The 72089-nt window shown below is 34.8% G+C and overlaps 6 protein-coding genes across 10 annotated transcripts in view; 4 read left to right on the forward strand and 2 right to left on the reverse strand.

The window, feature by feature from the left end:
- Positions 1-20789: 20789 nt before the first annotated feature.
- On the forward strand, positions 20790-21771 carry LOC118055409 (uncharacterized). Its single transcript, XM_035067306.1, has 2 exons — positions 20790-21119; positions 21373-21771. The coding sequence occupies exons 1-2, from the start codon at positions 20790-20792 to the stop codon at positions 21769-21771; spliced, it is 729 nt and encodes a 242-aa protein (XP_034923197.1).
- A 14058-nt stretch (positions 21772-35829) lies between these two features.
- LOC118055378 (serine carboxypeptidase-like 18) lies at positions 35830-39754 on the forward strand. Of its 2 annotated transcripts, XM_035067270.2 has the most exons (14): positions 35830-36210; positions 36292-36437; positions 36611-36690; positions 36771-36893; positions 37324-37426; positions 37510-37547; positions 37638-37739; positions 37826-37912; positions 38013-38168; positions 38245-38316; positions 38407-38525; positions 38611-38724; positions 39324-39393; positions 39485-39754. In XM_035067270.2, the coding sequence occupies exons 1-14, from the start codon at positions 36050-36052 to the stop codon at positions 39566-39568; spliced, it is 1455 nt and encodes a 484-aa protein (XP_034923161.1). In that variant the 5' UTR covers positions 35830-36049; the 3' UTR covers positions 39569-39754. The 2 variants fall into 2 exon arrangements, with proteins under 2 accessions (XP_034923161.1, XP_034923162.1); XM_035067271.2 differs by lacking the exon at positions 38245-38316.
- Positions 39755-39938: 184 nt separating this feature from the next.
- LOC140954123 (magnesium transporter MRS2-3-like) lies at positions 39939-44510 on the forward strand. Its single transcript, XM_073412133.1, has 6 exons — positions 39939-40520; positions 41115-41339; positions 41480-41608; positions 41777-41940; positions 42045-42288; positions 43831-44510. Exons 1-6 carry the CDS (start codon positions 40083-40085, stop codon positions 44122-44124), a joined length of 1494 nt encoding a protein of 497 aa, XP_073268234.1. The 5' UTR covers positions 39939-40082; the 3' UTR covers positions 44125-44510.
- A 135-nt stretch (positions 44511-44645) lies between these two features.
- LOC118055379 (uncharacterized) lies at positions 44646-45696 on the forward strand. Its single transcript, XM_035067273.2, has 3 exons — positions 44646-45088; positions 45215-45261; positions 45416-45696. Exons 1-3 carry the CDS (start codon positions 44878-44880, stop codon positions 45548-45550), a joined length of 393 nt encoding a protein of 130 aa, XP_034923164.1. The 5' UTR covers positions 44646-44877; the 3' UTR covers positions 45551-45696.
- Positions 45697-49819: 4123 nt separating this feature from the next.
- On the reverse strand, positions 49820-51915 carry LOC118055377 (protein SOB FIVE-LIKE 5). Of its 4 annotated transcripts, none has more exons than XM_073407184.1 (4): positions 51151-51907; positions 50906-50992; positions 50729-50807; positions 49820-50255 (listed from the first exon to the last, which is right to left on the reverse strand). In XM_073407184.1, the coding sequence occupies exons 1-4, from the start codon at positions 51589-51591 to the stop codon at positions 50191-50193; spliced, it is 672 nt and encodes a 223-aa protein (XP_073263285.1). In that variant the 5' UTR covers positions 51592-51907; the 3' UTR covers positions 49820-50190. The 4 variants fall into 4 exon arrangements, 3 of the variants coding, with proteins under 3 accessions (XP_073263285.1, XP_073263284.1, XP_034923157.1); XR_012168992.1 differs by having other exon boundaries at positions 49821-50255; positions 50734-50807; positions 50906-50969; positions 51151-51915; XM_073407183.1 differs by having other exon boundaries at positions 49821-50255; positions 50906-50995; positions 51151-51904.
- Positions 51916-71593: 19678 nt separating this feature from the next.
- The window catches only part of LOC118055376 (cyclin-D4-1), a 2465-nt gene continuing 1969 nt past the window's right edge, over positions 71594-72089 (reverse strand). The window contains exon 5 of the mRNA XM_035067264.2: positions 71594-72089. This exon is cut by the window's right edge and continues 217 nt beyond it. Coding sequence (XP_034923155.1) covers positions 72052-72089 — 38 coding nt within the window. The 3' untranslated portion in view covers positions 71594-72051.

Consider the following 72089-nt stretch of genomic DNA (forward strand, 5'->3'; position numbering starts at 1 on the left):
ACGAACGCGTTCAAAAGACCTTTAAAAATTTAAATTCTTTTTTTAGACGATGTTGAAAATGCTAAAATGATGAAAATATCTTAAAAAACATAGATTTTTTTTAATTTTCGTTGTTTTTCTCTATTTTTGGATTTTTCTGGAAATTTATCAAGACATGTGTCAAAAATTGGGTAGCAACAGATGCCCCCTCTTTACAATGCTTACGAAGTAAAACTCCTCAATGTTTTGCATAATAAGCTTTGTAAAGAAAAACTTGTCTTCTTGTCTTCTTGTCTTCCTAACTTGTTGAATCCACTCATCTAAAGACCTTACTCTTTTTTTCTCTCTCTCTTCCTTCTCTTTTCTTCCTCTTCTTTCTTTCTTTCTTTCTTTCTCTCTCTTTTTCATTAACTTGAGATCCCATCTGGCGATCTCCTTTTCCAAAATCAAAGAATATGTGTAGCTTGGTCAACCTGAAATCCCATCTGGCGATTCCCTTTAACCAAAGCCACCTGAGATCCCATCTGGCGACCTTATTCAACTAGAACTAAAAAATATGTGTAGCTCGGTCAACCTGAAATCCCATCTGGCGATTCCTTTTAACCAAAGCTACATGAGATCCCATCTGGCGACCTTATTCAATTGGAACTAAAAAATATGGGTAGCTCGGTCAACCTGAAATCCCATCTGGCGATTCCCTTTAACCAAAGCCACCTAAGATCCCATCTAGCGATCTCATTCAACTAGAACTAAAAAGAATATGGGTAGCTCGGTCAACCTGAAATCCCATCTGGCGATTCTCTTTAACCAAAGCCACCTGAGATCCCATCTGGCGACCTCATTCAACTGAAACTAAAAAATATGGGTAGCTCAATTAACCTGAAATCCCATCTGGCGATTCCCTTTAACCAAAGCTACCTGAGATTCCATCTGGCGACCTCATTAAACCAAAACCAAAAAAATGTGTGTAACTTGATCAACCTGAAATCCCATCTGGCAATTCCCTTTAACCAAAGCTACATGAGATCCCATTTGGCGACCTCATTCAACTGGAATTAAAAAATATGTGTAGCTCGATCAACCTGAAATCCTATCTGGCGATTCCCTTTAACCAAAGCTACATGAGATCCCATCTCGCGACCTCATTTAACCAAAAGAAAAGAATGTGTAAAAAACAGTCTCATTGTAATGGGTGACCTATCCAGATGGAAAGAATGTGAAGTGCGGTCTCATTGTAATGGGTGACCTACCTAGATGGAAAAAATGTGAAAAACATTCTCATTATGATGGGTGACCTACCCAGAAGGAAAGAATGTGAAGTGCGGTCTCATTATAATGGGTGACCTATCCAGATGGAAAAAATATGAAAAACGGTCTCATTATGATGGGTGACCTACCTAGATGGAAAGAATGTGAAATGCGGTCTCATTATAATGGGTGACCTACCCAAAGAAAAAAAGGAAAGAGTGGTCTTATTGTAATTGGTGACCTACCCAAGTGGAAGAATGACCTCATTGTAATGGGTGACCTACCCAGAAAAATATCGACGAGGACTGAAAGGCGCACTCGAAATGAGGTAGGGTTAGAAAACGCACTACCCAAGAAGTGAGGGCTAAAAGGCGCTCTTAAAAGGAGGCAGTTGAGCCGCTCTTAAAAGGAGGCAGGGTTAGAAAACGCACTACCCGAGATGATGGATCAAAAGCGCACACAAAAAGTGGTGAGGGCTCAAAGGCGCACTTGAAATGAGGTAGGGTTAGAAAACGCACTACCCAAGAGATGATGATGAAACACCGATCTGACAATGTTGAAAGCAATACATTATGGTCAATATACATGTATACTTACCTGAGAAAAATAGGTCCCCCTTTCTTCATGGTGTCTTTCTTTTCTCAAAAGTTGAAGTGTTAGCAATGAACTTCGATGGCTTTTTCGCTCTTGCTTACTCAAGTCATCTCTTGTAATCTTGACCTCTAGGAAGGACTTGATATCATCATAGTTCTTTGTCCTCTACCCTTTATCTCAAGGGTTTCTAATTTTGCCCAATAGTTTCTTAGAAAGGGAATCATGGAGCCAACTCTACCAAATGTTTTTTATTGTCCCCTAGCTTGATCATGCCCCTAAGTATTCAAATCAGGTTTGGGGATAAGGCTCTGTGAAGGAAGGTTTGACAAGGAGTTGTTTTCATGCAGAAATTTTTTTGGAATTTCAAAGCTATTCTAGACACAAAAATCATTTTGATGTCGATTCAAAGTGAAGTCATTCGGAAGAAATTCAAGTGCTTCCTATGGAGAGGTTATCAGAAGTGATGAAAACTTTTTGTTTTGGCTTTTGGTGAAAAATATGAAGTGACATTTGGCTGGTCGAAATGGTTCAAAATTTATTATGAGAGTTTCAAAGATCCAGTGTTGAAAGCATTCATTTTATTTGCATGAATAATGATTTGATTCACATGAGAAAGCATTGCCTACCGATCCAGATTGCTTGCCTTTGATCAGAAAGGGCTTGATTAGGCACGTAATGTAGGCTTGGGCTCTTGGTTATGAAGAAAATGATATTTGTAGGCTCAAAAAGTGTTTAAGGGATTTCAAAACTAAAGATCACTTGTGCTTGTTTCTTGACCTTTTGTCATTTGAATGTCTTTTCAAAATTGATCTATCGTGCCCCAAGTGTTTGGGCTTAGGCTCTTTCTCTTTGTTTTCTTCATTTGGTTTTGAGTATCATCATATTGGGTTTTTCTTTTTGCTCAAAATTTATGGATCCTTTGGATTTTTCTTTATGCCCCCTAGCTTTGTTTGGGCACCTTTGATGATTGATAATTTTCTTTTATGCCCCCTAATATTGCTTGGGCACTTTCGATCATTGAGGTTTTCTCTATGTCATCGCACTTGCCCCCAGTGTGGGGTGTGATCCTAGCCAAGGTTATTTATCTCAAGAAAAGCATTAGGCTCAAAAGGGGACTGCAAATGATATATTTTAGCCTCGTGAAAAGATTATCAAAGATTGCCTTTCTTCATTTCAAACTCATGCATTTAGGATCGATAAGCCTTGCTTTCATGCGAGTATACAATGTGATTTCTCATTATTCATTCAAATAAAACTTAGCTTTTGGAGTCACTTCATGGGTTCTTTTTGTTTTTGTTTTTGTTTTGTTTTTAGGTTTTCTAGGTGTATGGTTACCTTTCTAAGGAATCACCTGAATTTCCAGAACTCTTTTCTTTTGGAAAAACATCAACATGATTTCTGTTTTTGTACTAAACTTTAAATTCCCAAAAATCCTTGTGAACATGTGCGATCATGCATAGTTTTGGAAGAAAAGGGAAACACACCCAAAGATTCTTGGTGTGATGGTTTCATGCTTAACGGTTATGCTCAACATGTTATTTGCATGAAACAACAACAAAAATGAAAGTATGTTATAAGCACATGATCTTATTAACAATAAAGGCTCATTTGACAAGGAAAGTGTTGTGGAATTTTAAGCCAAGTTACCAACAAAAAACTGGAACAAGTTGAAACAAAAAATCAAGAAGTTTGCAGGCATGATCAAATAGAGGTTTGTTTTTTTTTTTTTTTTTGCAGAACAAGAATAGGCTCCATTATGCACCGGTGGTGCAATTCCCCTTCGATCAACCTTCCCACCAAAGCTTTTGTAAAAATACATGATTGTGTCAAGGCTCTTGACCATGTTTGCCCCCAATTTCTTTGGGCTGAGTCGTTGTTGGGTTTTGAACAAAGATGAACGGTCAGTTGGAAGGAACTTCCCCAGAGTTATTTTTTAGTATTTTCTCGAGTAAGCTAGTAGCGAGTTACACTTGTCTTCAGAAACTCCAACTCTTCTTGAAAATGGACATTACAACGAACACACTCTTCATCTTCCTTGTTTTTTCATTCAAAATCAGGTGTTGTAGACTCGTAGGGGACCCACTTTTCATCTCGTGCATGCATGACAAATGTATGAACATGTATTCTATGTGATGAACTCACCCTTCGAGGGGTGACAATATGGTCGTAACTCTTGTATGATGGAACAAGAATCGTGATTTTTGCCCAAACTCTACAATGAAAATTTTCTGAGTGACGGCCATTATGTCACCCACAAGTCTTGAGTTCAAAATGCTTCAAGAAGGGTTTGCCCTTATGAAAATAACGATAGCACATGCAACCTAAAGATAGGTTCTATTCATTATATGAACATGGGTAGGTTTTCTATCTGATCTAAAAAAGGTCTCATATCTACCCAGTGACGTTCTTCGTAAAGACAGTATGGGGGCGTTGCAAGGAATAGTTAAGGCACGTATACCCACCATTACCAAGCAGGCACTCAGATATGAGTTGGGTGTTTCACGCATCTGAACCCTGACCAATAGTCTTAGAGCAGATCGCTAGTTCCCCACCTAACCTAAAAGCTTGTGTGTGCTTTCAAAATTAAAACAATGTGATGCATGAGACAATTTTATAAAATGCATGGAAAAAATATATCAACAAAAAGATAAAAATGAAAAAAATTAAACACATAAAATACACAAAGATTAGTCCAATAATGTCAGAAACAATACCTTCCCTAGTGGAGTCGCCCTTCTATCGCACGTCAAAATCCACGCGGCATCATCTGGTGATTTTTTTCGTTGTTGCGTTTGCTTTGATTTGATTCGTTGGGAGTCGCCACCTAGTAATTTATTGAAGGCTACCAGGAAACCAGATGTATTGGTCTTATCAGAGATTCGTGGGTAAGGGACTGGTTGTGGTTAGGGAGGGTATTAGCACCCCTAACGCACCCTACCTAAGATAAGCTGCTTTGTGGCTTTGACGTGTTAAAGAAGTTTTAAAATTTTATCTTTTCATTGGATATTATAAATACAACTTACGTAAAAGTTAATAAATTTGGACCGTGAGCAAATCAAAATATTAAATTCTTCTTTAATCTTTGCAATTTTATCATAATAAAAAAAAATAAAAAAAAATAAAACAAATACAAATACAAACACACACACTCACTTTTACTATATTTTTTGTTTCTTTTCTTTTCTTTTCTTTTTTTTGCTTCCATGTTTACAAAATAAAAATTATAAAAACTCAAAACTAAACAAATATTACATTAAATAATTTGGAAATTACAAAAATGACCCAAAACAACCCAGAACAGTGTCAGGCCGACTTCTGGAGCTGCCGGACCAGTAGTGGCGCGTTGTTCCACGCGCCACCAGCAGCGCGTGGATTCACACGCCGCTGCCGATGAAGGTGGCAGAAATCTGTGGATCGGGAACCTCTTCCTCTTAACTGAAGACGGCTAACACCGTCGGTAATTACCGACCAAATTACAGACGGAAAGTTCGGAATTAAGAAAAAAAGGGCGGGTCGCTAACGTGGAGGTTTTGACGGGTGATATTTCCTACAGAATCACCGACGGATTCAAAACAGGTGACCCATACGGGTGACGGGACAGGTTCACCATCAAAAATACCGATGGATTTGAAATGGCAGACCCGTACGGGTGACGTGATTGGTTCACCATCAACAATACCGACGGAATCACCGAGGGATTTGAAAAGCAGGTCCGTGCGGTGATGTGTCTATTTTCCTATCAGAATAGCCGACAAATACACCGACGGATGAAACCCGTCGGTGAATCCGTCAAAAAAAGTTAATATATGGCCCCTCTGCCGACCCTCTCCTCCCCCATTTCTCCTTCTTCTTCCTAATCCTAACTCTCCCTATCTGCAAATAACCAGCCCCCCCTCGCACCCAAACAAAATTCTTCCTCATCTCAGCACAACAAGTTGTATTTCTTGAAGTTTTATGGTCTCAGCATCCGTGTTCTAATTTACCGACGGATTTTATCAATTTTTGTAAGTAATTCTATCTGTTTAAATTTTAACATTTAAATGTCAATTTTATTGTTTTTTTAGTATATGTATTTTTGTTAGTAGATGTACGTGTTTTATTGTTATTTCTCAAACAAACTTGTAGTATATGAATGTATAATTTTATATCTGTTATGGTTTGTTTTAGATTTTATAAGATTGTATTTGTTTGTAAATTGTTAAAACTTTGTGGAATTACCGAATTACATGTTCTGTTTTGAAATAATGAATAACTTGCTTAATGGGTCCTTTTTAAGTTTTATCGATAGTATTGCAGAGTGGTAATTTCTGTTAATTTATATATATTAATTTGTATGGACGTTGATAAATGATAATGAATATTTAATATTTATGATAACTTGTGATTGGTTTGTTGGATAATCTTGAGGTAAAATAATATTTTTACAAGTTTATTTACCTTAGTTAATTAATACATGATGTCATCATAATTTTATAGAGGTTCGATAGAAGTCATGGATGATTGTTCATGGATGTATCTAGATTCACCCCAAGGATTGCGGAGGATGGATTATTGTAATGGGGTTCGGGGTTTTATTAATTTCGCAACATTTATTCCAATAAATTTTACTGGAGGTGGTATTAGGTGTTCATGTAGGAAGTGTCAAAATAAAAAGTATCTGCATCCAGATGTTGTAATGATGCATCTTCTACACAAAGGGTTTCTAGAGGATTACCAGTGTTGGTATGCACATGGAGAGGTATTTGTTAGTAATAGGAGAATGGGAGAAACGGTGGTTGGGTCAACTTCTAGTACTAGCAACGTGCATGAAGCGACAAATGACAACACTAATCCTTATAGAAATATGGTTATGGATGCAATGAGAATGAATCAAGGTAATGTTAGTCAATGTCCAATCGTAGAAGAAGAACCTAATGCAGAGGTAACTAGGTCTTTTGATTTGTTGAAAGATTCTAACGAACCATTATGGGATGGCTGCACAAACCACAGTAAATTATCGGTCGTGGCACAGGTGTTCACCATCAAGTTAGATCACGGCCTGAGTGAGGCCGGGTATGACAAAATTATTGATTGGGCAAGAAGCATTTTACCTGAAGGGAACAGGCTGAAAGAGAACTTCTATGCTGCGAAGTCCATGATGAAACCCCTCGGTTTAGGATACTAGAAAATTGACATGTGCCCTAACTTCTGCATGTTATACTACCTTGAAAATGCTAAGATGACCAAGTGCATGACATGCGGGCATTCCCGTTACAAACCTAGAACTGGCAGGGGAAAGACTCTAGTGGCGTATAAAAAACTTAGATATTTCCCGATCACACCTAGACTACAGAGGTTATTCATGTCACCAAGGACTGCTGAGCACATGACATGGCACCAAACATATGATGTGGTTAATGGTGTGATGATGCATCCTTCTGACGGCAAAGCGTGGAAACGCTTTAACAGTGTGCATCCTAACTTTTCAGCTGAATCAAGGAATGTCCATCTTGGGTTGTGTACAGACGGATTCAACCCATTTAGGTCATTTGATGCTCCCTATTCTTGTTGGCCGGTCATACTCACAGTTTATAACTTGCCACCGGGAATGTGTATGAGGCCGGAGTTCATGTTTTTATCTACTATCATACCCGGTCCAAGCAGCCTGGGAGGGAATATAGATGTTTGTCTTTGACCGTTGATTGATGAGCTGGCACAATTGTGGTCCTCCGGAGCTCTGACTTATGATATATCAAGGAAACAAAATTTCCTTATGAGGGCGGCTTTGATGTGGACTATCAATGATTTTCCAGCTTATGAAATGTTTTCTGGTTGGAGCACACATGGGAAACTTGCATGTCCATACTGCATGAAAAACAACAAGGTATTCATGCTAGCAAACGGAGGTAAAGCTTCTTTTTTTTATTGTCACCGTCGCTTTTTACCACTTAATCACAGGTTTAAAAAGAACAGAAAAGATTTCTTTGTTGGCAGAGTTGAAAAAGATGTTGCATCCCCGCATCTTTCTAGTGAAGAATTGCATCATGTTGTATCAGATTGTGTTTGGCCTTCAATCAGGTAAGCAAAAGTTTCTTGTTTTTGGTTTGACCCATAATTGGGTAAAGCGAAGTATCTTTTGGGAGCTTCCTTATTGGAAGACCAATCTTCTCTACAATAACCTTGACGTCATGCACATCAAAAAGAACGTGTTTGAGAATATTTTCAACACTGTCATGGATGTGAAGGGGAAGACAAAGGACAACATCAAGGCTAGATTGGATATAGCTTTATACTATAACCGTAAAAATATGGAGTTGGTTTATGAGGAGTCACGGGTCGTAAAACCAAGGGCAACCTTCATGTTAGAAAAAAACGCACAACTGCTAGTCTACAAATGGCTTAAGAGTCTGCGTTTTCCGGACAGACATGCATCGAACATATTAAGGCTTGTTAACATAGAGGACTGCAGATTGTATGGAATGAAGAGTCATGACTGCCACATATTTATGCAAACACTCATCCCATTAGCTTTTCATGATTTGTTGCCAAAGGGAATATGGGATGCACTGACGGAGATCAGTCATTTCTTCAAAGATATATGCTCCAGCAAGTTGAATGTTGAGCACATTGAGAGGCTTTAAACGAATATCATCGAGGCACTATGCAAACTTGAGATGATATTCCCTCCTTCATTTTTTGACTCAATGGAGCATCTCCCTATACATCTATCAATCGAGGCAAAAGCTGGAGGACCGGTCCAATATAGATGGATGTACCCATTCGAACGGTTAGATATTGCAGTTGCAATGGAATTCATATCTAAAAGTATTTTATATGTTTTTCTTAATTGAAAATACTTGAATTGTAATTCAATGCAGGTACTTGTTTAATCTCAAGAAAAAGGTTAAGAACAAGGCGCATGTAGAGGCTTCGATATCTAAGGCCTATATTGTTAAAGAGATATCAACATTTATCTCGTACTATTTCGAACCTCATCTGAGAATAAGAATCAATCGCGTTCCACGACATGATGATGGCGGTGAAGTGCCTTCTAGTGGGAACTTGTCAATATTCTCCAATACTGGACGACCCACACCTAAAGATGCCGTAAGAGGAAGATATTTGTCGGAAATAGAATTCAAACAAGCACACAAATATGTTCTATTTAACTGTGATGAGCTGAGACCATTTATTCAGTAAGTTTATATATGTGTAATACTAATTAAACTTTGTCAGTAATATACTGCTAATTATATATTGTGAAATCATACACTCATTATCACTTGCAGGCAACATCGATAATATTTGCTTTCAAATAACTCGCAGCTGACCAACTCCCAGATCTTTCAATTACAAGATGAACAATTTGCCACATGGTTCAGAACACATATAAGCACTATCACAAACTCATTCTAGCTTGCAAAATTACTGTACGTATGCATGTCATTACGAGATTCTTGTTCATTTATTGTTTATTGATGTACATTACGTGTATACAAGGTTTATCAAATGGGAAGGAGTGCGTCTAATTCATTGTCTTCACAAAGCCTCGGGCCTGAAAGAAAAAGTTAAGTGCTACAACGGGTATTTTGTCAATGGATATGTTTTCCATACTGAAGAATACGAGCAAGGAAGAAAGACATACATCTGCGGTGTTTATATTAAAGGATCCCCAAGTAGTGAGTTAGAAGTTGACTACTATGGTAGATTAGAAGAGTTCGTCGAACTACAATATCATAACGAGCAGAATAAAGTGCTTTTATTCAAATGCTATTGGTATGACACGATGGATAGAGGAATCAGAGTTGATACGCACCATGGTCTGGTCGAAATCAACTCAAAAGCTAGACTCCGCAACATAAACGATGTCTTTGTTTTCGCAAAGCAATGTCAACAAGTTTATTACTCATACACCCCTTCATTTATAAAGGATTGATCAAGAGTTGATTGGTTATCCGTTTTAAAAACAAAACCACGGGGTCGTGTCGAGGTTGTTCAGGATGAGAACAAAGACATAAGTGTGCGGGATGAAGTCTTTCAAGTTAGTGAGTTGGTTGAACCATATCGAGTTGCTCCTTCGATTGAATTGGAAGAAAATTCAAATTTTCATGTTTCCGATGATAATCTTGTTAATGCTGATGTAGAGGAGTTGAATATTGTTTTGAGCTTTAGCGGACAAGAAAATGTCGATGAAGAAGATGATATCCATATTGAAGATTGTGAAGAAGGTGATGACTATTCAATTAATGACAAAGAAGAAGATAATTATGACTAACTATCAAGATGAAGCCCTGTGTAAAACCCTTTTCTTCATGTAATTTACATTATGGATGATATATTTTGTAACACGAAATATATATTTATTGTTTAAGCACTGTTACTATTGTTTTGTGCGATGGACAGTTTATCATTGAATTTTTTGCAGGAAGATAAATAAAAAATACAAACACAACATCTCTTGTACATTGAACATTCACTAACGTCCATACCAACGAACCACCATCCGTCGGCATCTCATAGAGAGTTCAAAAATAATTACAACAAAATACCACAATCACCGACGCCCATATCGATGGACCACCGTCTATCGGTATCTCATAGAGAGTTCAAAAATAATTACAATAAAATGCCACAATCACCGACGTCCATACCGACGGACCACCATCCGTCAACATCTCATAAAGAGTTCAAAAATAATTACAACAAAATGCCACAATCACCGACGTCCAGGTCTGTCGGCATCTCACAGAGAGTTTGAAAATAATTACAACAAAATGCCACAATCACCGACATCGATACCGACGACATTATCGACGTCGATACCGATGGAATACATCCGTCGGTAGGCAAATTTTACCGACAAAAATACCGACAAAATGTGCAAATTCCAAAGGGTGTGAATTGAATGCACCTTTGACCGTGTCAGCTTACTGACAGAATCACCGACGGACCGCAAAAAATATGGAGGGTAATTAAAAAATTCGGTGCGAAATTCAAAAATTACCGACGGATTTTTAGCACTTTACCGACGGATTTAATTTAAATAATAATAATTTTATATTTCCATCGGTGACTCCGTTGGTAAAACTGCCCTATAAGTTCTTGCGGTCGCCCCTTCAGTTAATTTTTTCTTCTCCTCCGTTTCTCACCTTAGAATCTTCAAGCTTTTGATTTTTTTCCTCTCAAATCTTCAAGCTTTGTTGAATCTCTAGCAAGCTTGGTTGTGAATCTTCATCACATTAAAAGGTATGTGTTTTTTTCTATTTTATTTTATTTTATTTTATTTATAGTTATTTTTATGCTTTTTATGTTTTTTGTTTTGTTGTATTTTTTTGTAATGTAGATAAATTTTTTGTTTCAACACATTATTAAGGTATGCATATTTCTTCCCTAAAGTCTATAGTTTTTTTTTTATATTTATTGAATATTTTTTATTGTTGTATTGGCATAATTGTTATTAGTTAATTTGTTGAATATTTGTTGTTAATGTTGAATTTACCTTAGAATTAGTAATTGCACATGTTGGAATAATTAGTAATTTTACTCTATTATTGCATGATTTGTGTTTAATTATTTCCATTATTTTTAATTGTTAGTTTATAATTTTTTTTAATTTATTGAATATATTTTATTGTTGTATTGACATAATTATTGAATAATTTGTTGAATTATAATTGTTAATGTTGAATTTACCTTAGAATTAGTAATTGGATATATTGGAATAATTAGTAATTTTACTCTATTATTGCATGATTTGTGTTTAATTGTTTCCATTGATTTTAATTGTTAGTTTATAATTCTTTTTTAATTTATTGAATATATTTTATTGTTGTATTGGCATAATTATTTAATAATTTGTTGAATTAATATTGTTAATGTTGAATTTACCATAGAATTAGTAATTGAATATGTTGGAAAAAATTATTAATTTTACTCTATTATTGCATGATTTGTGTTTAATTGTTTCTATTTATTTTGAATTTATTGTTTTGTTGTATTGGCATAATTATTGAATAATTTGTTGAATTGTAATTGTTAATGTTGAATTTACCTTAGGATTAGTAATTGAATATGTTGGAATAATTAGTATAGATTGGGTTAATTGGTTGTGGCTATTGTTAATAGTTGCAGGTTTATGGATTTGGGCAGTATTCAGTATAGGGGAGGTGCTGCTGAATTTTTTTTAACATTTGAATTTAATTATATAATTATTTATATAAAATTAGTTAGATGTGCAGAATAAAAACCAGAGCCTCATGTCCGGTCACATCAAGTTCGTCTAGCAGCGAGGATGATATTTCCTTAGGTGCCTCTCAAGAAGAGGCACCTACACCACTTGCGCCGTCAACCTATGCTGCCTCTTCCAGCGCTGTTTCACAGCGCATAAGTGGCATGCTTTCGCAGCGGAATCAATTTACCTGCAATTACGAGGCACAATGGAAGGACGATCTTTCAATGTAAGTTTGTTAAGGTTTTAGTTTATTTAAAAAAGAAAACAAATTTAAAACATAATTTATGAAGTCACTATTTAATTAATTTCATTTCTTTTCAGGTTCACAAACATTGAGGCCGCCCGAGTAATATCATCGGCATTTAAATCGTCGATGGAGATTCCATTGTTTCAATGGAGTCAGATATCTAGGCATCCTGAATGGATGCCTCAAATCAATGCATGGTTTTACAGATTTCAAGTTCGTGTTAATATATAATTTTCAGCTTATTTCTAATAAATTCTTAATATAATTTTAAATAAATTATTAACATTTTAAAAAATTATTTTTTTATACACAGAATCGATTCTGCTAGAACGAAGAACATAACACTGTTGTGAGGAGGGTGTGGGAAAATCACGTGGCAACTAGGTAACATCGAAAACAACACAACTTTCTTTTTACAAAAAAAATTATGTTTCGAAATGTAATTTTTGCTTGCGTGAAGTAGGGTGCGTGATTTTTGGTACGGAGCTCAAAAAAAGGCAAAAAAACTACGAGGGATAGGGGGTTCCAAGGCTGGAACGATGTTGCGGTTTGGAGCGATTTCAAATTGATATACATCCCGGAAGATATATGGCCGCACTTTCTTCAGCACGTGACGTCTGAGTAGTTCATGGCCTTGCAGCAACACACGGCTCTACTCACCGAAAAGTACGACCACCTATCAGAGGCATACACACAACTCAAAGAACAACAAAGAGTGGCGTCCGAACAACAAAGAGTGGAGTCTGAACAACACAGAGCGGAGTCTGAACGACAAAGAGCAGCCTATGAAGAGCTTCGTCAAATGATAAAACATGGCACAAGGTGGAACATGTGCACCAAATCCTTTTTGGCCGCATAACAGCCAACCTCCTCCTCCTCCTCCTCCTTTATATTAATTTTTAATAAACATTATTTACATTTAAAATTTCATTTAATGTTTTTTTGAAACACATTCATTTTGTAATGAATATTATTTATCTTTCATTTTTTATTTTTGATGCTTAATATAAATTTTATTTGCATAATTGGTTTTTATTACCATTAATTTACATCATTTTATATTATGTATTCTAAATAATTTAAAAAATAAAAAAAAATTATAGAGAGACTTACCGACGACATTAATCCGTCGACATTAAACAGTAGCCGCGACCATAACCGACAAATTTCCAGACAGATAAATTCGGTCGGTATTTTCATGACTCACCAACAGATTTACCGACGGAATAATTCCGTCGGTATTTTAACTTACCGACGAATTGACAGACGGATATATTCGGTCGGTATTTCAACAATTCACAGACCAAGTTACCGACGGAAAGTAACTGTCGGTGACTTGTGATATCACCGACGGATTAACATTCGTCGGTATTTTTCAAGCTAGAAACTTTTTTTGCACGCGCAAATTCCGTCTGTAAAACCATCGGTAAATGATTGTTTTGTTTTTCCGACTGATATAGCGACAGAATGTGGAATCACCAAAGAAAGGTAAGCCGACGGACGTATTCCGTCAGTAAGTTAGTCGGTAAATAATTTACTGACGTACTCTCAATCACACACCGACAGAATATTTCCGTCGGTAAAACTGTGAATTCTTGTGGTGATTTATGTAAAACACTCATTTCACCAAGACTTGTAAAACGGAAGCGAAAACAAGAAAAGAAAAACCTTGAATTTATTTTTTTCTAGGGGGAGGGGCCAGGGACGTAGGATATATATAGCTTAGGTGCTCTTAAAATTGTATGGTTTCCAGGGCACTAATTATAAACACTTAAAGAAAGTTTATTTTTGTGGTTAAAATTGTGTTTAGATGTGTTTTAAAAGTTTATTTGTATGAAAATATATTAAATTAATATTTTTTTACTAATTTTAATATGCTAATATCTAAAATAATAAGAAAAACTGATTTTTTATATATATTTTGAAGCAAAAATTATTTTAAAACGTACTATCTTAATAGTTCCAAAAGTACCATTATTAGTCAATTTAATTAAGTATAGATTAATTTCACCATACAAATCTAAGCCAAAGGAAATTTACCCGCCTTTAGGTGATCCCAAGAAGAAATTTCTTCTCATTGCACCAAAAGATCTTCGAGCCATTACTTTATCCTTTGCTTGTGGTGATAAGAAAGCGAAATTCGGCTCCAAAACGTTTTGCTCGCTGATAATTCTACGCGGTCAATGAACACCGATGGCTTACTCTTGATATCCGGTAAAATTAATTTATGAAAGGCCCATAATGTTGCAGTAATGAAACTGATCATTTTTAGTTTCTCTTGAAATCAAGTCCTCGCTTTTCTATTATCGAACGTGTGGAGTGTTGCGGTCATCATTTATTCTTATGAAAAAATAAATAGTTTATCTGGAAAATATAGATAGAAAAGAAATTCTTGTTTCTTATCAATAAAATATAAATCGGGAGTCGTCATCTAATATCTTGATCACTAGGAACCTTAACTGGTTTTGGAGATCGGGTACAGAGACTGGTTGTGTAAAGAAAAGGTATTAGCACCCCAAATACGTCCACCCTAAAGTAAGGTGCATTGTTTTGTTGTCTAATAAAAACTATGGTCTTCTTGCATTTTCTAATTATTAGTTTGTCTAAGGTTCAAGAAAAACCCTTCTTAATAAGAAGGTTCTTATCTTAATGGGGTAAAAATCTAACAGTTCTATGTTGTCAAAATAAAATACTTTTTTAATATCGGGAATACGTTTTACGTATAAATTCGTAATTCTTTATACTAAAACAACACAATATATATATATATATATATATATATATATATATATATATATGATATTTTGGCTAATGTTCTCTTAACTTTAATAAACTGGTCATTAAAGCCAAAATGCATGCTAAAACATTGTTTGTTGGTGTATGAAAAACACAATATGATTTTTTTAACTTTGAGACACTTGGCCGTATGCAAAAAAAAAAAAATTTCAAAATTTTTTTTTTGTATTTTGGAAGTTTTGACGAAAACCGAATATTTTAATACCAGATTTTTATTTTTTTGGTATAAAATAAAGATAGATATTAGCACTCCAAATATGCCCTACCTAAAGTAAGCTGCATTATTTTTTAATCTGATAAAAACTATGGTCTTATTGCGTTTTCTAATTAATGGTCTGTCTAAGGTTCAAGAAAAGTCCTTCTTAATAAGGAGGTTCTTATCTTAATGGGGTAAAAACCTAATTGTTCTATGTTGTCAAAAGAAAATACCTTTTTAATATCGGGAATACGTTTTACGTATAAATTCATAATCCCTGATACTAAAACAACATAAAATATATATTTTTTATATATATATTTTGGCCAATGTTCTCTTAACTTTAATAAACTGGTTATTAAAGCCAAAATGCATGCTAAAACATTATTTTTTGGTGTATGAAAAACACTATGATTTTTTTGCTTTGAGACACTTGGCCATATGCACAAAAACATTTTTTCTTTTTTTCAATTTTTTTTTGTATTTTGGAAGTTTTGACGAAAACCGAGTATTTTAATACCGAATTTTTATTTTTTTGGTATAAAATAAAGACAGATATGAAGCAAAATTTAGTAAAAAAAAACACGGAAAAAATTACAATTGTCAAAAGGAAATTTAATCCAAAATGACGTCGTTTCATGTTAAAAAAAAAAAATTAGAATAAAACAGTGTCGTTTTTAGCGAAATTGTTCCTCCTTCTTCTTCCTCTGGACATGCAATAGGGGAAGATATAAGGTTTTGTTTTTTTCTTCTTCTTTCTTCATTTACTCCTTCATTCCACGTGCTCTGCCAAATCCCGAAGCTCCACACACCTTCATGATGAGAAACCAGGGGAGCCGCGCCCTGAGAGCCATGCCCACTGGCCAACCAACTCGGCGCTATGGCAGGGTAGTAAAGCTCTGCTCCCCATGCGCAGTAATAGGGACGCCCCTGCTCCCTTTGCCCTATAAATACCACCCAAAGCCAGCACAAAAGGAGGAAAAAAAAGAACCGAAAGGGAGAGAGGACGGAGAGATTATAGAGAGAGGAAGGAAAGAACATGGGGAAGCTTGAAACAGGGAGGGAATTTAAAAAAAAAAAAAAATGGGAGGACAAAGGGACAAACCACTAGTAAACTAAGAAGAGAAAGAAAAACGAAAAACTAGAGGAGAGGGGAAGAGTAAGAATATCTCTCTCCGCCGCTTGAAATAGTAGCATCGCTGCTTGGAGCCGCCTTTTGTGAGCCACGACACCACCACCGGCCTCCACCGCAGCATCGCCAGCGAAGCAGTTAGACCAGCAAGGCACCGCCTCCTCCACGCCAGGTATCTCTTCTTCCCCCTCACTTTTTTCTTTTGTCTGCTTCATTTCCTTCTGAATGCAGAACGATAATTCTGCATGTAGGAGGATGGGAAGGGGAAAATAATTCCCCCCCCCCACCGTTTGTTTTGTTGTTGGGCCAGGCTAGTTCTAGCCCAACACTGATATGTTTTTTCTTCTCTAGGCCAGGCTGGTTCTAGCCCAGCCCTAATATTTTTTGTCTTTTATGGACGCGGCTGGTTCGGGCCTAGCCCTGATGTCTGGGCCGGGTTTGGCCCAGACTAAAAAAAGAGAGAACTGTTAGGCCGAGATCTACCCAACCCTTTTAGGCTGAGTTCGACCCAATTAGCTAAGCCAGCCCAGCCCACCTAATTATTATTATTATTATTATTATTATTATTATTATTATTATTATTATTATTATTATTATGTTAAAAAGTCTGAAAAATCCTTAAAAAAATTTATTGATTTTCTTGCATATTTTTATCAAAATTGCTTACTACTGGTTTGTATTTTTATACCGTAAATATACAAATATAGTATTAAAATATCTTATTTTCATCAAAACATTGCAAAAAAATAATTTATGAAACAAAAAAAATATTTTGTTTTTCATGCATACGGCCAAGTCTCTCAAAGATAAGAAAAATCATCACATTGTATTTTCATACAACAAAAACAAATTAAAAAATCATTTGTTTTTCATGCATATGGCCAAGTCTCTCAAAGATAAGAAAAATCATCACACTGTATTTTCATTCAACAAAAACCAAAAAATCATTTTGTTTTTATACATAAAACACAAAAAAAAAATCAAAAAGATTTTAGCATGCACTTTAGCTTTAATAACAAGTTTGTTAGAGCCATGAGAACTAGGCCAATATTTCAAAAATTTTAAAAAAATATTTTTGTCTTCTTTTAGTATCTGAGATTACAAATTTATACGTAAAACATATTTCTAATATTAAAAATATAGTTTTTATATAAACGTTAGAACGGCTAGGTTTTTACCAGATAAGATAATGACCTCCTTACTGAGGAGGACTTTTCTTAAACCATAGACAGACCAACAATTAAAAATATAATAACACCTTAGCTTTTTATCAGACAATCAAACAATGCAGCTTACCTTAAGTAAAGCGTATTTGGGGTGCTAATACCTTCCCTTTACGCAATCAGTCCCCGTACCCGATCTCTGAGACCAGTTAGGGTTCCTAGTGATCAAAATACTAGATGGTGACTCTCATTTCATTTTCCACCAATAAAAGACAAGAATTTCTTGTGTCCCCATATTTGTCAGATAAATAGTTACATTTAGATTGAAGTGGAACATGTCAAATTTTGAAAAATAGCATATGGTTCTGAAAAATGTCAAACAGGTAATCAAATTTTGCTTTCTATGCTTTCTAGGAGCAAGCCAAGCAGTGATCACCTTTACAAACAACAAGTCTATGGAGAAAGAATTGATAAACAGTAGCTCTGCCTTGGAAAACTTCTTCTCTTATCTCAAACCATGGAAGAGGGAAGTAAGAGTTGTAGACATATTTGTGTAGGTGTTTATTTTGGAACTTCCTCTGATAGGCTGAAACCACAGATGTATTGAATCCATTGTGGAAGATGCATGCAAGATGATTGGATACAACATTACAAGTGTGAGCCAAGGTTCACTTATGGAAGTAAAGGTGCTTATAAGCATGACTTCTTTTATGACTCTAAACAAATGATTTTTGCTGATCCTTGATGGAGATGAATTTGATATATCAGTCATGGAAATGAAGCTAGATTTTAGTCCCCTACTTACAACAATCAAATACTCAATGGATACATCAGGCACCGATGAATTAGATAAAGAGACATACAACAAATTTACACCTTTAGAAGAGTTTACGCCGACCAGTATAAAGGCTAATAAATCGGATGATGATCAAAATGCTACAACCATCACCTTAACAGAGCAACATGACAAGGACTTGGAGAGTGACCCTTCTCTCATCCTCTGCTCAAAGCACATTAGATCACCCAATAGCCTAGACCACTCTGACAGAACATACAAAACCTTTTGCCTTTTTTCTGAAATTAAGGAAACGCACAAGCTATAGATAAAAAAAATCAGCAACTGCATGCTGCTTCACACTAGCCATCCTTTATAGCTTCACACTAGCCATCCTTTATAGAGCCATGCTATGACTACTTTAAGGAAACAATACAAGGGGCAGAAGAAAGTTACAGCAACCTAGATGCCTTAGCAATATCTTTTACAAAAGTGGGCCTTAATAAAAAACAAAACAAAACAAAAGCCTCTTCAGCCCAAGTTTTAAGGCCTACCCCAAAGCTAGCGAGACCCAAGATATCATACCAGAACCGAAACTAGAATACACATCAACAATCTTTCTCTGCCTTCATACATGACCTGGTAGAATCTTAAGAAGTAATGGAAATGGAGTTAGAAGAAAAAACAAAAGAGAAGAAGCTTAGAAGAATAAAAAAAACTTGCAACTAAATCTTCATACAAAAAAAAAAAGAAGGAAGAATTTAATGAAAATTAGATCTATTGCAGCTCATGTTGGTATCGAATGGTGCACCTCATCTTCTTGCAAGAGAGGTAACAAACACTTAAAATAACACACCTCTAAAAACAACATGCCATCTCTTATTATCAAGTCAACTGATGTTGGGAAAGAAGATAAGAACCCTAACTATGCCTTGATGGATGATAAAACTAGTGGCATACATTTCCATCTACCACCATTGTTAAATCCTCAAAGCAACCAGCTAACCTCTTTAGAAGCGACCAATGAAAACACCAATAAGGCTAGAAGAAAAATAAGGAAACTAAAGTTGTTGCAAGCCAGTGGTAGTGTTGCTAACACTACGGAGGATTGTGATTCTTCAGACTCCCTAAACTCAGGAATTCAACAAGGAAATGTTTGGTTCCAGATTACTTGTATGAAGAATCAAGACAATAGTTTTGTCAATGAAAAGGATACTCAAGAAATGATACATGATGTAGTGGCTATGGGTCTGAGAAACCCTTAAGAACTCAAAGTGTATGAAGAAGGGAATAAGGGAAAACATTGATAGAGAAGTAGATGAGTGGACATCAATCAATCAATTCTAAGTTTTCTTCCATGCTAAGTTCTAGTCTGTCTTGGTTTTTGCTCTCTCTATGAATATCTTTGCTTGGAATAGTTATGGTTTAGGTATGTCACACAAACAAAATTCCATCCAAAATAGGCTTATAAACAATAATGTTAGTATTTGTTTTTTAGAAACAAAGAAAAATAATTGTTGTGACTCCTTTATTAGAAATATGTGGAATATTGTAACTGTTAAATGGGCTTTTCTAGAATCTATAGGGAAATCAAGAGGGATTATAGTGATGTGGGACAACTCTATCTTTGAAGTTAATACTATAGACTTGGGGGGTAATGGATCAGCCTATACGACACACATGTTCTCTCCTCCTTTAATTGTATGCTAGTTAATGTCTATGTTGCAACATCTATGCAAAAACATGTTGATCTATGGAAAGACAACACCATTCTTAAGTTTTCTTTCGAACTACCAATGGTGGTGCTAGGCGACTTGAATGAAACTCTACACGTTCATGGGAGAAGTAGCGGTTACCTCAATCTCTCAGGTTTAGCTTCATTTTGCAGATTCATAACTGACTGTGAACTGGTTGAATTCAATCTACAGGGCCACCAATTTAATTGGTTTAGGGGTGGCTCCATGAGCCGCATTGATAGAGCTTTTACTTCCCCGAATTTTTCAACTACAATTCCTGTCTCTATCTCTCTACCGCTACCTTAAGGGGATGTCCAATCATTGTCAATTGCTCTTCCAAATCCCTAATATAGACGAGGGGTGGAAGCTTTTCTGTTTCATAAACTGTTGGTTGTCACACCATTCTTTTTTAGCAGATTTTAAGGCCCTCTAGTCTGATAGTTGCAAGGAATTCCCTGGTGATTTTAGACTGGTTAAGAAGTTGGGGCCTATGGGAAAAAACTGAGACAGTGGAATAAATCCACTTTCAAGGATTAGAATTCAAAACTTGCAGACATCCAAAACTCCATTACAACACTTGAAAACTTAAGTGAAGTACACCCCTTGTCTGAGACTAAAAAACAAAGCTCTAGGGACTGAACTCTAAACTATAGGAGGTCAGTATAAGGGTTGAAGATATTTGGAGGCAAAAATCCTGCCAAAATTGGTGTAAAATGGGGGATAAGAACACCCGTTTTTTCCACCTATCAGTAAGTCTAAGGAAAGGACGCAACTACATTAGGAAGATTGAGCAGAATGGTAGTCGCCTAGTCTCCTTAAACAATGTTAAAGAAGGCGTTGCCAACTCTTCCTCCACCTTGTTTCGCAAACCAAAGTGTAAAAGAATTGAAATGGGACATTTGAGGTTCTCTAAAATTTCAGAAGCTAAATTGTTTTGGCTAGAAAGATCACCTTTAATTGAAGAAGTGAAGCAAGTTGTGTGGGACTGTAATGGTTCCAAAACCCCTGGCCTCGATGGGTACACCTTCTCCTTCAATAAAAAGGTATGGAACATTATCAGCTCATATGTGTTCATGATGGTTAGAGATTTTTCCAAAACCACCAAAGGGTATAAGCTCTTCCTTTATAACTCTAATTCCAAAAATAAAGGGGTCGAGCAGATTCTCCCAATTTGGTTCAATAAGTTTGATTCATGGGTTATATAAAATAGTGGCAAAGCTCTTGTCTATTAGGCTTCGAAGCGTTCTGCTAGATGTGATTAGTGTAAACCAAACTGCCTTCCTTGCTTGGCGTCAGATTTTAGATGGGTTCATGATAGCAAAAAGGTTATTCATGGCGTCCGCAACAAGGAGCATAGCCCTCTTACTAAAGGTAGATTTCTATAAGGCCTTTAACTCAATTCTGTGGGAGCATATTGACATTAGCATGGGCTATATGGGTTTTGGCTCTCACTGGAGGAAATTGGTCTTTGAATGCTTATCCACTTCCAAATTAGCCATCTTGATAAACGGTTCCCCTAATAGAGAATTTAGTATGGAGAGGGGCCTTAGGCATGGGGATCCTCTCTCTCCTTTTCTATTTGACATAGTAGTTCAAGGGTTGACAGTTTTACTCAATAAGGCATTAGCTTCAGGTTACTTCAAAAAGCTTGCAAACTTCTCCAGGACACTACATAACTCATTTGTAATATGCTGATGACTCTCTAATTTTCCTTCCAATGATTATTCCTCTCTTTTACATGTCAAAAGGATTCTTTCTTGGTTTGAGATCATTTCCAAATTGAAAGTTAATTTCTAGAAAAGCTCACTAATAGGAATTAACTTGGACAACAATTACACCTCAAGCCTGGCGAACACAGTTTTCTATTATAACGATACTTTCTCGGTCAGATACCTTGTACTACCTCTTGGAGCCAATCCTAGAAGACTCTCATCTTGGAAACCAATGTTGTCCACAATTAGAGCAAAGCTAAGCATATGGAAAGAGAATTTTATGAGCATGACTGGGAGGATAAGTCTAATTAAATTAGTCTTGAGCTCGCTTCCTTTGTTCTGCATGTCTGTTTTCGCTATGCGAAGGGAATTACTAAAGCCATCTCCTCTATAACTCGTTCTTTTCTCTGGAAGGGAACCTCAAGCTCTCATGGCATTTTTAAGATGGCTTGGCACAAGGTAATTAAGAGTAAAACTTCTGGCAGTCTCGAGCTGGGATCCCTCAACAATGAAAATTTGGCTCTGCTCTTTAAATGGCTGTGAAATCTAGATAAAGGAGTGTTAGGAGGCTAGCAAGACCTCATCCTTCAAAAATACCGACCTCATTTTATGAATGGTCTCCCTATGTTTGCAGGTTCTTTATCTCCAACTTGTCATGGCATGGTTTCGACGATCTCCTCAACACAAAGCATAGCCACTCCTCTACATCCAAATGTCGGGTTTAAGGTCGATGACGGAAGGAACATCTGGTTTTGGACTGACTCCTACCTCGGCTCTGCAACCACTCTCCAACTCTTATTCCTTAGACTTTTTAACCTTTCCCTGCAACAAACAACTAACATTGCAGATATATATAATTCGACAGATACCTCGCTCAACCTATCCTAGAGAAGACCCCTCCGGCCCTGTGAGATCTGCATGCGAGAGAGCTTGATCATGGAAATTCCACTGCTCTAGCGTGTACTCAATTCACTCATAATGCCTTTTCTTTGATAGTCTCTCGGCTACTGAAATTCATCCCTCCCTTGTTCTTCTTTGGAATGGTTATGCCCCTCCAAAAGTGGATGTGTCCATATGGCTCCTTCTAAATGGCAGTCTCAGTACAAGAAGTTCTTTAGCTAAGAAGAAGATCATTAGTTATGAGGGATCTCACTGTCGTTTCTGTTGCATGGAAATTGAGACAATAATGTTAGGTATGTTGCCTTTACATGTGCAACAAATGGTGGCTACAACCATTGACTTTGGTAGCCACCATTGTTGAAGAAGAGAAGAAGTTGGCAGCAGCCTTTGTTGAAGAAGAGATGAGTTTGGCAGCCACCATTGATGACAAAGGAGCAAGAGGAGCTGCCATTGATGTCTATAAAAGAGGCATGATCTTAGAGAGCAAAGTGAGAGGAGAGAGACATGTAGAGAGAAGAAGAGAGAAAGAAAGAGAAGGGCTGCCACCAGCAGCCCTGCTGCCCTATACAGCAATGAGAGATGGGAGTGAGTGGATGTGATCCTCCTCCATGTGTTGTATTCTTTCTCTATCTCTAAATAATATTGACTCTCTCCCGTGGATGTAGGCGGTTTTGCCGAACCACGTTAAATATTGTGTCTCAGTGTGCTTACCCCTCCTATGAGCAAAGATCAGTTCATCACCGGTCGGAATCCCCAACAATTGGTATCAGAGCACATGGTTTAAGTGGTGTTTGATTTTTGCTTAAAAATAAAAGTTGTTAAAATTGTGTTTTGACCATACCACTGTGTAGAGGAGGAAGAGACGAAGCCGCTGGTGAAAACGGCATCAACATCGGACGTCGGACATGGCCGCACTCTCCATCACTCTCCGGCAAGGCATCTGCCCACGTGCGATCATGCATGGCAATAGATCTAACACACACTAAAGCAAAAGGCCAAATATTGAATGCAAAAAATCTCTCCTAACTTATTCTTCTCCATATCTTTGATGGTATAAAAAAAGGAAAGAATATATTATATTTCACGAGGCTTGGTTAAGTTTTTTCCCAAGATAAATCATCCATATTAAGAAACATGATAGATTAAAAAACATTCATAGGAGAAATTCTTGTGATTTGGATGATTGAAAATCTTTGATTTAGGTTAACTCATATTGAGAGTTAAAGTATTTTAATTTTAATTTTTTTTAATTAAATACTGATTTATTTAATTAAATAAATATATAAACAAATCTATTCATGATTGAAAACTTTTTATATCAAAAGATATATTAGAAAAGCATGTGTATTTAAAAAAAAAAATTATTCAACTCACAACACAACATTTTGGAGGCGAATTTCGCTTTCCTATCACCACAAGCAAAGGATAAAGTAATGGCTCTAAGATCTTTTGGTGCAATGAGAAGAAATTTCTTTATTGCCATGCATGGTCCTCGCTGCAACAAATCATATTCTTCAAGTGAGAAATAATTGCCATCAAAAAGCGAAGGAGACACTGCAACCTACCTGAGGACTTCGATTACTATCAAAATCTCAACCGCCCTGCCGAATGTGAATCCTCCACAGAATAAAGAACAAGGAAGAAACTAGGGAGAAAGCCATTGAAGCAAAACTAACCAAGGCCTTGTTTATTTGCTGAAAAGTATTTTTTTTTTAAATAAATTAATTTTTAATATTTGATAGTGTAATGAAAAATAAATTGAAAAATATTTTCCAGTGATAGGTTATATAATGGAAAATAAGCTGAAAAATAACTTATTAATGTTTTATTTTTTTCAAGTTTATTAAAATAATAAGAAACAAATCTTACAAATTAAAAAGTTGAATGAAAATGAAATTGAAAAAAAAATATATAATTTCATAAATTATCTCAAATAAAATAAATAATAATCAAAATAATAAAGATCAAATCTAATTAAAAAATAAAAAAATTGAAAGATGAAAAAATTAAAATAATAATAATTAACATTTCATAAATTATTTCAAATAAAATAAGTAACAAATAAAAAAAAATAAGGACCAAATTTGATAGATAAAAAAATTTCAATTAAAAAATAATACGGAAAAGGCAAATAACAATTATAAAAATGAGGACCAAAATTATTATAAAAAATAAATTCTAAGGGATGAAATTGAAAAAAATATATTCAAAACAATACACACACACACACACACACACACACACACATATATATAGCAATCAAAAGTTTGAGGACCAAATTTGATATAATCAGTAAATATTATGACATTTCTAAATTTTTCACAACTTCGGAAAGTGTTTTCCGTCCAAAATAAAAAGAAAAACATTTTCCTGAAAATCAAATCAAATTTTTCTTTGACTAAAGTGTTTTTCATTAACCAACTTTTCTAATAATAAACAAACATTAAAAAATTTAGAAAATAATTTCCTGAAAACTACTTTTCAGAAAATAAACAGTCGTAGTTGCTGCTTGTTGTCATCCTTGTACATGCAGAGGCCACTCTAATCAGTGTAATCACTGCATTTTTTCCAATTTTATAATCGGATGTCCAAGAAGAATACTATCCAATTGAGAGATTGATGTGGAATTCAATTACCGGTTTATGCATCTCCAACCTTAATCAAACACAACAAAATCTTTTGTTTATCAAGAACAAATCAAAAGTCCCTTGCCAAGCACACAATTTGTTTCTGCTGTTCCAAGCAGACAGAACACCACTAAGACTTGATAAAAACACAAGACCATGTTTACTCGAGCATCTGAAAGACAGAAACAACACTAGTAGCTGAGCAGGTCAAACCGTTGAAAATTAAAACTGATATACAACAAATCATTTATCATATATCAAGTTGGATACTGAACTTCTCAACCAAATATCAAGAAACAAAGTCCTATATAGGATTGAATGCCATATATTTTCAGTGAGGAGTTATCTCCTGAAGGCAGAGGAAGTGAGGGCTTGAGCGCAAGTCCAACTCTTGTGATCTAAAGAATAATAAAAAATAAAAATAAAAAACCTTATGATTAGACATGAAATTTAAGCTTCCCAACAAAATCCACTAGGCCTCTCTCCTCTCTCCCTGGCCAAGTCTCTCTCGAAGACTGATCGAGTACTCTTCATTCCTGGCCATGCATCCCTCGGTCGCGTGTTCCTATTGATGGACTTACCTTGTGTTCCCCTAGACTTTACATCATCTCTACTCGATAGGGTGGCCATGCATCTCATTCCTTATAGAGTAAGTTTTTTTAAAAATAAAAAATAAAAAAATAAAAAAATTTTGTTGATGTCAAAAATAATTTTTAAAAAATAAAAAAAATATATTATTTTAATACATTTCCAAGTAAAAAACAAACTCTACCACATTTTTAAGCACCCCCTTAAAATATTGGTCGTGTTTCTCTACTTTTTGGTATTAACTTGTGATGAGTAAGTATTTTTTTACTCAATATTTCCCATATTTTTCATGCTTCGTGAAAAAATTTAAATTCACGACTAGGTGATAACTCAAACAAACATAGATCTAGCAAATTATCAAATCCAATACATTTAGGTTCAGTCATGTGCTGAGCCAAGAGTAATGTGAGTTTAACAACTTGTCAAACCTAACATGCTTGGGTTTTGCCACAAGCTAAACCCAAATGAACATGGATTTAACAAGTTACCAAACTTGATATAGTTGGGCTCAGTCATGTGTAAGAATAACAATTTTACCGACCCAAATGGATAGAAAATTTTTTTTTCTGTTCAAGTTCATGTTAGGTTTGAGTAAACCTAAAATCAAAAGGTCAAGTTAAGGTAGGGTATGAATATTGACATACCTTACCAAAACCTGACCTGAACTACAAAACTAACCTTAAAGTCTGGGAAAATTACATTTCTACCATGCCTATAAAATAGAAAATTTAGGGTTTTTTCACACTCTAACCTCTCCTCTTTACCTTCCATATTGCTCCCTCTCGCTCTCTTCTCCAACGACAACAACAGCCCCTCCAATGATAGCGACGACAGGTCTAGCAACAAATTAATCAAGTAGTGGCTGATCGTGCTTTTAACAATCTTGATTTCTTTGAAACCAAATTATTGTGCTAGATGTAGTGGCTCTAATAGAGCAAATCTATTATTGTCTTAATTTTCATTTACAAAGTTTATTTACGTCTCTGGTATGCTAATAAATTTTTTTTTTATTTCCTTTTTTTAAAAGTGACAACCTTGTTTTGTCTACTTTTTTCATTTTCAAAAACTCTTAATTGATGCTAGTCAATTCCTAGAAAAATGAAAAACTGGGTCACTTTCAATTTAATGTTTTTGTCTTGTTCCGAGGTTTTTTTTTATGTGCAAGTCTGTGTGGTCTGTTTAAATAGCAGTAGATGTGAACTACAGTTTTCAGAAGCCAAAAGTCTTTTGTTTATTATTATTCTCATGACTATATATAGCCATGCAGCAAGTGATGGTTATAACAGAATAACCGAATAACAGACTAGGAAACTGTTGGCTAACAAACTAACAGAAAATAGAAAACACAAATGCTGAGTCATCAGTGCTGAGTCATCAGCTACGAATGTTAACATTCCTTCCCTTAAACTGAAGATATCAATTTCAGTTTACTTCTGGATCTTCACAGACCCCCATCAACATGCGCAGCCTCTCAAAAACAATTCGTGGCAGTGGTTTGGTCATGATATCAGCTAATTGGTCTTGAGAGCGACAGTGCAGCAGAGTTATCACTTTATCACGAGTTAAGTCACGAAGAAAGTGGAAGCGAACATCAATATGCTTGCTTCTACCATGCATGACTGGATTTTTGGAGAGTTTAATAGTAGAACTATTATCACAGTATACTATCGTAGTTCCAGCTGAGGTATGATTGAGTTTTTCCAACATTCTTCTCAACCACACAGCCTGACAAGCACAAGAGGCAGCAGCAATGAACTCGGCTTCAGTGGTGGAGAGTGTGACAACAGGTTGTTTCTTTGATGACCAAGATACAACTCCAGAACTTAGTACAAATAGAAAACCTGATGTGCTTTTTCTGTCCTCCAAATCTCCTGCGTAATCACTGTCGGTGTAGGCAAGTAGTTCTGCATTGCCACTTGATTTTATAAAGGATGCCATATGCGAGAGTCCCCTTGATATAACGAAGTACTCTCTTGACTGCTTGAAGATGGATTTCTGTAGGATGTGCTAGATATCGACTGAGCAGATTTACAACAAACATAATGTCAGGTCTAGTGGATGTTAAATACATCAAACTACCTATCATTTGCATGTACTGAGTGCTGTTGATTGTCATGCCCCAGAATCTGTAGCTAGCTTGAATCCTGGAACTATAGGATTAGATACAGCATTGCACCCAGCCATATTAAATCGTTCCAACACCTCCTGAGCATATTTCCTTTGACAAATGAAAATACCATCAGCTCGTTGCAATATTTCTAAACCAAGAAAATACCGCATTCTGCCCAGATCCGTCATATCAAATTCCTTCATCATGGAACATTTGAAAGAGATGAACAATGTTTCATCATTTCCGGTAAAGATGAGGTCATCTACATACAGACATACAAGCAGTAAGGAGGTACCGTTTGATGCTTTCTTGATGAACAAAGTGTGTTCATAGGGACACTTCTCAAATCCTTCCTTCAGAAAATAGGCTTCAATGCGGCTGTACCATGCTCTTGGAGCTTGTTTCAGCCCATACAATGCTCTTCGTAAGCGATACACTTTGTTCTCTTCTCCTTTAACTACATAACCAGGGGGTTGTTCAACATACACCTCCTCATTCAACTCACCATGAAGGAAAGCAGACTTGACATCTAACTGGAACAAGGACCACCCCTTTTGAGCAGCTAGAGCAAGTATTAGTCGTATCGTGTCCATACGAGCCACAGGAGCAAATACCTCTGTGTAATCGATGCCATGTCGTTGCGTGTATCCTTTGGCAACGAGACGAGCTTTATATTTATCGACTTCTCCATGTTCATTTAGCTTAGTTTTATATATCCATTTTACTCCAACAATTGTTGCGCCATGAGGAAGATCGGTGAGATCCCATGTGTTGTTTTTCTTGATAGCAGCAATTTCAGTCTCCATTGCACATCTCCATTTATTTCTACGAGCTGCATCTTCATAAGATAAAGGATCTGCATCAACAAATAGAGCAAAATCACCTTGATGATCTTCATCAGACAAACCTTCCCCACTGTCATAGTTCTGTAACCATGATGGTGGCTGTCGTGAACGTCTCATAGCAGGACTGGGAACATTGTCAATCTCAGCATTTGTATGTGCATTGATTGTTTGATGCTGCTCTAAATCTCCTTCTGGACCGTCACCATGATGATCAATATTAGTGGATCCACTTGTACTGCCAACATGATAATCACCATTAGCAAATCCACTTGCATTATCCTTGGCATGACAATTCTTAGCAGGGATATCATTGTTGTTTACAGCTTCATTCTGGCCACTTTCAGTGTTTATATCTTCGTCCCCCCATTCAAGAGATGCCTGAATTACTGCTGCATGATCTTCACTCCAGGGCCAGCTATCCTCCTCTTTAAAGATAACATCACGACTGATAATTATCTTGTGAGAAAGAGGGTCATACAGACGGTAAGCCTTGGATTCCTTGCTCACTCCCAGCAGAACACATTTTAAGCTTTTACTATCCAACTTTGTTCGTTTGTTGTCTGGTATATGAGCATAAGAGACACACCCAAATACTCGAAAATGTGCAACAGATGGTTTTGTGCCACTCCATGCCTCCTCTGGTGTCTTGTTACGCACTGCAAATGTGGGGCTTCGGTTAAGAACATGCACTGCCCAGTTTACAGCCTCCGGCCAAAATGTTTTGGGAACCTGCCTACTAGTGAGCAAGCTGCGAACCATGTTCATAATTGTGCGATTCTTCCTCTCTGCCACGCCATTTTGCTGAGGAGTGAAGGCTGCAGTGAGTTGGCGATGGATGCCACTGGTTGTGCAGAACTCAGAGAATTCGTTTGATGTGAATTCCCCACCCCTGTCAGTACGTAATCCCTTGATGCTGATGCCAACTTCCTTTTCAATCTTTATCTTGAACAGCTGGAAGTGTTTGAAGGCAGCTGACTTCTCTGTCAAGAAGAACACCCAAAGTTTCCTGCTACAGTCATCAATAAAGGTTAGAAGATATCGTTGGTGACTGTTGGAGATAGGAGAAATTGGTCCACATATATCTGCATGGAGCAGTTGAAGAGGCTGAGATGCTCGCCACATGCTTTCTCGTGGAAATGAGTTTCTGTGTTGTTTGCCCAGTACACAGTCCTCACATGTTAGTGTAGAACATCTCAGCTGTGGCAATCCATGAACCATCTGCTTTTGTTGTAGAGTTTGCAGGCCACTAAAACTCAAATGACCATACCGATAGTGCCAAAGATAATCCAAGTTCTGTTCTGGAGTCAGAAAGCAGTTCTGATCATGAAGTTGGATCTTTGCTAGAAGAACAAACATTCTGTTAATAGTCATGGCTGTTTCGATGATGAGTCCTCTCTCAGGGTGATACACTTTGCACTTATTGTATCGAAACAGAATGGCCAAGCCTTTTTCCTGCAATTGGCCAATGCTCAGCAGGTTGTTTTTCAAGTCAGGAATATAGAATACCTCTGAGATCACTTGTGGAATGTTGTTCACTTGCAGATGGATGCGGCCCTTTCCCATTACATCAATGCTGGAGTTGTCCCCTAGCTTAACTGTTTTGCGAAAACTCTCATCCAATTCTGCAAAGAAGTCCTTGTGTCCAGACATGTGATTGCTGCATCCTGAATCCAGGAACCATGTTGTCTCATCAGGTGCCTTCTCAATGTGCGCCATTAGAAGTAACTCCATTGTGCATTCATCTATTCCAATAGACTCAGGTTCTCTGCATTCATCCACTTCAAGGAATTCAAATTCTGAGCAGAAATCCTTATACTCCATTTTCTCTGTATTGTCAACATAAGCCATTAATAATAATGGTTCATTGGTTTCAACATAATAAGCTTGTGAATCTCGTTCTTTGCTCTTCTTTGGGCATTCATGCTTGAAATGGCCAAGATCATGGCAGTAGAAACATTCAACAAGGGATTTTTCAAAGCCTTGCCTCCCACGACCACGTCCCCTTCCACGAAAGGTGTTGCTGCTACGAGCAAATGTGCTGCTGTTACTGTTATGAGTAATCTTCAGTGCTTGCTCTTCCACAACATGACTGTGCATGCGCTGCTCATGAACCAACAGACTGCTTTGCAATTCATCAATGGACATGGTGTCCAAATCTTTGGATTCCTCAATGGAGCAGACTACGTAATCAAATTTTGAAGTCATGGATCGCAGGATCTTTTCAATGACAGTAACATCATTCAATGTTTCACCAAGAAACCTCAGTTTGTTAGTGATAGTGAGGGTGTGGGAAAAGTAATCAGAGACGGTCTCACCGTCCTTCATGTGAAGGATTTCAAAATCCTTGCGCAGAGCCTGTAGCTGTGCACGTTTTACTCTTACATTTCCTTGGAACTTTTTCTTCATAGAATCCCAGATTCCCTTTGAAGTTCCTTTATCCAGGATAGTCTCAAGAATTGAACGATCGATAGCTTGAAAAAGATAATTCTTTGCTCGCAAATCTTTCAATCTTTGATCTGCTATCATTTTTTGTTGTTCTTCTGAGAGGTTGGTATCATCTGCTGCAGCAGAAACCCCGGTCTCGACTACCTGCCAGTATTCCTTGGATCGGAGGAAGTTTTCCATCAGCATGCTCCAGTGATCGTAGTGTCCTATGAAGCGAGGAATTGCTGGTTGAACAAAACTGCCATCACTTGTCATCTTAGCTGCTGCTATAAGATGTTTAAAGAGAGAAGGCAGTAAAGGCTCTGATACCAAATGTGAACTACAGTTTTCAGAAGCCAAAAGTCTTTTGTTTATTATTATTCTCATGACTATATATAGCCATGCAGCAAGTGATGGTTATAACAGAATAACCGAATAACAGACTAGGAAACTGTTGGCTAACAAACTAACAGAAAATAGAAAACACAAATGCTGAGTCATCAGTGCTGAGTCATCAGCTACGAATGTTAACAGTAGATCTAGCAACAAATCTAGTGGCGGCAAGTTTTCTTATCTTCATTTTTATGGTCATCTACTATAATATATTCGGGTTATGGATATTCGAGACTTCATCGGGTTAGGTTCGGGTTTTTAAAATCTATATCCAATCAAGTCAGGGTTTGGTATGGATAATGATTTTAATTTCAGTATGGATAGTCACCAACCCGATCCACGTGTACCTATTGCCATCCCTAACAATGTGTTAAGTCCAAAACAAAATACATCTGGAAAGTTGTCAAATCTAAGTATATTTAGGCTCGTTCATGTGTTGAGCTTTACACACCTTAATATACTTGAGTTTAACAATATATTGAACTCAAAACAACTTGAATCTATAAAATTATTAAATTCAACATACTTAGATTTACTCATATACTAAACTCAAGGCTACAAGAGTCTGGAAAATTATTATACTCATATCTCCTAGGTTTGGCTACATTCTAAACTCAACTGATCTAAAAGTCATTAAAAATTATATTATGACCATCAAGTTCTGTCTTAAAACTATAAATATAAACCATTCATATAAAAAATAATCATCTCCCTTAATAAAATATCCATCCTCCTTGAATCGGTCCATATCTAGAAGCTGCTCTATGGTGGTTCTTCGGCTAGCTATAAAAATGAAGTTCTTAATAAAACTGGAAACTCTCTCCATAAAGTCATAAGATCGAAGGTATGGGTAGCATCGAACAAATTAAGACAGCATGTTCTTATCTTAGAATGGATGTACATGAAACACAACAAAGTGTCTGTAATCCAGAATTGCATCAACTGATGGAAATACAGGTAGCTAAATGGAAAACTATACAAGTGAAAGAGCTTCATTTTCGGATTTTTGCAGCAAATTTTGGAGAAAGAATTTATCCCTAGACGATAAACCCTCAAATTGAGCTCGTTAAAAGAAACTATTAGCAGCCCGTTATTCAGTTCCATACTGAAGTAAAACCAGCTCAATTAATTATGGCTACAAATTATAGACAACAAACACCAAAAAATTATGTTGAAAAATGAATCATATAAATTTGAATTTAAAATTTTATTATTGATTTTTCTTTATTTAAGTAATCTATCTTTCTAAAAAGTATACAATTCTTTAAATAAACTCAAAAAACTAATTTAAACAAACTAGAAACTTGAAAATACGGTAAATCAATAAAAGTTCTAAACAAATTTTAAAATATATAATTAATAAATATATAGTATTTAGTTTTCTAAACTAAATAAAAATAACTAACTTTTACTGAATATCCTCTTATGTACATGCATCCACTGCTCTTAATAAACCTTGCTACAAAATACCGAGTCATTTAGTACTGGATTATTTACCTAATGTTATGATGTGAGACAAATCAATTTTTAAAAAAATATTAAGAAAAATATCTAGATATTACTAACATATTATCAAGAAAGAAAAAATTTAATTATGTAGGGATTGACATCATGTGATTCATTTAGTTTGGCAAGTAAAAAAATGCAACTTATATAACTGGATAAAAAAAAATTCAAGACGAAGTTTTTTTTAAAAAAAAAATATTGAGATAACAACATATCTAATTGATCGCAATCAACCCGAGTTAATATGTAAAATTCACGACCCGAGTTATAAGATCGTGAAACCTCATAGAAAGCAAAATTAAAAAACATATTAAAGCATAATTTGCAATCAACTCAATGTAGAATAATGAAGTTGAATAAATCAATTAAAAAAAGAATAAAAAACCCCAGTTAACTCAGGTTAACCTATCAAACCTGAATCATGAGATTATGATAACCTAAATAGAAAGAAAATAAAAATAAATTGTAAATCTTAATTCTCAATCAATCCTATGTTGAAAGATGAAATTGAAAAATAAATATATTACAAAAAAATTAAAAAAAACTTGAGTCAACCTGTCATACTATTGAATTAGGTTATGAGACTATGATAAACTTATAAAAAGTAAATCAAAATAAATTATAAAGTTTATTTTTCAATCAACCTAAATATTGAATGATAAAATTTTAAAAAAATCAATTACAAAATAGGATTAAAAAAAATCGAATCAACCGAGTTAACTAGTAAAACTCATGATCCAGATCATAAGACTAAAATAATTTTATAAAAAGTAAATTAAAATAAATTATAAAATTTAATTTCTAATAAATTTAATATTAAAGAATGAAATTGAAAAAATAATAAATTTATTTTTTAAAAAAAATATTATTTTAATAAATAATCCTTAGTGAAGAGGATAATAATGATATGGTTTCTACCCTACCCAATTAGTTTTTTAATTAATGTATTAAAACGGATGAAAAGCTACAGGTAGAATGCCGCTGTGTGCGGATTGTGTTGAAAATGATCGATCCCAATCAAGTTATGACATGTTTAAAAAGCCAACAGAAGTTCTGCAACTCGAAAAACATTTAATATGACATAATTTGCATGGTGGAAAACATAGATTAATTAATTGCAATTTATAGCTAGTTAGCACAAAGTTAAAATATAACTCGTCGCTTAAGCTATGCACTCTGTGCAAATGACCTGTGTGAGGGTCCATTTGCAGCACACTGAGTCACTTCAAAGGCAACAATTTCAATTGCATACATCTCTAACTTTGATATATTAAAAAAAAAATAGCAAATTATTTTGTATATCGAATTTAAAATTAAACTTAAGAAATTAAGGAAGGTTACATTAACCAATATACCAACCATGAAAAGTAAAGAACTAAATCCTGTAAGTGTAACTCAACTAGTTAGATTTTAGGTTTATTTTCTAAAATTCATCGAATCAAGTCTTATAAATTTCAAAGCCACTAAAAGCTTATATGATAGTTAATTTTAGAACCCGTGAGATTAGTCGAAGCGCGTGAAAATTAGTCTGGACACCTATATTAATTAAAAAAAAAAAGTAAAAGGAATAGAACTCTTGAAGGTTAATCTATAATTTATCTATATATCCTTGTCTGAACAAGAAAATTTAATTTAACTCAGGTTTGAAGCCAAAACACAAGTTAAATTTCCTTTGGCTTCGAGTTGTTAAAAAATGACAAATACAGTGATCAGTCATACGTTCTTTTTTCTTCCTCTGCCGTTCAAAACATTCCACACGACTGTTTGGTGAAGAGATATTAACAAAGCAACAAATCATGCCTTCAAAAACTTGTCAATTCTAAAGACTAAATTTACTCTTTTATGGTGAAATTAATCTATATTTAATTAAATTAAATCGACTAATATTTCATATAAAAAATTAAAAAATAATTCATGTCAATATAGATTATATATATTATAAATAATAAAGTTTAAAAAAATATTTTAAAAAAAATTATCCCACATTAAAAAAATATATTTTTTTCTTATGAATATAGAGTATATATATGAAAGGGCTTCAAATTCCATATTATAAAAATAACTTTTTTCTTTTGAACATATAGTATATATATTAAAGATTTTTAAATCTCATATGGAAAAAAATATTATGTTATCTTTTAAAGGTGAAGTATTTAAACCAAAAAGTTTTTTTTTATCCTATATTGAAAAAACTTAACTTTTTTCTTGTGATAATAGGATATATATATACGAAAGGGCTTTAAATTCTTTATTAAAAAAAATAACTTTCTTATTGGAAACATAAAATATATATATATATATATTATATATATATTAAAGAGTTTCAAATCACATATTGAAAAAATAAATTATTTTTCTAGTATTTATAAAATGAACTTTAAAAAGTGTTATTAACAAACTAAAAAAACATATAAAAAAGAGGGGTATAGAAGAAAAAACTACATTTAAAAGAAAAAAAAATATAATCTCGTCCGAGTTTATCCAGATTATAAGCTGATACACCAAATCAATCGGGTATTACTGGATTGTTGTATTGGCTAATTTTTAATCTTATCCAAACCAACTTAACCTACCAGTCTAATTCGGATTTAATAAGTATGTTATATATAACTTTAGATCTTATACCTTTCTCTTATTCAGTACTTAAATAAGATTTCTTAGTAAAAAAGAGAGAGAAAAGTTGATTAGATAGCACTACAATTGTAGTAGCTTTAAATTCTTTACTACATCTTCAATTTTGAGACACGTCTTGTCAGTGGTACTGGTACGCATTTCAGTTCTCGTACGGTGGAAAGATGCGCGCCTACCAGCAATTCAACTTCATTTCGTAGATGAAGAAAGGGCTGTATATATCCTGCCACCACCGGAATGTCCGTTATCCGACTCCGAAACACACATTGCCACTTAATAAATATGATGTTATTCCTTGCATTCACTCTACTGCTACTCTCCGATGCCGCTGCATCAAAATCAATAATCAAGTCCCTACCTGGCTTTCACGGTAACCTTCCATTTGTACTGGAAACAGGGTGAGTGTACTTACTTTTTCTCTACATGGTGTCAGGCCTTGTGAAGTTTATCCTGTTTTGATAATGATTTTCTGTGTCCAGGTATATTGGCGTGGGAGAATTGGAAGCCGTGCAGCTATTCTACTACTTCATCGAGTCTGAGAGGAGCCCAAAAGATGACCCTCTTGTGCTCTGGCTCACTGGTGGCCCTGGATGCTCTGCCCTGTCTGGAATAATATATGAAATTGGTGTGTGTGTGTCTTCATCTTTCTAACCCCATAATTCATGTTTTCAGTAACTACAATCTTCTTATCGTGCACTTTTTAAAACAGAAATTTCTCTATTTCCTAATTCGTTTGGCAAAAATCCAAGAAATTTAAGGCTATTAAAAGTTTTTCTAATGGTGGTTATGAATGAATAGGCCCGTTATCATTTGATTATGCAAAATCCAGCGGAGGAGGCAAACCTGTTTTGGCATTGAACCCATATTCATGGACAAAGGTCACAAATTTCTGCACCCTTGAATTATTTATTTGCAACTAAATGTAACTGTTGAAATTATGTTTCATGTAATGGTGCAGATTGCCAACATAATATTTGTAGATGCCCCTGTTGGTACTGGATTTTCCTATTCAACTACATGGGAAGGCTACCATGTTACTGATACATTGTCAGCTGCAGAAACTTACGAGTTCTTAAGAAAGGCAAGGGAAAGTGTATTTTTAAATCGCAAGATATACAAGTTGTATGTCAAGGAGAAGGAATGGCACAGAAGTGGGTTTTTTTCTAATTAAAATTAGAGGTTTTTGGTTTTTTGCACAAATGTTGAAGACAACTGGAGACTGATTTATGGATATGCTAGAAAAGCATAGTTTTATTGATCATTGACTTGCAATTTATACATCATAATGGAATCAGATTTGTTGAAAAATCTGCTAGCAAATCAGTTTGTTAAACAAAGAAATAATGATAAGCATAAAAGTCCATATTGACTAGAAACGTAAAACAACTGTTAAATTCAAAAGGTTGCTAGCTGCTCCATGATATGAGTCATGCTAGTCAACAGAGGTAAATGCATAGTTGCTGGCTAGTAATGTAAAACAATTTGGCTAACATTATGAGTTTGTGACACAGTGGCTCGTGGATCACCCCAAGTTTCTTACAAATCCACTCTATGTTGCTGGGGACTCCTTTTCAGGCATCGTTGCACCAATCATAGTCCAGGATATTTCTGATGGTAGTTAACTTCTGTCCCAAACACAACTTATTTTCTTGTAATATTCACAAGTGTTTGATTTGTTTTCGTTTTATTTCTTGCAGGAAATAAAGCGGGACGTCAGCCAACAATGAACCTCAAAGTACTCGATCAACTCATGGTTTTATTTTGTTTGTTTTACTGATTTATTTGCGTTGTAGTTGACAAGGCTGTAAAACATGTTGGAACTCAGGGATATGTGCTTGGAAACCCAGTTACAGATTCTGAGATTGACACCAATTCAGTAGTTCCTTTTGCTCACCTAAAAGCTCTTATATCAGATAAACTCTACGAGGTAACTTCCCTCTCCTAGCTCTGCTCTTTAACTTCCCAGCTAGCTAGCTCTCATATAAGCAAAACTATTCTCATGTTTTTTTCTAGTCCTTCATGAAAAATTGCAAGGGTGAGTACTTAAATCCAGATCAAAGCAACGCATCGTGTATGGAAGACATATTAGCCATCAAGGAGGTGACTGATCAATTCATAAATCAGAACTCTGATCAACATTTTTTTGCATCATGCTTGAAGTTTATGAACATGAAAGTTGACTTCTCTTTTGAATTTATAGTGCATTGGAAAAGTACATAACGCACAAATTCTGGAACCTGCATGCAAGGACGCATCCCCAAAACCAGTGGCATTGAAATGGGATCCAAGGTTTCTCATAGCCGATGACGCTGATATTCTGCTACCAAGTCCCCGTGTTCCTGGACCTTGGTGCCGGGTACATTGAACTAATTTCTCTTTTCTTTTTTCTCTTCTCTCTTACCTTGGTTATTAAGCAGCTTATTGGCATGTAGAATTACAATTATGTATACATTTATATGTGGGCTAATGATGAAACTGTTCGAGATGCTCTTCATATTCGCAAGGTATATATGCTTGCCCTATCAACTATATTACCTTCCAGTTTCAAAATAACTCTGCTCATGGCGGAAAAATAATAAAAGTATCATGACCAGGGAACCATAAAGGATTGGAGAAGATGCAATAAGACCCTGGCCTATTCGTACAATGTCGAAAGTACTGTTGATTACCATCGGAACTTGACCAAGAAACCATATCGAGCTCTCATTTACAGGTATTGTTTATAATTCTATGAACACATTATAAATTCTGAATTTTCTCATTTAGTGCAATCTTTACCATTGTTTTAACATTTGTAGTGGCGATCATGACATGAGTATCCCATACGTTGGTACGCTTGAATGGATAGAATCTCTGAATTTGACGATTAAGTATGACTGGGAACCATGGTTCGTTGATGGTCAAATTGCAGGGTCAGTATCCATCATTTAATTTACACCCTTTGATTTTAGTTTTCAAAATCCAAACCAATGGAAATTTATCATAAAATTAAAAAAAAAAAAAAAGAATTTAGTTACAAATGTTCTGAAAAATAATAGACATAGAAAAAGATAGGAAAAAAAAAAAGCAATATTGTTTTATTTTTTAAAAAAAGACTCATATTAATATTTTTTTTTCATTTTTCAATAAAGTTAAATTATCTCAAACATATAATTAACTATAAGATAATAATGTCTCTCATTCATGATTTTATTAAAAACAATTTTTTATTAGATGCTAATAGTTTTCTACTAATTTTAAACTAATATTAATTATTTTATAAAGGAAGATATTTGTAACTAAACTATCACCTTTTTTAAAAAATTTCATGAAAATCTTTTAGTTTGCGTTTCTTTTATTTTATTTTTTAGATAATGATATAATTAATTAATTTACATATTTTTAACACGTGTCATGTCCATTTGAAAAAAGATTATTTATATATATATATAAAGTAGAATGACAGAATAAAAAAAACAAAGGTACGTACTGGCATTAACTAATCCTTTTTTGTTTGTTGGGTCATCTTTAGATACACAATGCTGTATGCAGACAATGCGCAAGAATACATAACGTACGACCTGACATTTGCGACTGTGAAGGTAAGAAGAGACATTAACTTATCTAACTGTTTAATCTCAAAATATAAATAAGCAATTATTGGTGGTGGTGTTGGTGTTGGTGGTGGTGTAGGGAGGGGGTCACACAGCGCCGGAATACAGGCCAGAGCAGTGCTTTGCCATGATGGATAGGTGGTTTGATTACTACCCTCTGTAAAAAAACCAATACCAAAACGTTCTCATGAACTAATTAATTAAATATTGTAAGCCCTCATCCATGTTTCGTGTTTCAGCAACGGGATCTTTAATATGATCTAGCTTCTACTGCACATCAGAAAACTGAAGGATTAACGAGCCTTTTAGCTCCTACCCTTTTTTTATTATTATTATTTTCTCGATAGAATTGATAGTAACTGTTCATCTTTGTATGCTTTTGTTTATGCCTCTTAATTAATGTAAGTTCAGATATGGATGGTGGTGCTTGAAACACAATCTCTAATCATGTAATAATAATAATAATCTTAACCACCAAGAACAGTAGCCTTTTAAAAAAAAAAAATTATTATAATGCTGCTTTAAGAGAATCATATGAATTGCCCAAGTAAGATACGGGCACTCATTATTTACTAATCGAGTGAATATGGAGGGAATCTGAAGCGAACACTCCACTACTTTCCCAAAACCATGCATCTTCTTGTTTATCCCAGTAAAACTCACCCCCTCCTCCGACCATGAGATCTCGCCCACAAACACCACCGCTATCCAAACCTGAAGACGACAAGGACCCAATGACCCGGCCCGCGCCAGCCAGTACCACAACCTCTCTCAACGTCCCTTTTCCGTCCTCTCGCAAAAAAGGAACTGGGGTTCGACCCTGGCTCTTACTAGACTCAACTGGCCAAGCCCAGGTGGTGGAAGTTGGCAAGCACGCAATCATGCGTCGTACAGGCCTTCCTGCCCGTGACCTTCGGATCCTTGACCCGCTACTTTCTTACCCGTCTACTGTTTTGGGTCGAGAGAGAGCAATTGTTATTAATTTGGAGCATATTAAGGCGATTATTACTGCACAGGAGGTTTTGCTGCTGAATTCTAGAGACCCTTCTGTTACTCCATTTGTGGAAGAGTTGCAGGGGAGGTTGATGTTTCATTACCACGCTACTAAAGCTCAGGTTTTACTGATTCTTTTTTTTCTTTCTTTAAGCTGTGATTAATTTTTTGGGTTTTTGGTTTGGTGTAAAGTGAACGTTTGCGTTTGTTTAATGTTGAATTTAAGATTTTAAAGAGATTTGATGTGAGTTTGTGTTGGTTTCTTAAGAATCCATTCGTTGTTAATGTTGCTGCTGCTACTAGTTTTATTGGATTTCAAAGAAAAGCATAAAATGGATGCTGTGCTATTTTGGCTCTTTCCCTCTTGACTAGAAACCAATGAGGGTATTTAGAATGGTGATACTTAAAGTTGGATTTCGGATTGTCGGCGTAGCTAATTGAAATATACATTGTTAGTAAGATTTGTAATTTGTAATTGAAATTGTTAGGTGGGTTAATAATAAGTCAGTGGTAAGTGGCTTACACAGGAGTTATTTTGACTCCCACACGAAATACATTGGAAGTGCGATTTTTGAAGTTTCTATGTTTCTTTATTGCTACTGTAAAGTCATACTCATACGTTTCTAATGTTTGCTATTGTGTAATTGCTTTTGCATATGTTTCAGATTGTCACGTGCTTTCTTCTTCTTTTTTATATTGTTTTGGTTCTTGTATAGGAGGGCAATGGTGATCATTCAAAGGCAAATCCTTATCACGTGGAAGAGCCTGAGTCAAATGGTTTGAGTCCTGAAAATTTTCCAGAAGGCTTTTCACATTATCAGGATTGCAACGAGGGAGCAAAACAGGGTCTCGAGAATCGAGATGGATCAAAGGTTCTTCCATTTGAGTTTGTTGCATTGGAAGCATGCCTTGAGGCTGCATGCAGTTGCTTAGAAAGTGAAGTAAGCATGTGCAATTCCTTGTTGGATAGGTTTTCTTACAAAATGAAGTAAATATTCTTAATCTCGAGGCTGATAACTTTCTGGCAGCTTAAAATTCCTCAGTCTAATTATTTCCTTTCCCTTTTCCATTTCCTATGCAGGCAAAAACACTGGAACAAGAGGCACATCCAGCATTGGATAAACTGACTTCAAAGATCAGTACTCTCAATTTAGAACGCGTCCGCCAGATTAAAAGTCGATTGGTTGCAATAACTGGCCGAGTGCAAAAGGTTGTTTTTTTGTCTCTGCGTTTATTTTATTAGTGTGTGGCAATAAGCTGAATATGAATTTTGATCTGGTTTGGAAGTTTAAGCAGGTTTAGAAGTTCTGTGCTCCAAATGATTTATTTAAAGCTCTTCTCTTACATTATGGTAACTAACCATGCATGTAATCTCCAGGTTAGGGATGAATTAGAACACTTGCTGGATGATGATGAAGACATGGCAGAGATGTATCTAACAGAAAAACTGGTTCAACAACAGCTTGAAGATTCTTCAACTTCCTCTTTAAATGAGGGAGATGGCATGGATGATGATGACCTTCAAGCAGACTTGGACGACAGGTACCTAATAATTTAATCACCTCATACATATACAGTCTTACATTTTTCTCCTCTTGTTTGCTAAGCTATCTTTTCGCTGAAACATTCTCATTATTTTCCATCAGTATTCCTGCTGAGGTGTCATTGGGTGTTCTTGAGGCCTCTACTAGCCATGAGGATGATATTAAAAACATTGAAAATGAACATGATCACCTTTTTAGTGCACCTAATGGACTTGGAAGATACAGCCGTGTCAATACTAGTACAACACGAAGTTCAATAAGCAAGCACCTTGATGTCGAGGAACTAGAAATGCTCTTGGAGGCGTACTTTGTACAAATTGATGGCACATTGAACAAACTATGCACGGTATGGAACTTTCCACCTGATTCTTCTACATAGGTCCACAGGCATCATTTCTTTGCATGTATTTTTAATTTGCATTGTGGACATTGTCCATACTCCATATGATGTGTGCTCAGATAGCCATATGCCTATGAACTGCAAGTGATTATGTTGAGTCCTAGTGGAAGTTCATGTCACGGAATTTAATGGTGTAACTGCAACTACCAAGAAAGAGGTATTCTCTTTGCAAACAAGCATAGGCCACCCAAATGCTCTGATGCTACCCAAGTACATAAAGCTCTTAACTCATTCGCTGTAGTTCTAACATGTTTGTGCTCATTGTGTCAATATGTGCTAACTAATAAAGCATGAAACCAAATGATGCTATGATGTGGGACAAAAAAGATATGAAGCTAAAGAAGAAAAAAAGAAAAAGCTAAGAAGAAGCCAAAGAAAAAAAAAAAGAAAAAGTTGAAGAAGAGAAGAATGAGGCTGTAAAAGTCTGCAACTTTGCAATTTTTATTCAATTCATCGAAAATTGATCTTAATGTCAAGAAAATTACATATAAATAATAAAACCCTAATCAGAACTTAGAACTCACTAACTAATAAAAGTGTAATAAAATAACATAAATTAAAGTTCAATAATAAAAATAAATAAAATTTAATAACTTGGACTTGAACGAGCCCAATCACCCAACCAAAAAACAATGGGTTGGGTTATCCTCTATCATCAATGATCATATATGTGCTTAAATCATGTCTCACATCCAGCGTCTCCATCATGCTATTAGATGTAATGCTACAAGTTTAACTATTTCCCACACTATAGAAACTGATCTGGTAGTGCCCACATTGAAGAGAGGACAAATTAAATGAGAACTATATTTGGAAAAGAAAGATTGTCAAGAGAACTTGAGGTTGATGGCTAGAACGTTTTTGACTTTTCCCATCATCACCTTGCCTCAGGGAGAATTCATGTCTAGGAATGACCACAGCAGAATTTGATGAGTGTAACATATGTATACAACCATTTACACCCTTCTCAGTGAAGGTTGATCCAAGATCAGAACGAGCTGGTTTCTCTAGATATGCAGTAAGTCGATAACTTTTCTGAAGTATGCCCTTCTGGATCCTGAGTATGAGTTGCCAGTTCAGGTCTGCAATACCACTCTCCATATAAAATCGTATGATGCCACTCCTAAGAGTGAAATGGAACAGTGAGTATTTTGTCACGGGGCATGAGTGCATGACTTCGATTGAGGTGTAGTGGCTGGGTTGCCTGGACAAGTTAGACAGCCCCAAATTTGATTAGAAAAGCCACGGCCGATGACAGCGTAGAGTATGTGCATTCCATTTGTGTTGTTGTGCGTCTATATATATGTCTTTGCCTGTGATCTTAACATGATGCAGCAATGTTGCACATGATTAAACAGGCAAAAACACAGTTATATCCTTTTCAATTATCAATCATATAATTAGCATCGTTTCTAAGGTTATAGTTAATTTTCTCCATGGCTGCTATTTAACTCCTTTTTGTTCCTATGTCATCTGATGGTCTTGAAGCTGAGGGAGTATGTTGATGACACGGAGGACTACATCAACATAATGCTGGATGACAAACAGAATCATCTCCTGCAAATGGGTGTGATGTTGACGACAGCAACCTTAGTGGTGAGCTGCTTTGTTGTAGTTGTTGGTGTTTTTGGCATGAATATCGGAATCAAAATGTTCAAAGAGGAAGTGCAAGCAGGAATGTCGAAGTTTCTATGGACTGTTGCTGGTGGCACTACTGGGAGCATGTTCTTATATGTGATTGCTATTGCCTGGTGCAAGCACAGGCGATTGTTAGATAATTGAATTGCTGTGTATTACTGTATTACAGGCAAAAGTATGACCGACTGTTATATAATATGTTGTGGTTCATGTAAAAACCATACATAGGGAAGACAACTCTGAACACGTTATTGTGCTGATGTTACCAGGCAATTGTCAAACCACTTTTGCTTGCCAAGGTCACCCTGGCTCTTCATGGAATGTCAAAAATTGAATGACACTACGGACTGGCCCAAAGACTGTCTCGCCATAATTCTACTCTCCGAACGTTTGGTAGCAGCTGCTCCTCCTTAAGGGGTTGTGAAGTCTTTCACCCCTCAACCTTCCTGGTTAGGTAAGCTAACCTTTCATCGTCACCGTGCTACTGGTTTTTGGGTTTCTTTTTATTAACATTTTCTGTAGCTTGATTTCGTCTCTTCTTTCGCACCATTTGCTGGTTTTGTTAGCTGCAATAGCTGGTCCCAGCATTAAAAAATAATAAAAGGTTAAATGAAAACCCCGACATGTCGCTTGTGTGAAAGAAAGGGCCGATTCGCACGTGCCAGCACCTTGTGTGATTAATTATTATTTCACTCAACATCCACGGAGTGTATATTTTTTGACGATAGAAAACAAAGTGTTTGGACCGGAGTCGAAGATAAGAGCCATGAAACCTCATCATCATCTATAGGCTCAAAAAAACTGGTGGCTGTGGTGCCGCTGCTGCTAACTGCAGAGAGAGAGAGAGAGAGAGAGAGAGAGAGAGAGTTTGGGTGTTTGTCTAATGGTTTTTCACAGATGAGTTCAATATCCCAAAGTGTGTTGATGGCACTGACCGTTACATTCAACAAGTTTGCTTCATCAAATGTCAATGCAGTTCATAAAAAAGAAGGTAAAAGAGCAGCTAAAGCAGCAAGCAGGGCAGCTGACATTGGAAGAAGAGGAGTCCTCTTATCCACCGTGGTTGGAGTATATTCAGTCAATGACTCAAGGACTGAACTTCTTAAAAGTACTAAAAACACCACTTCTTGTTTTGCACTTCCATTTTTGCCTTTTCTTGCTGCCCGTGGAATGCCATATCTTTCTTCTTCTCTGGAGTCTTAGCTGACAGTTTTAACCATTGTTGGATTGTCAGAATATTTGAAGAAATCAGAGGATAACAAGACCAAAAATGACAGGGAGGTATAACATTTAGAGTTACAGTACTACTACTACGTGCCATCACCAAGAATCTCTCTTTTTAGGAGTCAATATTATTTCATTCTTCTTTCTATGCTTTAATTTCTACAATTCGCATAGTCCTTCCTGTTAATGATTGCATGTTTTGTTTTTCAAGAGAACGGATAGCTATTACAAACGGAACTACAAGGATTATTTTGACTTTGTGGAAGGATCTTTGAAAGGGAAGAATGAGCAGGACCTTACTGAATCAGAGAAGGGTATTCTTGAGTGGCTAAGGAAAAATAAATAAACAACATGTAATAGATTTTCCCTCAAGATGCTGTCTGTGGAATTTACTCGTATCTTGCTTTCTCCTTTTTCCCTTTTCCTCTTTCTTTTCTTTTTTTCTGGTGAGGCAAGGCACTAAATTTGAAGTACAATCACCATGGTTTTACACTCTATGCTCGTTCGTTTATTTTATTTGGAGATCCACTGGTCTGAGGTTCCATAATTAAAAAAAAAAAAAAAAAAAAAAACCAGTACTTTCTGTTTACTACAATCTGAAATCTCCGTGTTAGAAATCAAATACTGGGTCCAATAGAATTCTTGCATTTATTTCAATACTCCATTGCCATTTTTATCTGATATCTTTTGGGGTCCCTTCTTTTTCTCTTCTTTTTTCTTGCCGTTTTCCCTTCTTCGGGGTGTTTTCTAAGCAAACGGTGAGAACTGGGAACTTCTCCGATTATTGAATTGCAATGTTGTGTGTGTGTGTGAAGATTGGTTGCTCAAGCTTCCGCTCATTTATCTAAAATCATCTCGAACTCTAAAATTTAAATGTTTAAAATTGATTACGAGTATTTAATAATAAAAACATTATGAGTCATTCGTAAGTCCTCAATCATAATATTAAAGAAATTATATACTTAATTTCTATCTGGTGCATCAAATGATCTTGCATATAATCATAAATTTGAATTGAGATTTGAACGGATCAAAATATCATCATCATATTTCTTTAATGAGTTGTTATATATATTCTGAAAAAATATTTTGTTAGTGTGCCTATTTGTATTTGTATTTTTTTTTTTTAGTAGTGATTATTGTTATGTACAGGGACTTCAAATTAATTAATATACATTTAATGGATGATCCATTCTGGATATGGACGTGCGCGCAAACAATAATGATTTATGCAGCTGTTATAGAGAGCTGGAATCTTTTCTCATCTTTTTCATGCGACTTTGTAATGCTTACATGATGCGGTAATGTTTTTCTTTGTCGCGCAAACATTAATAATGTTTTTCATTCGTTGACAATATTGTAATATCCAAGACTTTAGCAGAAGTATGGGGCTTTAGCACAACAACCTTTCAGGTCTGTTTACAACGGAGATGGCATTGTTATTTAAAATCACATTTTCCATGTTAGGGTGGCGACAGAGTGGTTAATGCCTCTGTGTGTGTTTCTTGTGAAATCATTCAATTATCTTGTGTATTGCATGCATTGGTTAGGGCTAATCGTGAACCAGTTCACATAATTAAATTGTTTAGAACACATTACAAATGATCGAGACACCGTTTTATACCAATGGGTTAATTTTAATCCAGTTGAACTTATCTAATAATTTCACTTAAGAAATGACAATGTTTTTATACGCTAATATCATCTCAAAGATTATTTCAATTAAAAAAAAAATTATTATTCTTTAATATAATTTAAAAAAATTTTATTCTTACAAAAGTTCTAACACCATGACCCCAAAATCATTTAGTAAGATGGTCTAGTAGTAAAAGTTTGTGATCAAAATATTTGTTTCTTTTATAATATCGGATTTAAATTTTGTGGTTGTTAATATTGATGGTCACTAAAAACTTATCTAATGGTTATTAATTTTAGAGTCCATAAAAATTAATCGAGTATATATGAAGCTAACTTGAACAATTTATATAAATCAAAAAAAAAAATGAAAAATGGAATAGAAATACCTAGCTCTGCTACTGCTTATGTGTATCGCTCGTTCAATTTTCCATTCGAAAAGCTAGCTTGCTTAATCACCCGTATGGCCCTAGATGTATTTGTGCTTATAACTTTTGACATATTCCATGTACAAATTTCTTCTATTTTTCTATTCCAAATTCAATTCTATTAAAAGTAAGTACTTGATTTAAAAAAAAAAAAAAAAAAAAAAACCTACTTGGCCACTTAATTTCTGCCTTGATTGCAGAAACACGTCCTTGTGCCCCTTCCTGTAATTAACCAATAAAATTTGTTATTATAATGGCATGTAGACGTCCTGTCCTTGTTAACTATATATGAAGAACAAATTAGGGAGAGAGAGGGGGAGAGAGAGACTGCTATGCATAATGAACGACATGATCTTTTATTTTAGAAATTCAGATGATCAGTTATGGTACTTGCTGATTCATAACACGTAGCGATAGGGGTGGCAGAGATGATAAGAGACAAGGAGACTATTGTCATGAGAAATGGGAACACTTGTAGTTAAAACGGCATTGGAGACAGGAATACAAATCAGCAAAGCGTATATAAAACGACAAAGCCGCTCCGTTCCCCGCTGTATGTAACAGGGGATTAATGAAGGTTTTGTTTTGGTAGTGGTTGGAAGGGCAATGGATGTCTCTCCCATACTCGCTTGGATCCTTATCCAAAGTGATGGACTGCACTGGGGAGGCAAAACTTAACACAGACCACTCCTAATTATAAATGTTATTATCGCTATGCATTTGTTTAATTGATCTTTTAGAATTCTCTTTGCTCTTGTTTTAGGGTTTTGTAATTTGTTTTTTACTACATAGAAAACCCCCATTGCAGAAGCTGTGAGGAAAATGAACATGGGGGTGTAGCTCAGAACTTGGACATCCTAAATTCCCAAGGGATATCTTTTGTTTAATCCTACTCAACCTTATAGATAGATACCAAATTATAAATATAATGTCATAATTAGGAAATGACCTAGTACGTATAGCTGAATGAATAAAGAAATGCAAGGGATCAGAAGGATATATAATTGTGCATGACATCAAGTCCAATGACAGCTAGCTGCAACGCAGACAAGGTTGGGGAGAGCAAGATTTTCCATAAAATATGAACTCTTTATATATATATATAAATTGTTTTTTAAACAAGATCCTTCCAAAATGAGATAAAGAGCACGTAGTAAACAAAACGAGGCATGTTCCATTGGGTCAGGAAGATCTGAGGCAGGATCTCCAGGGCTTAAAAAAGGGTCATGGAAATGCATTTGAAATATTCCAACATTGAGTTTGTCATTTCCTTTGTCATCTCTGAACTTATCTGACCACCCATGCATCACCCCTTGCACTTCCCATCATCCTGTCTCATTTTCATGTCCATATTAAGCCAAATCTTTGTGCAAGTCTGAAAACTAGCTAGTAGCACTATCATCACGAATCGAGCCTTGTCTGAACACTTAGGGACACGGTGGAGGCTTTGTCCTTGACAGTGCTCCAGAGTCGACCCTTTTCAACGATACGGTTTTTCTCTTGTAGATTTGGAGAAAATCAAACCTAAGAAAATCTGATTATTTGATCATTATTTTAATCGATCACGTCTAGATAGCCACCAATGTTAGGTGGCGCATGGTACTTTCTTGTACTGTTTGCTGGGATAGAATATAGACGTGCTAAGATATATATATATATATATATATATATATAAAGAGGAATCTAAGCGTCTCAGTTATAGACTTATTTCGTGTTAGATGATTAGATGTGAACGCTTCAATTTGCCAATGATCCTCGTTTTCTCTCTGTGATTCTCTTGACGTAGGTTTCTTTATCTAGCTTTCTTATTGCAGGGCCTCAATTCTTGAATTTTATTTGAGTAGTTGGTGAATTCGAGACTTTATGCAAGTAGCAGCTAGTAGTTCATAACTTTGTTTTCCAGGGATTGAGAGCTACAATTATTGGGAGAATGCATGGTATGGAAAATGAAAGGGGAATTGAGAATTGACAGCTAATTATGGGCATAATCATCAAGTCCGACACGCGTGAAACACGGCTTGAAAATTGAACACAACCAAAGAAGGACCGATTATTGGCCAAAAATAAGTTGCTAATAAATATCAAACTAAGATTATGAAGCGTGAAACATGCATGGAATTCTCTACCTTTGAACAAGTTTACCATCACAAGCAGGTAAAGTAGCAACTTGTTCTACTAAAGTGGTTATCCTGTAAGCCAATTCTTCAGTGTAGAGGGTTTCTATTTTGAAGCACTGTAAATTCAATACAAAAATTTAACTTGTTGAATAAAATCTCAAGATATAATTTATATTATTATTTAATATACTCCTTCAAGTAAATGTTTTTTAAACTTAAAACATGTATATATTTACACTAACTTGTATTTAATTTTTATCGAATAAATAGCAATAATAAGATTTGAACTCGTAACCGCTTAGTTATTAAAGCATTGATATCAAATAAATTAAAATACCAATCTAGCTAAAAAACTTGAATTATTAAATAAAAATTTAAAATATAATTTATATTATTCTTTAATAAATATATTTATTTATGTATATGCTGTAAGATGACATAGTGGCAGTGGTTTAATTATGAGATATCAAGTACTGATTTCAAAAGAGGGCATGGGGCTCCATAAACAACAAAGACTTGGGGATAATTGCAGGCAGAGGCTGCCTCAAAGGGCACAGCACATTTTTGTACCCACTATTCATTGGCAAGAGAAATAAATAAATTTTGCTCTTAATTAAGTATGTTCCCATTGCATTGACAGGAAAAGGAAAAACTTAAAAAGAAAAGAAGAAAAATTAAAGAAACATGATCTTTTGAGACCCTTTTTTTTTTTTCTTTTTTTGTACTTTGGCAGCCCTTTATTTGTTTCGTTATTTTAGGTGGTTACATTTGGCAGCCCTCTTTCCTTCGTCTCTTTTGGAGCAACTTCAACAGTAATAATTCCAATGACAGGGAGTATCACTATGCATTACTCTTCCCTTAATTAAACCACCTGAAGAAATTGAAACATTCACCATTGTCAAGAATTTGAAAGGGAAAACAAATTGAAGCTCTATTTACGTGGCTAATTGGTTAAAGACTACTCTATAACTTGTGGTCAAAAAGAGATTAGTGTCCAACTTCTTGTTTTTTTATCAGTAATGGAATCTTTCTGTCAATTTTGACAGTAAATATGATCATGTGATCGTCGAGAAGGACGATGCTTGTGTGTCTCACGACACACATGTCATCCTTTTACACGTCATGTGACCACATATGCTGAGAAATGGAAGAAAAAATGGACAGAAAGGCTATAATATTATTGATCGAAAAATAAAACCAGGATCTAAATTAGGATTAGAGGAAGTTAGAGGGTAATATCGAAAGTCTAGAATAGTTTTTAACCAGTTAAACTATTTATGGCTAAAACATTGTGTTATATTTTATCTGCCATGCCTTGCTAGAACTAAATATAATGAAACATACTTAACTGGTTATTTTGAAGTTTGTTTCCAGACAGAGAAGGGTGTATGTAACCAATGTGGTCTTGATATGTAGATCTTCCCTGCAAGAATGAGCATGCGTGGTATCACTAACAAGAGATTATTTAAATGTTAAAAAGGCATGCAGACAACACTTAAACTGGTAAATTTGGCCAAGTACCTGAAAATGAGTTGCTGAAAAACTTTGTGAATAATCGAAGACACTCTCCATTGAATCTTGGTTACTGTTGGAGAGAGCAAAATTATTCTGCTATATATTTTCAATAAAAAAAAAAAAACCCAACAAAACAAAGTTAATTGCAAGAACAATGAACGTATATTGCAGAAAGTGAAATGTGAAAGTTCTCTAATCGGCATCATATATGTAGTCAATACTGGTATAAACGTATAGGTTTCTGAACAAACCTTGGAGAAGTTGAATGCAGGAGAGCTAGCAGTATCATCAAGAAAAGGAGGCAGTTCTTGATCCTGTCTGTGACGTGGCTGGCGGCTATGTTCTTTCTTTTTTTGCCTATAATTGGCACCATTGTTCAGCAATGCAGTGCCCTTGAGCGATGGATAAAAGTGGCCATTATCATAGTTGAGGTAACTTTCATCTTCATGGAAATGTGGAGGACCAGAAGATGCGTCAGAGACCATAGACAAGTCCTCCTCCTCCTCCTCTTCTTCTTCTTCACTCTCCTCTCTGGTGTTTTTACCTTTTCTACAAAGACCAGCACTCTCTGCATCAACAAAGCTGGTCTTATTTCCATGTTTAGAATTTGGGTTAGAAAGAAGAGATTGTTCCAAGTACAGTGTCCAGCCAGACTCACAATCAGCACTGCATTCCGAGGCCAGGAAATTCATTTTCCTGATGCTAGAGAGTACTTAGCTATAGCTATTGCTGTTTGTTTACAAGTCTCAAAGAAACAACAAGAGATGAGAGCATTTCATGTATGAGGCTGCCTTTTTATGAAGAAGGAGAGCTAGCTAGGGGCAGTAACAAACACAGTGGGGCTCTATGTAAGTCTATTTTTGGTGTTGAGCAAGGGATAGAACTTACAACTGTGGGGAAGGTGTGGAAAAAACCAAAGCGTATCGGGCTCAAATCCTAGAGTATTTTTGTCCTCACTCTCCTCATTCATACTCTCAATGTGAATGTATCGAACTTGCCAGTTGGGAGAGTAATAGTGGGTGCATGTAAGAGAGAAGGGAAAGCCACAACCTCTCCACATGCTAGACAGCTAGGCACTGTACTCTACTCTCTTAGCAAAACCAGGTACACTTCCATTTGCCCTTCCACATCCATTGTGCAGTGATGCCTCTCTATCTCTCTTGTCACCAAGCTTTTTGTTTTATATATATATATATATATATATATATATTGGTTTAATTCCATCTGATTTTATTGTAACTAATCCACAGGCACATGCTACGCGGAAAGAAAAAAAAATAATTGGGACAAAAAAATATCTTGGTTATTATCTTCTAAAAAAATAAATTTTAATTATAAATTAAATAATGTTTTTATTTAATATTAAGATAGAAAACATGTTGGGTTAATCTGGCTAATATGCAAGAGTTGCGGGAATAATCTTGAAAAAAAAATAAAGTGAAAAACTCATTAATCCTCAAATAACTTCAATATTTAAAGATATATATATATATATATATATATATATATATATAAATTTAACTATAAAAAAACCTAAATAAATTCGATTCAACTAAGTAAACTCTCCTAATGCAAATCATACCATCAGATTTAATAAATTTTTTGATACCAAAGATAAAACGCATGAGATCTTTTTTTAAAAAAAAAAATTTAAGGATTAAATTAAAAATTAAAAAAAAATTATTTTTCTAATTAACGGTGATTTTTTAGAGAGTGAAACAATAATGATTTGAGCTCTATTAAAAAAGCCACAAGAACTAGTTTAGTTTCTGTCAATAATAATTATGGTTTGCTATTATCTCTTCAGAATGTTAAATACACGTGTCCCTACATGGAATGATTTGGTACAAATAATTAAATTTTCGTGAACAGATATAGCTAGATATTTTTCCAGATAAAAAGTAGTGCACATTATCATGTCCCAGTTTTTATCTTAGCATGTGTCATGTTTAGTCAACCATTTTAGTTAAGAGGAGGAGGAGGAGGCCCTTGATCTCCTCGGGCTATGGAACCACTTGTGTGGTGGTGATATTGATAGTGAAGAAACACAGCCTAAAGACTCCTTTGCTGAGTTATTACTCGCCACATCACAGCCTCACACGCACACAGACCGCACGAGTGGAGACTGAGGACTGAGTGGAAATTTCTTGGGGCAAGGTCCGCAAGGAGGGTGATGCTACTAATTCAGTTGACTAGGTTTTTATGAATCTCCACATGCTCTCCCCTCTTTTCAAATACTATATTATATATATATATATATATATATATATATATTCCTTTAATTTTACAGGCCCTCGATGATCTATATATTGAAGAAATAGAAATCACACATGCATGTGGGCACGTGTGCATATATGTTTGCATAAAAATGCATACGCGAGAGCTTCTAAATATTCACACACACATGTGTGCACATGCACACGCACTTCAACCTGAAATTCTCTGTAAGATTTTCCATTTAGTATTCTCACTTGTGTGATGTTTGGCGCTCCTTCCAAGGTTAACTCCTAATTCACCCATTTTGGAAAGCAAAGACCTCTCTATATTTATACGTACGCACGTATGGTGAGAGTATATGTGTATCTAGCTAGGGTTCTAATTAATATACCTACCATGTGATGACTCTTTCATTGATGACCTCTCTCGATCCAAAATGATTGTGTTCATTCTCACCACATGATCACATTAAATTGGATGCTGAGATATATAATAATCATGGAGATGTCCAACTGGCTGGCTGGCTGGCTGGCTAGCAGCTTCAAATGGTAACCGTGGAAGCAACTGTACCTCCGGTGATCTTTACTTTTTTTTCCCCCTCTTCATGACATCGTTGCACGTTGTCATAGCAGAATTCTTCTTTGTGTGGTAGCAATATCCTTCTTGGAATTTAAGCCGAGGACAGCACGCATATGCATACATATATTATAATTAGTAGTGTTGGTTTTCTGAATAAGTAACGGAAATTATAAAATAAAATTATTTAGAAGTCTCTGTAATCCTGTTAGACAAATCTAGAACTGTTTAAGAATTTTAAATGTTGCGTTGTCATAAACGACAAGTCATTTAATTATTCGGCTTGCAACAATAATCCACATGAACTACAAGTAAAAAATCTCTTAAATCCTTATTTAGAAGAGAGTTATTGTTGTGTCTTTCATGATGTCCCCAGTAGATTTGTTTGCTTTGAGATAACACTCTTATTATTCTTATCCTACTTCTTAGACATTTTAAAAGACTAAACTAGAAAAACTATGTCTTTTTCCTTCTTAAGGACCTCTTTAGTAGTCTTAAGGATATTAATCAATTATGGCAATATATTATCCAACTTGTTCATGTGATAGTTCATAATAAGTTGTGAAAAGCTTTAGGATAATGATTGTAAGACCAAGTCAACATTTAACTCATGATCCATGACAAAACCCAATTGACCCAACTTCTCAGTATAGCCAATCATTTTCAAAACATGAGTGTTCATTAAAGAATCCTTTGTCATCTTGCAGCAGAACAATTTCTTAAAGGTCTCATACCTCTCAATCCTACTTGTCTCATCAAACAATTCTTTGATATGCATAATCATCGTATAGGCATTCATATTCTCATATTACCTTTGAATTTAGGTGACGCGTTAATGTTCATTCCTAACTTCTTCTTTAGCATCCTCAACGAGGGCATTTAGAATTGGTTTTTCAAGAACATACAACCTTTTTTCTTGCTTGGAAACAATTCTCACATTTTATTATCAATCCATGAAATTTGGTCTCGTCAATTTGTTAGCATCAAGTATGCTTCGAAAGGATATATTACTACTTATTTTATCTATCAACCCATTAATTATTTGGATTTCCTTAATATACACACAACACTATGAAACAAAATTATTTTGGAGTCCCTAGGATCTCGTTGGATAGATCTAGAGTTATTTAGGAATTTATTATCTGAAGATCTGATATTCTTCGGCTTTGAATAATTTTTTAAAGGCTGAGTTGTCGCAAACTACAAGTCTTTCAATTTTTCGACCTCCAATGGTAATCCACACGAACCACTAGTGAGAAATCTCTTAAATCCCTATTTAGAATACAGAGATTGCTATGCTTAGAGTGTTAGCTCTAATTTTGTGTTTGCATAATTTTTCTATTTAACAGACAACCTCTAAAAAATAAGAGGCATAGCTTACTATTTATAGAAAAAATATAAAAAACACTATAAATTGATAAAATATCAATTTGCCCCGGAATAATAACCTTATATTAATTCAAGATAATTTTAGAAATTATCTCAATCAATTCCTTTCTTGATTTTTCTAAATTTAGAAATATAATCTCTATATTAATTATATTCAAGTCCTTAATTTGTAAAATATATTTTAATTAAATTATACTTAATTAAATCATCCTAGTTTAATTTCTGACAAATGTTTCTTAATGTAAGTGACCCATTAGATTTCTAATATGTTGACTCAAATATAAATTATAATTTTAATTAAATATAAATAAATAAATTAAATAGTTTAATTTATTATCAATTAAACAATTGATTAATTTATATTTTAAGATCATGTGCATCTTTTAGGAACGTGTCATAATCCCTCTAAATATTAGAAAATTCATTCGTGGTTTGATTTAACCTTTCAGTGACCAGTTTTTCAGTGTAACTAATATCCTTTCATCAATAATGTTCTGATTTAACATTAAAACATGGAGTATGTTTGTCATGTTAGATTATGTTTGTTTTCTATATAATAGTCATTAATTCTTTGAATAAGATTTTGAAACTCTTTTCAAATCTCATTATATTTTGGCCAAGAATATCTCAGTCAATACTCTTTTAGAACATATGAAATATTTTCTCTAATTCACCTAGGGTAATGAATCATCTCTTGATCACTTGAGTATCTTTATATAATTCATATTTTACCCAATGTTTGCCCTTTCGATACCTTGATTAAAATAACATGTAACATGATCAAGTGATAACATTCTCTATATAAGATAACTTAATGATCTCAAATATAAGGATCATTTACACAATCATCACGTGATCCTTTCCATAAACATAGATGATATCTCCATATAAAATTCTTACATGAGTCAGTTCAATGTACATGTCTTATGACAAACATCTATATATTAGTTATAGGTATCTTTTATATCTCGGCTTATAAGAACAGTTACTTCCTTTCATAAAAGAAAGAACATAATACGTATTAATCGATATTTGCAGCTTTAATAAATGCCTAGTATTTAAAAGAGCATCAACTAGTAATATTTTAGAAATAATGCTTTGATGCGATATGAATCTCATAATTGTAACAACTTTATAATTTTTTTTTGCAAATCATTTTTGTCTCGTGAACTTTATTTTTACTCTGGATTTATTAATTTAATATTATAAAAATATTAAATATAAATTAAGTATTTGTTAGTAATAAATATATATTACAAAACACTCCATTAAACATAAAACTATAGTTTTCCTCTTTAAATGTGTTGGAAGACTCGAAAGCATTAATAGAGCTGACCATGCAAATACAATAATTTCGAGTTAAAATACGTCTCCTAAAAGAATATTTTTGTTTAATGATAAAGATATTTTCAAAACAACTTATTCAATAATCAAAATTAATTAAATATTTTTCTTCGATGTTGATCTAATGCATTATAAAAACTTTTATCGTTGAGAAATTGGTTGGACATGCTTTCCTCCACACACTTCTATAGTACTGTACTTGGATAAGAAACGTCGGCTCTCTCTCTCTTTCTTTTTTAGTTCGTGCAATCCGATCACTGTACGAAGCTGGAGCCAACGACACATGATGGTCAAAGACATGAGGGCGCGGCTAGTTCTGAATCAAAACGGACAGACAAAAAAAAAAACAGGGTGGGTTTAATTGTTGATATAAATAGTGAAATAAACTTAATTTTTTTGAATATTTTATGACAACTTCTATTTCACTCGGTTGGATTGGCACCTAACGGTTAAAGGTTTGATTCATATTGGTAGCAATATTTGATCTTGCATGCGTTTAGACTTTGTTGTAATAAGCTTTAAAGGTTTTTTTTTTATTTTTTAATATTTAATTTTATTATTTAATTATAAATTAATTTTTATATTTTTATTATATAAAAAAATAAAAAATAATAATTTAACTTAATAAAATACATAACTGGAGTTGTAGAGCTCAAGTGAATTGATTAGAGTTAACTTAACATGTTTTTTTTTTAAAAAAAAATAATTTATTAATTTGATAAAAACTTGTCGGATGACCCATATGATATGTGATTTAATAAAAAATTCTGCTTAAAAAAAAAAAGTTGGGTAAACAATTTTTTTTTCTTATGGATTTACTCGCTTGTTTCAAGTTTAATAAAAATATTTTAAAAAAACGGAAATTGATAATTAAACAGCTATTTCAACATCATCAATAAGCTGATACAGAGCTTTAATCTTGCACATTGAAGGGGAGGCATCGGCCTGATATCGGCTATTTATTCGTTCTTTAACCGGGGTAGCAGGAACAGCAAACGGAGAGATCGAGACTCAGTCCTGAACTCAAGAAGCGGACGGATGCCCGAGGAGCTCTACCGTTGACGACAGCAGCGGGAATGGACTTCAAATAAAGTTGGAAATATATAAACTAATATCTAGATAATACGCGTGTATGGAACAAAAATGTGTTACGATATGATCCTTATCAATGGAGGACAGGGATTTCTTTATATCAGTGCAGGGTTCAGAGGATTGAGAGAGGAAACTCGGTCAAAGATCCAAACAACAAATTAACCGCAAGTTACCACATGGCGAGACCAAAGATATATAGTAAGTTTAGAAACTTTTATAAACCCCATGTGCTCTCTCTTCTTCTTGGATCCCTCATTATTAATAACTCCATGGACTTTTCAAACAGATCTCTTACGGATACTTCAAGTGTTGTTACCATCAAAGCCATCAGATTGAGAGGATAAGAGATTATTGAGGATAAGAGACCATGCATATGCACAGCTCTCTCTCTCTCTCTCTCTCTCCCCACTTGTTGAAACCTTAATGGGTATCTTCTGTCCCATACAGCTCATAAGGACCACAGCTCGCAAATTGCTCATTTGGGTCTTTCAGTAGCGTTGGGCCCATAAGTTTTCTTTCGAATTTGGGTCCTTCCTGATAAACTCATCAGTGTCCACGGTTGCCTCTTGGGACCAACTCTCTTCTTCTTCTTCTTCTTCTTCTTCTGATCTTTTGGTGGTGAATTGCATGGAGACCTATGAACTACTGATTCTTTGAAAGGATTGGCAAACATAGGGCTCTTAATTTGACTGCTGGGATTTAATTTCATTTATTGACAGTGTTTTTTTTTCTCCGATGACGATGATGGGTTGTTGATTTGTGAAGTCGTCCTGATAATTATTCAACAGTGAAAAAACGGTGAGCAGAAGGAGCAAAACATGGCACTTAATTGGATGAAGAGGCCCACCCACAAGCCCACGCTGTTCTCTGCGTACACGATTTGCAAGTATGTGAAGAGCTGGCAGCCAGAGTCGTGCTGGGGCGAGGGGGTTGTGTGGTCCCCGAATTATGGGTCCCAATAAAGCTCTTTAGTATTATTAAAAAGTATTTTTTAAGAAAAAACAATCTAACATAGAAAACTTTGTCGTGTAGCAAAGTACATCGTACGGACAAGGCACGAAGGGGCCACGGCAACACCGACCGCGCCGAGCATAATTAGCAGAAACATCTCTCTCCAATCATTTTTGGCAAAACCCACCACTCCTATTCCTTGCTTTTCGTAATCAGGGGCAAAGATTGCTTCTATGACGTCATGCATCTCTCCACGCCCTCCACCGTAGCGCGTGATAGTCTTGACATGTCCACTCACTATCGATAAGCTTAACATGGCAGTTTGAAAACGCGTCCACAAGTGTTTTTAAAAAATTAAAAAACAATTTTGTTTGAAGTTTTTTTTTTTAGATTATGCTGTATTAAAAATAATTTTTTAAAATATAAAAAAATTATCTTGATATATTTATTTAAATAAAAAATAATTTAAATAATAATTGTTTAATATTATCTTTATATCAACTAAAACTAAATTGTTGTTTCAAACTATCTTGAAAGTAAATTTTTATTAGAGATGATTATTTTTGGTTCAATTCAGTTTTTATCAAAATAAAATAACTAAATCAAAATTTTTTAAAAAATAAAATGAAACTGGTTCAAAATGACCAGTTTCTATTCGTTCGGTTTTTTTTCCGGTTTGGGTTCGATTCGGCTTTTTCGGTTTCAGGCTTATAAAACCGAAACTGAACCGATCAATTTTTTTAAAATTTTTATTGATTTTGTTTTACAGTTCAGTTTTTTCAGTTATTTTTTTCCGGTTTAATCGGTTTTTCAGTGTTTTTGGTCATCCATAATCTTTACATCAACTTGTTTTATTTAAAAATAAATAATATATTTTTTTAAAATAATAATTATAATATTTGTATCCCAGAAGTAAAAAAATAGATTACACCTCTTATTTATATAAATTGTTTTAATTTTGTGTCTATCTCTTTGACATTAACTTGTCCATTTAGAATTCTTATATTTAACAAGTTGATTGAATGAGATTTTTTAGAGATTATATCATTGGGAAAATATAAATTTATATGAGAGTACGGTGATAAGTATTTTAAGAAATATCAAGATCAAACAACATAATATGGAGGGTGATAAAACATATTAATATGTGCAGCCTTCTAAACTAGTTTAAAAACGATGTTATATATGTTAAAAATAAAGTAAACTATAATTTAGTCTCTATATTATATAAAATAAATAATTTAATTTTTTATTTTTTTAAATCAATTAGTTATTTTTTTATATTAGGAACCACTAGCAAAAATTGAAAGTAAATTCCAATGCCGGCTTAGCATTTCACCAACAAATCACTAGCAAAGAACCCAGTCAACTATTAACGTATATGAAAATCAAGAATTAATTTCAAGATATTTATTTATTTATAGATAGAGATAGGGGTGATCATTTTCAGTTCAATTCGGTTTTTATAAATAAAAAGCAACCAAACCAAAATAAAAAATTAAAAAAAACAAAACAAAACCGATTCAAACAGACCTGTTTCGGTTCGGTTCAGTTTTTTTAGATAAAAACTGTTTCAAACCGATTTGGCTTGGATTTTTCATTTTGGCTCGGTTTTTTAGGTGTAGCTCGGTTTTTTTCCTATGTTTTTTGTTTGGGTTCGGTTCAGTTTTTTTTTTTAAAGCTTATAAAACTAAAATCGAACCGAATTGATCGGTTTTTTTAAAATTTTAATTAGTGTTTTTTCCTATCTGTTTTTTTATTTTTTTCTCACCTCTAAGACAGAAACTAGGTTATAATTTACTCTTGAGAGTTACACTTGGTATTTAATCTAAGCATGAGCGTGGGACTTTTAATTATATAGTTCACGTGTCTGTCATTCCACCACAAATTCGAGATACGTGGAGTTTTCCTTAATTCAACATATTATATACTAAATTAAGTAAATCGATCAGAACTAAAAAGGGGGGGGGGGGAATCATATACAATAGAAATGGTTGTATTATAAAGCGCGTGATTTCCCTTGGGCTTAAGGCTATGATTCGATCCGCACAGACCTATTTTAACCCAATCCAGGGTCGAGCGAGTCGTTGAAAAATGTGGACAGCTAAAGAAGTCTGGCCCGATTATGAAAGTCGGACCAACCTAAATAAATAACCTTCTCTTTCTTAAATCTTAATTGTTTATTCTTGTTTTTGGGCCATTTAATTGCGTTAAATTACTGATCCACCTCTCCATTATTAGTATACAGTTTGCCAGGGGGGGAAATATTTAATTTTATAGATCACGGTTTGTGGTATTCTTCGATAAGTGTGCTTCAGTTTTTTTGGGATATTGACGGGGAAAAAAAGTCATAAAATTTGACATGACTGAGGAAGCATGCATTATGTTTTAATGTTTTTCAGTTAATAATCCCGTGATTGCTGGGGTAAGTTGTTGATGCAGAATATTATTTGAATTGGTCTAGATTTCTCACCATGTTTTTAGAAAGTAATAACGTGAAGTTTGATTTTCTATTTTTCCTCAATAAAGGCTTATATATATAGTTATTAGTGACTGAATAAAATGTGATTCATCCTTTAAATATTGTGAGTTAACCATTTATCAGAAGTAGAAAAGTTAACAAATGGTATTAAAGCTACCATCACAGGAGCCTGATTAAGTGTTCTAAGAAACTACAGTTTCTCAAGGAAGAAGCAAGAGTAAGTAAGTGATCAAACAAAAAAGAGAGTGCAGAATTATAGCAACAGAAAACAACAGCTTTGTTCAACCAGCGATTCCATGGTTTGATGATCATTACAATTATTGGGTTATGCATGTGGAGAATTTTCTCAAGCCAAAAGAGTATTGGGACTTGATAAAAAAACAAGATACTTGTAGCAATAGAAAAAGCAACAGAAACACAATGTAAGCTCATTGCAGATTTGAAACTAAAATATTTATGCCAATGATAGCTTGTTGTAGTTGCGGTTGCTTTTCAAATAATTTTTTGTGCCAAAATGTATGCCAATGATTTTTTTTATTTAAAAAAAAATCATTTTGGATATTAGTACATCCAAATGATTTGAAAACACAAAAAACTTATTAATTTGAAGTTAATAAAAAAAATAAAAAAAAAATTAAATTTTTTCAAAAGCGCTTTTGAAACGGAGAAACAAACAGAAGTCAAGAACTATCTATTCCAAGCTATAGATAAAAATATTATTAAGACCATTCTCAATAAGGAGACTGCAAAGGCTACCTAGGATTCGATGAGATTAAAGTATCAAGGCTCTACAAAGGGGAAACGTGCTTAGTTACAAGCTTTGAGAAGGGAATTTGAGATTCTTGGCATGAAGGAGGGTGAAAAGGTCAATGAATACTTTGCCAGAACACTGATCATTGCAAATAAGAAGAAGACATATGGAGAAAAAATGGAGCAAAGTGTGATCATTGAAAAAATCTTAAGATCAATGACTCTTAAATTCAATTATGTTATGTGTTCGATCGAAGATCTAATGATTTGTCTACTATGACCATAGATAAACTTCAGAGCAGTTTGTTGATCCACGAATAGAGAATGCATAGATAGAAGGAGGAAGAACATGTTTTGAATATCATTAATTCAGAAAATGATAGAGGAAAAGATTAATACAAGTTTGAAGAAAGAGGAAGAGCTCGTGGGAATTTTAGAGGAAAAGGTTGAAGCAAAGGTAGGCAACCTTTCAATAAAGCTCTTGTGGAATGTTTCAACTGTTACAAACTTGGTCACTATCAATATGAGTGTCCTCATTTGAGAAATGCTGTTAATGTCATACATCAAGATGAATAATTAAACAACAAAAAAGAATGTCTGGTATTTAGACTTCAGGTGCAGTAACCATATGTGTGGTATCAAAAGTTTTTTTTTTCAAATCTTGATGAAAAGTTCAAATAATCTGTGAAACTTGGAGACAATTCAAAGATGATGGTGATGGGGAAAGGAAATATCAGACTCTAAGTGGGTGGCATGACTCGGGTAATCACTGAAGTTTATTTTGCACCTGAGTTAAAAAATAATCTTCTGAGTGTTTGCCAACTACAAGAAAAAGGTCTCACCATTCTTATTCAAAATGGTATGTGTAATATTTATCATCCAAGAAGGGGATTAATTATGCAGTCTAGAATGTCAACAAATAAAATGTTTGTTGTGTTGGCTTCAATAATGCCTCAAGTTACAACATGTTTTCAAACTGTGACTAAAGACAACTCACATTTATGGCACTGTCGATTTGGACATCTTAGCTTCAAGGGACTAAGAACTCTTATCTATAAAAATATAGTCAAAGGACTACATTCTCCAAGCTTCATCAAAGGTGTGTTTAGATTGCATGGTGGGAAAACAACATCGAGAAGTTATTCCCAAGATGAGCCTGTGGAGAGCTTCACAACGTCTTCATGCTGATATCTGCAGACCTATCAAGCCTGAATCACAATCATAAAATGTATTTAATTAATTTTATTAATGACTATAGTAGGAAGACCTAGGTTTATTTCTTATCAAATAAATCTGAGGCATTTGATGTATTTAAGAAGTTCAAAGCACTTGTTGAAAAAGAAACCGGTAATTCTATTGTTACCTACGTACTGATAGAAGTGGAGAATTCACCTCATTGGAGTTTAATCAATTTTGCAGCACAAATGAAATAACTAGGCAACTTACTACCTTTTAAACACCCCAACAAAATAGGGTGGCTGAGAGAAAGAACCGCACTGTCATGAACATGGTGCATAACATGTTGTTAGGAAAACAAATTCCTAAGGAGATTTGGTCTGAGGTTGTCAATTGGGCGATACATAAATTGAATCAAAGTCCAACTTCAGCTGTAAAGGAGGTAACATCTGAAGAGGCTTGGAGTGGTAACAAACCTTCTGTATATTATTTTAGAGTATTTGGATGCATTGCTCATGTCCATATTCCAGAAAAACGAAGATCAAAGTTGGATGATAAAAATGAGAAATGTATCATGTTAGGTGTAAGTGAGGAGGCCAAAGCATATAGGTTATACAATTTGGTTTCAAAAAAAGTGATAATTAGTAGCGATGTGGTATTTGTCGAAAATGAGAAATGGGAGTGGGAAAAAAGCAATGAAGAGATAGAAGTTTATGTATTAGAGTGGGGTGATGAGGAAGAAATCATGACTCAAGAATCTGAAGAAGGTATGAATGTTGAGATTGAAGAAGTAGACAGTGTGAATGCTGAGATTAAAGAAGTAGACAAAGGAGGTTTTAATTCTCCATCTGGAGACTTAAATGCAAATACAGAAGGTTATTTAAATCTATTTCAAGGGAGGAACAAAAGATAGCCTTCTTGGATGCAAGATTATGTGTCAAGTGAAGGTTTATTAGAAGAAGATGAGATTGAAATTTTGGTGATGTTTGCTACTTCAGAAGACCCTGCATGCTGAGATTGAAGAAGTAAACGGTGTGAATGCTGAGATTGAAGAAGTAGACAGAGGAGGTTTTAATTCTCCATCTAGAGACTTAAATGCAAATACAAAGGGTTCTTTAAATCTATTTCAAGGGAGGAACAAAAGATAGCCTTTTTGGATGCAAGATTATGTGTCAGGTGAAGGTTTATTAGAAGAATATGAGATTGAAATTTTGGTGATGTTCACTACTTCAGAAGACCCTGCATGCTTCGAAGATGTTGTCAAGAGTTTGAAGTGGAGAGAAGTAATGACATTATAGATCAAAGCCATCGAAGAGAATGAGACCTGGGAGTTAACAACATTACCAGAAGAAGCAAAGAAAATATGAGTGAAATGGGTGTATAAGACCAAGCTTAATGAGAAAGGTGAGGTTGACAAGTTTAAGGCTCGTCTCGTGGCAAAGGGTTACTCACAACAGCATGGTATTAATTACAGTGAGGTGTTTGCTCCGGTGGCCAGATGGGATACTATCAAAGTGGTTCTTGCTTTTGCAACACAAAAGGGATGGTATGTGTATCAATTGGATGTAAAAAATGTGTTCTTGCATGGAGAATTAAATGAAGATGTATTTGTTGATCAACCACAAGGGTTCACAAAAAAGGGAGAAGAACATAAGGTTTACAAACTTAGAAGAGCTTTGTATGGACTCAAGCAAGCTCCCCAAGCTTGGTATAGCAAAATTGAAGGGTACTTCATTAAAGAGGGTTTTGAGAAATGCTACTGTGAACACACACTATTTGTGAAAACTGAAGATGGAGGTAAGATTCTCATTGTAAGCCTTTACGTGGATGATTTGATTTTTACTGGAAACAATGAGGATATGTTTGAGAGATTTAAGAAGTCGATGAAGAAGGAATTTACCATGTCTGATCTTGGTAAAATGAAGTATTTCCTTAGTGTAGAAGTCATAAAGGATCATCATGGAATATTTATCAATCCAAAAAAATATGCTCATAAAGTGTTGGAGAGATTTGGGATGCTGAATAGCAACTTAGTGAAGAATCCAATCATTCCAAGTTCCAGATTGTCAAAGAATGAGGGAGGAGCTATTGTAGATACCACAATGTTCAAGCAAATGTTAGGCAGCCTTATGTATCTAACTGCTTCCAAGCTAGACTTCATGTACTCTATTTGCTTAATTAGTAGATATATGGGGAGGCCTACTGAAATACATTTGCAAGCTGCAAAGAGAATTCTAAGATATTTGAAGGGAATGACTTGAGTTGGGGATTGCTTATAAAAGAGGTGGAGAAGAAGAATTGGTGGGGTTTGCTGACAGTGATTATGCAGGAGACATTGATGATAAGAAAATCACTTTTGGATACACCTTCATGCTTGGAACTGGAGCAGTTTCTTGGTCTTCAAAGAAGCAACCAGTTGTGACCTTGTCCACTACAAAGGTTGAATTCATTGTAGCAGCATATTGTGCATGCTAGGGAGTTTGGTTGAGACGAGTTCTTGAAAAGTTGGGACATATTCAAAGTAAATGCACAACCATTTTCTGTGATAACAATTCGGCCATAAAACTATCAAAAAATCCAGTCATGCATGGGAGGAGCAAACATATAGATGTAAAGTTTCATTTTTTATGTGACTTGACAAAAGAGAAAACTGTGGAACTGGTGCACTACAATACACAAGAACAACTTTCTAATATAATGACAAAACCTCTCAAATTGGAAGCGTTCTTACAGCTGCGTGACAGGCTTGGTATGTGTTTGAAGTCAGTAAACTGATTGCAGTTCTGCAATTCAATTTAAAGGAGGATATGGTGAAGCATGCATTAAGTTTTAATGTTTTTCAGTTAATAATCCCCTGATTGTTGGGGTAAGTTATTAATGCAGAATATTATTTGAATTGGTCTAAATTTCTCACCATATTTTCAGGAAGTAATAACATGAAGTTTGTTTTTCTGTTTTTCCTCTGTAAAGGCTTATATATACAACCATTAGTGATTGAATAAATTGTGCTTCATCCTTTAAATATTATGAGTTATCCATTTATCAGAAGCAGGAGAGTTAACAATGATTCAATAAATATCGAGTTGATTCCAAACTTGATTTACATTAGGCTATATTAAATAATTTTTTTAAATCAAAATAAATTATTTTAATTTTTTTAAAATCATAGCTTAAATTGACCTATAAAACAACTTGTCGAACTAACTATCCATTCTTGATATTCTATTATAATCAACAAATTTATCACTTCTTATTAAAACATATAATTATCCATTTAAATGTATAAACTTTTTAGTTTTCAACTAGAATCTTTCTCGATAATAATAAAAAAGGAAGAAAAAACTTAATATGGTAGCGTATTACGAGAGATCAAACTACTATGGGAAAAAAAAACGTTGACTCTTCTTCCAAGTGCATTGAAGGCACGGCAACAAGCTGTATCTTGATACGGGTAAGCATGGTATATATATTTCGAACACGAATATATAAGCAACTGCACATTATAAATTTTGAAAAGTTTTGATTATGTTTATTTTTGTATTTTAAAGATATTTTAGAAAAAAATTGAGATTTTTTTTTTTCAAATTAATATATTTTTTAATATTTTTAAATTATTTTGATTTGCTAACATTAAAAATAATTTATTTTTTAAAAATTATTATTTTAATATATTTTTAAATAATAATCACAACAACACTCACCTAATCTATTCCATGTCATATTTATGAGCTGCAGCTACCCAACAGCCATCTGTGGTGTCGTGTCTCCCCTGTGGTAGGTAACCAGACATTAGAAGGGTGTCCTTGAATCACTGGGGGGAAAATCCGTTGTCCGCCAGCAAATAGTAAAGGCACTGTCCCTTTGTAAAGGCAAGCATATTGAAATATGGCACTCAAATATGATTATTTAATGCGTTCCTCTGTTCATGGTCCAACTTTGCGACTCTTTTTTTTTTTTTTTTTTTTTTCCCCTTTTAGTTTATCAACATCTTCTATTCCTATTTTCATTTTGACCAGGCAGTTGACCAAATACGGTATACGTACATGGATGTATAAGATAAAAACTTATTTTAGTGCATTTTTAATGAAAAAATATTTTAAAAAATCATGCATTGCAATCATAAACACCCCATCATTAAAAAACAAAGCATTTAAAAAACAATTAATTCAAATTCTACCTTTTTGAATCCCATACACATTAAAAGATGTTTGGTATTAAGATAGTTTTTATTTTTTTTACAATTCTATAAAATAGAATATTTGGTTAATTAAATAGTTTTTATTTTTTTACACAGGACCTCACACGTGATTACATCTCAAACATTAAATAGAAGCTATATTAACATGTTTTTTTTATTCATAAAAATTTATTTATTTTACATGCAAGAATCAATCCTGTAATAATTTAAATCAACTACATATTTTTAAAATTTATTTTTCAAAATCACAACAACAATTTTTTTTAAAAAAAAACTTATTTTTAAAAAAACTGCAACAGTAAAAATTACACACTGAAAAAACAGAAGGGATGCTATCTCCGGTAGGATATATTGAAATGTGGCATGAATTTATTAGGAACTTTATATTGAATAATGAAAACTTTATAGGTTGGGGAATGTTTTGTATAGGAATGTAATCTTTGTGAGATTGGGATTACGATTAATCCTCTAGACTAATGTATATTTTTCTAAATATCTTGACTATAATAATAATAATAATAATAATAATTTGTTTATGAACGTAGACATAACTGAATTAAGTAGAATTTATGTGATTTCTTTTTTGTTTACTGAAATATTTTTATATCTATGTATTTGAAATACAGATCACCATGAACAGAGAAAAATCTAATTATTTTTGCCTCGCGTAAAGTTTTTGAATCCACGAAGCTATTTTTACTGCCCACTTTTTCCTTTTCTTTTTCTTTTTCTTTTTTCTTCGAGATTTTTATTTTCTTCCAATCATTCATGTACGTAAAGAACTGCAATTGTAAAAGCAATCTACAGTGATGATTGTCACAGGTTGTGAGTTGATGTCAACTGTAAAACACAATTAGGAGAATAATTCAGTCTCCCACGAAAGCTCGTCATCTTTTACCATGTGCTGGACGAAGCTTGAATTTTCAACTTCAAGTGTCAATGTGAATAAATCTCTCTCTTCTCCTCCCTTTTTCCTTTTCTTTTTCCTTGATCTCTGTGGGATCCATCATATATCCTCTTGTCCTTCCTCTCCCATTATTTATTTCTTCTCAATTCTGATTGTTAACCTAGAAATCCTGAAAGCTGATTGCGGGCTTCCATTTTCTTGCGCCAAGTCTCGTCAACAGCTTAACCACGTCGAATTAGAGGAGTTTGTGCAAGCTGCACGGCCAGCTGCCACATGACATTTTTTTCTTTCTGCAGGAAGAAATTCCACAGTTTCTAATACAGGCACTGGTGTAATGGCAATTTGTGTTCCAAGGACATGGCATGGTGGCAAGGGTTTAAGATTTGTATAATACATTTCAGCAATCTCGAGTTAAAATGTACATTTTTTTAAAAAAAAATTAGAGTTTCTACTCGTTTATTTAAACTTATAAAATATTTTTAAAGAATGAGGTTTTTCTCAAATAAAAAAAAAAAAAGTAATGGCAATTTGCCTGCTGCAGAATTTGGCAGAAGGGCCTCTAGGTCTAGATGGAGGGAGCGGACCACAGCGCAAGGCACTCGCAGTCCTTTTTCCTTTTTAGAACACAGTCTTCCTAAGATTTGTTCCACCAACAATCACAGTGATCATTAACACTAGCAGGACTCCATTGCAAAGAACACGATTTATTGCTCGAGAACTGAGTCCTTATATTTGTTGAACTGCATGGATTAAGTTATGATGATTTGCTCTACAAAACTACAGTAGCTTGGCCAGGGCATAACATAAATCAACAAAACCAACCCACAAACCACCTTACCAGGAGAGGCCAAGTGGCGTGGTTCAATCGGAGGACAATGGGATGCCGGTTACGGGAGGTGTTGATCTGGGTTGTTAACGCCTGATTTGTCTCATGCTTTGGCTCTTTCCATTCACTCCCATCGCTAAGGTTAGACCCTTTTTTTTTTTTTTTTTTTCCCAAAAGCTGTTAGGGCTTTCACTCCTACCATCAATGTAGCTTGTGAGTGGGCCCTTTTCTGGACATTTGTGAGCCATTTGGGGCCCATTTCTGCCCCGACGCCAGTTTCACAGGTACACAAATTCTTGCATGTATATGTGTATACACATTTTACTTCATTTGTGTTCTGTTCCTGCGCTGCAGGAAATTTGGTGAGGGGGCTGGGTCCCTTTTTCAACCTTTTGCATACAGCCTGGATATGGGACCCCTCTTGACCAATTTGTTTTTATGGGAAATAGCAGCCACAAATTGTGAGAGAGGTGACGGTGATGTTAGGGAAGGGGTCAGGGGAGGAGATGATCAAAATATTATAAAAACCAAAGGTGATTTACTAGAGAAATAAGCCAATATATATATGGTTGAGAAAAGAGAAAATGTCCATGTACAGAAGACCCAAGAAAAGATGCGCGGGAGAGAGCACCTGACGCGGGGTGACTGGGGCATCCGTTTGATTAGAAGCAAACAATTTTAAGAAACCAACAACAGAAGTTGCAGAAAGGTAGAGAAAATAACAGGATCAAATTCCATATATTTGGATTTTCTTATTTAAAAATCAAATTGTTCATAACTCAACCAACTTGGATGGAATTGTCATGAATCTTAAATCTCAAAACACAAACCCCTCCCTCACGCTTTGAATACTAACAAAACATGCTATCAATTTATGATGGTCACAAGAAGATGTTAGGAAATGTTGAAATGGGCCATCTTGAACGTGTAATATGGTCTCCATGTGGAAGTACACTCGGCACTCGAGAGCTATGTATGTATGTATGTATGTATGGAACTGGAACAATGTCATGACAAATAAAATAGACAAAAACATGCTGCTAGAAGAAATAGGATGCTATATAGAGGAGGCTAAAGACAACGTCCTTCGGTTTCGCTGTTTACACTGCCATGCGATGATGAACACTGGGCCAAGGATCAAAATGTACCTAGAACACAGACCAATCAGTCTATCAGCTGCGAGAACCAATGGTATGAATATACATAGCCACATACACCAAAATACACGCCTCGCTTGTAAGAATAAGTGAGAGAGAGATCGTTTTTAATTCTACAGGATGGCTCTTCAATACCACGAATGCACGTAGTTTTTGAAATGGCTAGTTGAAATAGCCAGAAACATGGTAGAGATTCTGTAATACCTTGAATGAAGGGGTAGTTAATCAGTTGTCGGAAACAGGTTGCATCGGGTCCTCAAGGAATTCTGTCCATCCTCTCCCATGGAGTAGCTAGAGACAGGCGTATGGACGAACGTAGCTGCTCAACATGCTTCATTCTGTCTGGTATGATGGAGATGTTCTTCAACAGTTGAATCAAAAACAAATAAATTAAATGGTCGTGTCCATGCTGTATAGCAGCAGTGAAAAACCAGCCGAAACATCTCCTGTTAATTATACATATACAAGTAAAAACGATTTCTTTTTTTTTATTCTGAGAATCGAGATCAAGCGACACTCCAAAATTGTCCTGAAAGCTACCTCGCAATTGATTGCAAGGTGACAAAAGGGAACAAACCTTTTATCCGATGGACACCAGTAGAACAGCCCATACATACACACCTACGAAGTGCATGGACCCTAGCCTTTTGGTTCTCCTGTTCCCGAACAACCTCCTAGATGATGATTTGACAGGTTAGTCTCCCCCACCCCATCATATCTATCATATCTTTGCCCTCAATCGCTACAACTCTTGTCTTCATTACACCTGGTCGTCTCTGATTCATTTCTCCTCTCTGTCTCCCACGACACCGCCGCCCGCTTCTTTTCCCTCCAGTTTCAAAATCTCCCCCCCCCCTTGCGTGGCAGCTATCCGTCATGCCCACCTCATCCCCTCCCCGATGCTCCGAGCCTGATCCAAATTCACCACCAAGCCCCCTCCTTCGCCGGCCAAAATTACGACACATCCCCGATGCGAGTTAGTTTTCACTTCGACAAAACTCATTTCCTGTCCATCAGATTTCTGTAATAGGTTATCTAGAATTACTGATCTCCTGTGTATCCAATGGATTCTTAGATAAATTAACCGTCTCCAGATTAAAATGCTTGCCAAAAATCCCCATTACAAATTAGATCCAAACCCAAAAAAATCTGGGTGAGCTTCCTCCAATGTTACATTGCCAGTTCTCGAAGCTTTTTTTTGAGGCAGTGTAGAAAAATGGATAATCCCTTCCATTTTCTAATGCACAGTAAAGGAGAGTTGAATTGTTTATGCGACACGCTGTGTTTTTTGAAGAATTAATTTTTTTATTTTAAATTAATTAAAAATAATTTTAATATATTGATTTCATAAATAAATTTAAAAAAATAAAAAAAAATACTATTTTAACACATTTTAAAATAAAAAACAATTGATTTGTGTCAAAAACTTATCCCACCAAATCCTTTTAAAAGTTTATTTGAAAATATAATTGGGTTAGTTTTTAAAATATTTTTTATTTAAAAGTATATTAAATAATATTTTTTATTTTTTTAATATTATTACATTAATATATTTTAAAAAAATTAAAAATTTTAATTTTTAAATAAATTTTTTAATTTTTTTAGAAATAGAATTAAATACGACACCGAGAAGCCCATCATATTCTAACAGAAACAACTAGATAATCAAGGATTTTCACAAGGGTAGTTTTGTCAAGAAAAAAGAGAGGGAAAGGCTGATCATTAGATTTCCGGTGTGACCCCATTAGTTTTCATGCACAGATGATTTACGAGAATAATTGAAACATCATTAGACCTCACATGAACACCCAGTTTACATTTTGACCAAAAAGCCCAGCCAATAACAAAATTATGACCCATGAAAAAATATCACTTTATAGTAAATAAAAATTATATGAAGATTAATCAATTCAATAAAGTAATATAACAAAATCCCTCTTCCCTTCATTTTTATCCAATCCCGTCCGTTCATTTTATAATCAACGCATAAAAACAAGCCTAAAAAAGGAGGCCTTTTTACTTTTCTCCCTCTAATGAAGGTAATAGAAGCAGGAGAGAGTATCTAAGGCGCTGGGTAATGGTCTTATCTACGGTTCCTGTACATCCGGTGCAGTAGATCTTAGCC

Source organism: Populus alba, chromosome 1 (assembly GCF_005239225.2).
Source record: "Populus alba chromosome 1, ASM523922v2, whole genome shotgun sequence".
Lineage (NCBI taxonomy): Eukaryota > Viridiplantae > Streptophyta > Magnoliopsida > Malpighiales > Salicaceae > Populus > Populus alba.

Bases quoted from the DNA above. Each gene is read 5' to 3' on its own strand.
- LOC118055409 (XM_035067306.1), top strand. From the start codon at position 20,790: ATGGGGGATAAGAACACCCGTTTTTTCCACCTATCAGTAAGTCTAAGG. The intron at 21,120-21,372 runs GTATGGAACATT...GCTTGGCGTCAG, and splicing joins CCTTCTCCTTCAATAAAAAG to ATTTTAGATGGGTTCATGAT.
- LOC118055378 (XM_035067270.2), top strand. From the start codon at position 36,050: ATGTCCGTTATCCGACTCCGAAACACACATTGCCACTTAATAAATATG. The intron at 36,438-36,610 runs GTGTGTGTGTGT...ATGAATGAATAG, and splicing joins TGGAATAATATATGAAATTG to GCCCGTTATCATTTGATTAT. The intron at 37,427-37,509 runs GTAGTTAACTTC...TATTTCTTGCAG, and splicing joins AGTCCAGGATATTTCTGATG to GAAATAAAGCGGGACGTCAG.
- LOC140954123 (XM_073412133.1), top strand. From the start codon at position 40,083: ATGAGATCTCGCCCACAAACACCACCGCTATCCAAACCTGAAGACGAC. The intron at 40,521-41,114 runs GTTTTACTGATT...GTTCTTGTATAG, and splicing joins ACCACGCTACTAAAGCTCAG to GAGGGCAATGGTGATCATTC. The intron at 41,340-41,479 runs GTAAGCATGTGC...TTTCCTATGCAG, and splicing joins GCAGTTGCTTAGAAAGTGAA to GCAAAAACACTGGAACAAGA.
- LOC118055379 (XM_035067273.2), top strand. From the start codon at position 44,878: ATGAGTTCAATATCCCAAAGTGTGTTGATGGCACTGACCGTTACATTC. The intron at 45,089-45,214 runs GTACTAAAAACA...TTGGATTGTCAG, and splicing joins AAGGACTGAACTTCTTAAAA to AATATTTGAAGAAATCAGAG. The intron at 45,262-45,415 runs GTATAACATTTA...TTGTTTTTCAAG, and splicing joins AGACCAAAAATGACAGGGAG to AGAACGGATAGCTATTACAA.
- LOC118055377 (XM_073407183.1), bottom strand. From the start codon at position 51,591: ATGAATTTCCTGGCCTCGGAATGCAGTGCTGATTGTGAGTCTGGCTGG. The intron at 50,996-51,150 runs GTTTGTTCAGAA...GAAAATATATAG, and splicing joins CTGCATTCAACTTCTCCAAG to CAGAATAATTTTGCTCTCTC. The intron at 50,808-50,905 runs GTACTTGGCCAA...TCATTCTTGCAG, and splicing joins TTTCAGCAACTCATTTTCAG to GGAAGATCTACATATCAAGA.